The 72,089-nt window shown below is 28.4% G+C and overlaps 1 protein-coding gene across 2 annotated transcripts; it reads right to left on the reverse strand.

Moving 5' to 3' along the window:
• Positions 1 to 28,082: 28,082 nt before the first annotated feature.
• Fmr1 (synaptic functional regulator FMR1) lies at positions 28,083 to 52,846 on the reverse strand. Of its 2 annotated transcripts, none has more exons than XM_065516215.1 (12): positions 52,688 to 52,846; positions 48,919 to 49,783; positions 46,465 to 46,514; positions 38,783 to 39,100; positions 38,540 to 38,705; positions 33,458 to 33,525; positions 32,967 to 33,264; positions 32,762 to 32,893; positions 32,445 to 32,688; positions 32,156 to 32,377; positions 29,991 to 30,062; positions 28,083 to 29,791 (listed from the first exon to the last, which is right to left on the reverse strand). In XM_065516215.1, the coding sequence occupies exons 2-12, from the start codon at positions 48,967 to 48,969 to the stop codon at positions 29,337 to 29,339; spliced, it is 2,076 nt and encodes a 691-aa protein (XP_065372287.1). In that variant the 5' UTR covers positions 48,970 to 49,783; positions 52,688 to 52,846; the 3' UTR covers positions 28,083 to 29,336. The 2 variants fall into 2 exon arrangements, with proteins under 2 accessions (XP_065372287.1, XP_065372286.1); XM_065516214.1 differs by having other exon boundaries at positions 32,964 to 33,264.
• Between the last annotated feature and the right edge of the window lie 19,243 nt (positions 52,847 to 72,089).

Consider the following 72,089-nt stretch of genomic DNA (forward strand, 5'->3'; position numbering starts at 1 on the left):
AAAATGTTTCCTAATATTTTATCTTTGAAATGAAATTGTGGCTACAGTTTATAGTTTAACAAAAATGTTTAGAAACAGAATTATTAGTCTGCAATATGTTGCTTGGGAAAAGTGTTTGCTCAAATTTAATTCTATATAAATGACGTGATTTATTTTTTTAAACATTATTTTATTTTTATAAAAATTACGTGACTATTTCTTAAAAATTTCATAATTTTTGCGGCGTTAATAAATTTTAACATATATTTTGTGATTCAAACTCACATGACTTTCAAACATTTTTAGCAGAAATATTACTCAAACTGAAAAGTTTTATAAAATTATGTGGTTTTGTAGGTTTCTTTATTTGAAAACTTAAGCAAAACATTTCTTTGAAGTGATAAACATTTCCATTACTTGGTTGACAACAACTTTTAAAAAATATTTAGAATATAGCCAGCAACATTTATTTATATACATTTATACTTGAAACAATTCCGAATCCTTGAGGCTTTATATTAGAATTAAAAATACTAGATATGATGAGAAATGTGCTTTTTTTATTTCTTTAATTTGTATGCCTAAATCAATTTATTTGAAATATCTTACATAATTTATTAGGGATTTAGGCCACATTTTTCTATAAAATAAAAAAACACATTTGACCCACTATTTTTTTCAGTTGTAATTGACAAGTAAATAATTTTGTATAGCCTTGTTAGCTAGCTAGAAACTGCATTATTTGTTATTTTTATATAATAATTATACATTATAAATGATTATTGATTCTTAGCAAGACACAGAACTACTACTACAATTTTTTTTGTTAGCCATGTAGTTTGTGTACAATGCAGTAACATTTAAAATCCATTGACGAAATAATGGTGCCAAATGCATGTTGTGTTTTTTTGTTTGCGAATTTCTTTCATTTAAAAGAAAACGTAGAAATAAAAATTTAAAAATTATTTCAAGCACTTCAGGAACAAATATATACTAGTAAAAATAGACAACATCAGCAGCAGCAAAATAATGTCAAAAATAAGAGCACAAAAACACAATTGGCTTAAAGCCAAAAAGTACGAAAAATGCATTTTGAAAAAAAAAATATAAAAAAACGTAAAATGCAATAGAACTGCTTTAAGTTTAACATATAGAAATAGAATTTTAAAGAAAATGTGTTTTAAATATGTTGAAATTAGAAAAAACACACACAAAAAGTACTTTTATTGATTAATATGTACTTTTTTAGTACTTCTAATACTTACAAGTTATACCCCCTTTTCAGGGAGGGCAAATTTAGTTGTATTCCTGCTGTCAAGTTGGGGTATTGAGTGTATTAGCAGCCATGTGTTAAGAACAAGCATTAGTAGCACAAAGAACAGTAAAAGAGAACAAAAAATGGCGTAGTAGGAAAAAGTGAAAATAAGGACGACCAATATATTGCCAACTGCAACTGCAAGCTAGCATTTGATGTGTTTTTGTTGTCATCAAAATATTTTTCTATTCTTTTTTATGGCTATGTATATGAACACTACAACACTTGCATACTTATTGCGCAATGATACATGCAATAGTTTGTTTGTACATGCACTTGCACTCAACTTGTAGTATATACGAGTTCTTATATACCTACAAAATGTAGTATATTATATATATGTATATATAGCAAACCAATTTCCAACAAACTTGGCACTAAAAGCCACAACAAAACAACAATAAAAAAAGAAGAGCATATAAAAAAATGGCACTTGCAGAGCTGCAAAAAAAACAAAATTGCAAAAGAAATTCTAACAGACACATGAACGTGTTAAAGACAAACCAACTTATCAGCTCATAGAATGAAAGAATGACAACAACAATAATCGAAAGTACACCATTTTCAAGTAAAATTTAAAAACAAAAAAAATCCAAATCGTGTTGGTTTATTACTAATATTTTGAGATATTTTAATAAAAAAATTTTTTAATTTGATAATTTTTATGATCTGTTCCTGGTAGCTATGAGTGCCGACCACTGGTCTAAAGGTTTATTTCTCCATATTTTCATATTAGGGGGTTTAGATATGGGGGATATCATATCAAGTGAACGAACTTTTGAAATCCATGTCTTCCGATCGGGTTAGTCCTATAGGATAGTAATTCCAACACAATTTTTTAAAAAGATCGGTAGAGAACTCTCTGAGTTAGAGGTGGTCAAAAACATTTTGGCCAAACATGTGTTTTTTCTCATCCATGTAACTTACTACCTATTATTCTTAGCAAATGAGTCCTAAATAGTTTAGATATCTATTTGTTCAATCTTTCGAAAAAAATTTCAAAATTTTTTTTGACTTTTTTTCAAAATGGGCCCTTTTTTCAAAAGAATGCTTAGATCTTTACGAACAAAATTTGAGAGGATTTCTTAAGTTTTGAAGGTTCTGTAGTATAAACACACCAGATTGTCTGGCAAGCACAAATTCCTGGAATATTTCCGAAAAAAATTCTGATAAACAACTTACAACAGGATCTATTAAATGTTTTAGGGATGATCTGTTTTATAAATGAACAAGTTCTTTTTACATCATTAATCAAATTTGGAAATGAAACATTTCTCTTTCATATTTTTCATGAACAGAAGCAAATGTGATTTTCCTAATCACCTAAAAGTAGGCCACATTATTAGGCATAGTCTCCAATACTAGGACAAATTCCTGGAATATTCCCGAACAAAAAATTATTTACATTCCAAGGCATGATTATCATGAATTATATATGTAATAGGAAATCTATTAATTATTGAGGGTTCTACAATATAAAGTGTGCAAGTGCATTTCAATGCTAATCAACAACACAAAGTGAATGAAAATTAAACATTTCTCTCCTATATTCAAAAAAAAACACATGCAATTAAAATTTCCTAAACACCTAAAAGTAGGCTGTACTATTAAGAATATAATTTTAGCAATACGAGGACAAATTCTAGGATTATTCCCGAAAATTATTTAAATATTAATGCATCATTATCATGAACATTACAAACTTATGAACAAAATACAATAGGAGCAATTTATCTGTTATATAAATGAACTAGTTCGTGAATGAAAATTAAACTTTCTCTCTTATACTTTTTTTTTAATTAAAAAATAATATAATTTGTCCTATAAGCCATATATGATGCAAGAGATGTACAGGACAGGAAAAGCGGTATATATCCTTCAATTATAATTTTCATAAACACATAAAAGTAGGCCACATTATTAAACCTATTTTATAGCAAAATATGCTAACAAAATAAATATCTCTGGATTTTAATGCATAATAAACATGTATACTTCAAACTGATTTATTATCGATGAATAAAATACAAAGGGATAAATAAAAGTTGAAGGAATCTGTTTATGAATGAACTAGTTTGTGATTGGAAATTAAATATTTTTTGCATTTTTATGCATGATTCAAATTAATAGTTAAAAATTATGAACATTAAAAGATAAATTTTTTCTACTATAATTTTTATAATCACCTAAAAATAGGCCACATTTTTAAACATATAACTAACTTCTGCATAATTTCTAATACCCAAATAAATTCCTGGAATATTGCTGAAAAAAACAATGCTTTCCATTTAAACACATCATTATCATGAATATTTCCAAGTGATGAACAAAATATAGGAAAATCAATTAAATTTTGAGGGATCTCAGTATTTTTCCAAAAAAAAATCACATACAATTACAATCGCCTAAAAGCCGATTATGAAAATTCGCCAATTTGTGCATTGTTTGCAATACAAGGACAAATTCTAGGATTATTCGCGAACAAAAATTCTATATATTTTTAACAGATTTTATTAAGTTTGATAAGTCAAAAAAAACAGATTTTTATAAAAAGAAATTCCTGAGGACTTTTTCCTTTCTCTTTGGAAATGCTATTTAAAATAAAAGTCTATGGTTTAGAAAATAGCAATAAAGGAAAAGAAGATTAAAAAAAACACAACCAAGTGTCATACTAGTACTTTTCAAACAGCTCGACAAGAATGCATAGAAACAAAAAATTTCAAAAAAAAAAAAAAAAAATTGAGAAAAAAACTATAAAAATCAATGGGGGAAAACAATCACTAATATAAAAATACACAGACACCAAAACAGATACAATAGCTATGCAAATGAAATCTATGTGAAGAAATATCTATGTACATAAATTTGAATGTAGTGGTGGTGTTATGAGCAATTTTAATAATCACATTTCACTTTCAATTATGTAGCAAGTACTACATCGCAAAAAAAAAAGATAGAGAAAACTATTCATGTTATTCTTTGTTTTCACAGAAAAATATCGTGTAGGAAAATATCAACAACAACAACTACATAAGCAATGTTAATTTTCAATGATTTTTCACAATTAAATAGAACGAACGTCCTTGGCTGATAATTTAAATGTATTAGTATCTGCTATATATTTAAGTTATATGTATATACATATTTATAGTTGTTTGTTATTATTGTCATGGTATTGGGAATTTATTTTTGTTATTTAAATCGCCTATTTGCCAAAAATAAATTTAAGGTTGGCCATTAGTTTAAAACTAGTTGTTGTAAATAAATAAAATAGTTTAATTAAGAGAAAGTGAAACGTCTACAAAAATTTTCCATTTTAAGAAAAGCAAGGATTTATTCTGGGTAAGAAACAATATTATCCATCAGTTTTGATACGAAAATTATTCAGTTCCATACGGAATCACATAAAAGTTCTTTAACTCTTTAGTGGTCACTTTACTAACCACCTTTTCTATAGTCTTTAAAACATAGTTTCTTGGCAGTTTGTTTAACAATTATATTTTTTAAAGTCTTCGTTTATGTTTTTTTGCAAAACGTTGCCATCAGACTGCTCTGGCTAGATAAATATATTAATTTGAAAATATTGTAAACCACAGTTTTTTTAAGAGTTTCACGCATTCAATAAAATAAAACCATAGAGTGTTTATTGTTCAACGAATTCAGTGTTTGCTATTTCGTTTGTTTGGTAAGAAAATTTAGTGAAAAATATTCGATTTCAAAAAATGTTTTCAGGTGGTTAGTTTACTAACCACCCCACTCCAAAAAAAAAACCTTAGAACCTTTTTATATAATAAATTAACCTTGTTTAAAGTAAAAATGCAATTGTTTTAAACTTATACACAAAAAGCGTGGTTGAAAGAGTTCAAAAACTTAATTTTTCGAAATAATCAAGGAAAATTCATAATATTGCTGAAATTACACAATCCAAAAGAATAAATTGAAAGTGAAAACAGGACTAATCCAAAGTAAAACATTTTTATTGGACCTGTGAGATTTATGGTCTAAATTTAGACCTAATTCTACCATTAATAGTGAATAATATTAACTAAGTACTTAGAAATAAAGCATTTCTCTATATAAAACAGATTTATATTTTGAACTTGAGGCAAAATGTATCTCTAAATATAAAAATATTTTACCAAAATAAATTAAAAAGTTAATTTTAGCATATTCTTGCCTCTATCTTAACTATTCAAGCATAAGCAAAACACTCTAATGGCCAATTAATCTTTTGGTTTTTTGTGCCTGAAAACTATTTCAAATACCCCCTGAAAACTTTTCAAAGTTCATTAGAGTATCACGCGTACTTTTCAAAAGATCACATTATTGTAAAAGAAAAAATCATTTAGTTGTTGCCAAGTAAAACTTTTAAACCAAAAAAAAAACTACACAAACATATGCCGCACAAAAACACACTCTTTTGGCGTGGAATTCCAAATTCTTTTCATTCATAAAATTGTGTGTAATCAAGCAGTGGAGTATCTGTGTGCGAGTAAATGCGTAAATGAGTAAGTGTGTTGAGTTTAAACATGTAGACACTATATAAAAAGTAGAGGTCTGACGTAGTTAAACCTCCTCTAAAAACAAATGTATAACTACTAGTACATAGTTTTTTCCTACACGTTTTGAATGTTTTCGATATGTAGATCATGTGATAGAGAGAAAAAATAGAGGTATTCCATAATAAAAACCGGCAAACGGCATCGGCATTAAACAAACATACGTCATAGCGGAAGCGTCAAAAAATTACCGTCATTTATTATTCATTTTTTTTTCAGTTATATAGACACAAATAATAGAAATACTGACTTTATAACAAACAAACGAAAAAAATCAACCACAAATATTTGCAAAACTAATTTGAAACTTTCAATTATGGGAATCTGTGTAGCATTGTGGCAAAGAAAGAAAAGTACACAACAACAAAAATTTAAATTACACAAATAATAAAAATAGTGATCTCATGATGATGTTTCTATTAATTTCTATCTCATAATTTAAACTCACACACAAAAACTGCTTATACATATTATGTTGATGTTTTAATTATGCGATTGTGTAGTTGAATAATAGATATTTATAGTAAGCTTTAAGCTGTTAAATTTAGCAGCCAAATACTAAAAAATTTTAAATAATGTTTTGCAGTTTTGAAGGAAAATTAAAAAAGATAAGATCATTTCATTAAAAAAAAAATTGTTTTTAATTTTGGAACCAGATATCCACATACTTTTCAACATTTACTTATCTACTACATGTAACTCAGATAAATCTTATCATAAGAGGTTTCAAACAATTTTGACAATCTCGAAGAAATTTATTAAAACTTAAAAAACTTAATATCTACTAAAATCGACGTCATTTCCATGAAATATTCGCCATTTTATATTGAGAACAAGAATTGATTAGTTGTAAATTTCAATTTTATTTAAAACGTTAAACAGCATTTTAAATATATTCTGGGCATTTTTCGGCCAATGCTCGCTTTACAAACGAATCAGTTGCGTTTGGTACAGGTTCCCTGTGATGGTATGGTCAGCTCTGTATTTGCTTTCACCTAATACAGAGCATTACCTTAGCGCCATGGATATTTGACTGGTATCGATTCGGCTTATTGGTCGGGCTACACGTACGATCTCTTACGCTTCGGGTTATCGTAATGGACCAATTTTTCATCGCAAATAATGATTCGGAGCAAAAATTATTTTCTTTTAGCTCAAGCATCATTTCGGACATGCAAAATCGTCTTTCAAGGTATCTCGGCTTCAATTCATATGGTACCCAATTTCCCTGCTTTTGGATGAATCCCGCTGCTCACAAAAGTTTTGACATTTAAGCTTGAGTAGCTCCCAGTGATTTTACAAGCTCTTGTTGAGTTTTACAACAATCTTCATGGAGTAATGCCTCCAAATCTTGGTTTTCAGACTTGGTCTTCCGTGTCAAAATCACCACTTCTGAACCACGCTGATAGAGCACGTTGAAACCAATGGAAAACATTCACCATAAGCTTTGGTGAGCAATCAGTGTGCTTCAGCGGCACTTCTTTTTTCAAATTAAAGAAGTAAAGCAAAACTTCCCACAAAACTTGTTGGTACAAAACTTTACACTACAATTTTCCATAACTAAGTGAAACTAAATGACTAAAGATCACCAAGCATCAAGATCATAGGATCCAGTATTTTTATTTTTTGTAAAATGCACTTAAAAATTGTGTAATTTACTAATTACTTGTAATGACTTGTAATGTAATTATTAAAAAAAAAACGAACTTTAAACGAGCTGTAATTTCTCAACAAAACAAAGAAAAAGTTTAACCTTCTTAGTAATACATACCTTAAATAATTACCAGTACAAGTTAAACATAATTAAAGTCAGTTAAATGTTTCCGCCTCTTCTAAAATGCCATTAACACCATCAAGAAAATTAAACCAAATTTTCTAGCCAAAAAAAAAAATTAAAAACTTCTGACCTAAATCTAAACACTTTATAAGTTAAAATGGCTCTTTTAAAAAAAATCATAAACAAGTTTTTGAGTATGTGTTACCATTGGAAAAATTAGGCAACTGATACTAATGAACTGGTCAGAGAAGCTTTGGCATGGTGCTAATGAAATTATGGCTCACACAACTCGAGAAATACAAATAAAAAGGCGGCAGAAAAAAAGCGAAGAAAAAACTAAAGCATTTAGTAAACTAAATGACAAATCATACTTATAAACCACAAACATACTCTTTTAGCCGTTTAAAATATAGAAAAAATAGAACACACAAAAACTTAAACACGAGCTAGAACAGTTAATTTGCTGTAAACATTTACAGCAGACTGTAATATAATTAATTTACAACAGAAACTACAGTATGTGCCATATAATAAAACACGCATTCTGTATGATTTTTAGTTGAACATTGAGTTCATAATAAAAACTATAGTTTAAGTTGTTTAGTTTAAGTTATTAAACTAAACGAAGATGTAAGAATTTCTTAAAATATCAGATTCACAGCTGACTAGCTTACGCTTTGGTATGCAAAATACCTGATAAAATGATCAACACTTCGAGCTGGTTCACACATGTTAGGTTAACTTAAGCAAGTCCTGAGTTTATAGGAGAGAAAGAAAAAGAGGAAAATCTTTCCAATCTCCTCTACTCACTGATCTACAAACTCAAGACTTGAGCAAGTAAACTTGATGTGTGTGAACCAGCAAAAACTGAAGAGAACCAAAACTATTTATGAAAATTGTCTTTGTTTTATATTGAGCCTAATTATTAACTGAGTTTAAATTTGAATTAGATTGGCGACCTTTATATTTTTATTGAGAACAAAAATTAATTGATGTTTATTTTTGTAATAGATCAGCAGCCTCGGATTAGGAACTTTAGATACAGGCGGTTTATTGTATTTGTTTTCTCTCCATTTTATATTGAGAACAAAAACTAATTGTTTTATTTTTAATTTTTATTTTATTGGGAGAAACTGACCCTCACTCACATAGTGCATATTTTATTATTTTTTCTCGATTGTTATCGAAAAACCACATTTTAAATTACACTTGTTTTGTAGTATTTTTTTAACCTTTGGCGGTGAGAGATTAAAAACTTAAAATATACAATATTTCTATGGATTTTTTTGTTATACTAACAAACACATTCACATAACAACATGATAATTAACTTAATTGTTATTTGTGGATTTTAATATAAATGTTGCAGTTTACTATATAGAACTTGAAACTGAAAAAATTAGAGAGAAAACTTAAATAATTAAATAAATTTCTTTGCAAACTTCAATAATTTAGGAAAATATCAATTTAATTTTGTTTTTAAACATTGTAAATTAAATAAAATCAAAGGTAGTGAAAATGCATTAATTGGAGATAACTTATTATTTATGGCGCACAAACTGCAAATACCAGCCAAGATTAAATTTTTAATAATTCATAATAAATTTAAAAATGCACAAAGTCATTAACAGTTAATGCAGTGTTATTAATATTTTTGTTATTGTTTTTTTCCTGTATAATAATGCCTGGTAATTATATTTAAGTCATATAAAATGTCCTTGTTTATTTGAAATTCACTGAGGCGTATGAGCATTATTCAGGTACAGATTAACAATTGACATGTTTTTCATTACATGTATGTAATTTACAAATATGTATGTACAAAATATGTTGTTTAACGTTTAAACAAATTAATCACATTTCAAATGAATTTTTTCGATTATTAAATTACAAATTGAAATTAAATTTTTAAATAAATATGTCAAACGAATAAGTTAATAATTGTTTAAAAGGTCGTGAATAGTATTTGTAACCATAAATGGTTACAAATTTCTACATAAGAAGTTTTAAAGTCAAATAAAGAAATGCATTGAGGTCATGTAGTCCCTTAATTTGGGGTTGCTTAGATAATTTAAATAGGTCATGGAATTAGAATAAAACGATTTTGTTTCTAATAATTTGGCGGCATTTATTTTGAGAATTATCTACTTCCACATTGTCCACATTGTTACTAATCATTTTACATCATTGGTTAAGTGAAGGGTCTGGCACAGGCACAGATCCAGGTCAACCATTTGGGGAGGGAATAGATATTTAAAATTTTTCTTTTTTGCATTCGGGTCCTGGTCTGGCGTTACTATTGTTAAACTTCGATATTCTTTTCTACTAAATAATATTGAAATTTACCCAATTATTGTCACCGATAGTAAAAAGTTTGTTTACATCAATGCAACTTGAGTTAATTTTGGAATTTATTTTTAAATATCAACAATTGCGCTGTCACTTGACTTTTTTCTGCACTAAACACGGATTTCTCAGATTTTCTTCACCATAATAGAGGGACAGTATTTATTTTATTCTGTATTAAACGATGCATTTACCTTTACCAAACGGAAATCGTCGAATAACTCAATTTTGGATTTTTTGTTGATTGACTGGTTTTTTAAATAAACGATTCAATTATAACAGAATTAATAGCTTTTTGGCTTCTGCTAAGCTAAAACTTGTTTTGCATTTAATGTTGAAAACAAGCATTGATTTATCGGACATATGAGTTGGATATTTTTAGGATATGATTTTTTGTTAAACTGAAAAATTTTTGCCTCTCGTAAAAGGTGAAAGATTAACTGGATTTGCTAGGAATTTTTATAAATTTTATATTGAGAACAATAATTGATAGCATAGAAATTTGAATTATATTTAAGAATTAAAAACTTATTAATGTCAGCTTTTTATATTAAGAACAAGGATTGAGTAGTTGTATATTTTAGTTGCAAATATTTTCAGGATCTGTTTTAAATTATTTTGAATCCTGAAATGCATACATCAGAATCATAGCATAAGGAATTAATATTGAAGATGAATTGTAACCGATTTTTATATATCAATTTGGGCATTTCGTACTAAGTACAATAGTTTATAGCTTTATGCCGTCTGCATTTTATTCTGCATTGCATTGATGGTTCGTAAATAAATTTGATTTAAAACTAAAACTGTTTTGGTATCTGCATTTATTGAATATGATTTACTAATTTCCTTTCTTTAAAGGTAAAAAATTAACTGGAATTGCCAGGAGTTTTCATAAATTTGTGTCCATTTTATATTGAGAACAATAACTGATGGCATAGAAATTTCAATTCTATTTAAATTTTAAAAACTAGTTAGTATTTTATATTGAGAACAAAAATTGATTGTTGTTTAAGACTGCAAGTATTTTCAGGATCTGCTTTAAATTATATTGTAATACAGATAATCTGAAAAATAAGAAATATGCATACAGATCATATCATACGGTATTAAATATTGAAATCACCCTATATGCAAACCTTTTGCAAATGCTATATTTTGTGTTACTGCTAAATATAGCACTTATGCTAGATTTGCAAAATGTGCATGGCTTGCAGGTGTAGTTTGCAATGAAGAGTGATTTCCGTTACTATTTTTTAATAGAGCATATATGACAGGTTTTAATTGAGAAAAATTCAAACAAAAATTAGCTATAACTTCTTCCATTTATATTAGTTTCTAGTAAATTCCAACATAATTAAACACACCTAAACATTTTTATAATTTTCTAATTCAAATCCAAAGTGATTGGCATCATATCAGTTCTATATGCGCAATGACAACTTGTGTGTAAATAGCAACAAACATTTAAAATTCCAGATATATTATGGTATTTTTGGATTTTAAATTAACCCATTTTTGGCCACATGTCCATGTGATTAAAATTCTTAAAAATCGTTTATTAGGAATAAACATTGATTAATTTTTATTATACACTATTACTAGGTGACAAGTAAAAAAAGATAATAGAAAATAACTATTTAGTTAGTTTCAAAACTTGTGAACAAAAACTTAATATTTATGATAAGAAAATATAGTTTAGATTAGCTTCAGAAAAACAATAAAAAAAAAATAAATAAATTTTAACAACTCAATCTCTCTTTATTTTAATTTAATTGAAAAAAGAAAATTTCTTTGAAGATTTTTCTTAACGAAAAATAGCGTGATTTGTTGTAATGTATTAAACGTTGTTTAAAACAATTATTTGAAAATAAAGCCAGTCATAACCTAAAAACCACAAAAATCACTCAAGCATGGGCCAGAAACTTTTCTTTCAACAAGATAATCCAAAATAAACGGAACAACAATTTTAACAATTTATTAAACACATTTTTGTTTAACACATACAATTTTTAATGGAGAAAAGTTATCATAAATTATAAAGGTTTTTAAAAATAGAAATTTGTAGATAAAAGAAATGTTTTATAAGACAATTTTTATTGTAAAATTGTCAAAGTCTATTGTAATAAATTTAGTTTCATATGTAATTAAACGTTAAATTTGAAAGCTTATCGTGATGTATAGGTGGTAAATATTTTAGTATTACAGTTGTTATCAAAAATATGCTAGGTTGGGGTTCTTTTGAAATTGTTTATAAGACTGAATATTAGTGAAAAACCATGCTGTTTCTAATCATTATCATAACAATTATTTGTTATCTTTTGGACTGGAGAAGGGTGTCTGTCATATAATTTGTCATAATTTGATATGCTAACCCCTTTTCAAATATTGAGGTTATTATATGATATTACTGCCCAATTATCAAAATCCCCTTCATTAAAATTCATTGTTCTTTAGTGCCGTAAAGTTAGTACGATTAGTTATTCTATTATGTATTTAGTATCGATTTTTTTTAAATAATTAAGACTCTAAGCGAATGCTCAAAGTCCAAAAGTTAATTTAAAATATTTAATTATATAGTTTTATGTAAAAAGCCTTAGTGTGATTTGTTATTTAATAGTTAAAATGGGGATAGTTTTGTTTTTTATTATACCCACCATCAAAATAGATGGGGGTATATTGATTTTGTCATTCCGTTTGTAATACATCAAAATATTAATCGCAGACCCACAAAGTTATATATATTCTGGGTCCTTATGGAATTTTAAGAAGGTCTAGCCATGTTCTCCGTCTGTCTGTTTGATTAGGTTTGTTTGGTATTGAAAATGGGCAATATCGGTCCATGATTTCATCTAGCCCCCATACAAATGTGCCCCCGGAATACTGTTTGAGCATTACATCTATACAATATGTAGATTATACCGCAATCCTTATAAAATTTTGTACACATTAGTTCTAAGTACTCCGAAACTATACTGTAAAGTATGACGAAAATCGGGCAACATTTGCTTCTAGTCCCCATACAAGGAAAATGATTTGAACATTCATAATTGTCTTATAATAATTAATACCATGATGAAATTGAACATAAACCAGTTTTATATAAACCTAAATCTTTCTGCCAACTTTTGTGAGGATCGGTACATATTTGACCCTACCTCCCATATAACCCCTAGATCCAAAAAATATTGTAGTCACATATTGGTAGTGGGTAATAAACACTCTTACTTATGTTTTTTCTCTTTTGCTAAAAAAAATATTTAGAAAGAGAATATGGGATATTTTTATATATTTGGAAGAAGAGGGAAGGCTTGATTAATCTGTAGAAAATATCTTATGCGAATATTTAGTCAGCTTGAAATCTATATTTATTCATCATTTATTCAAGGCATATCTTAGAGATACATATCTTTCACATTTTTAAATTGATTTAAACAATGCGTCAGTCACACTTAAAGTCTCGAAAGACTATATACAAAAAGCGTACACACTTTTTTCCCCCTATTTTGATAAGTTTTGTTCATTTATAGTTTCGTTCAATTTTACAAAAAACCGAGCTGTTGCTGTTCCAATGGATAAATACATCAATGTTTTTTTTTTCCTTTTTTTAAATTTAATTTTATTAAATTTCTGTTCTATTAAGTGCAAAAAGAATAAACCCTGTTGTGTCTTTTTAAGTTTTGAGTAAAACTTTCGTTTCGTTTTTGGTTTATTTGTTTGTATGTTTGATTTGTTTTTTTCGTAAATATATTTTATTATCCTTTGTTTTGGAGTTCGTATCAGGGGTGACATTTGCACTGGGTTTTTAAGTAGTTTGTAAATGCACTATCTGGTACGACACGCCATTACGATCAATCTTCTGGTTTGATTTAAATACACTTAAACAAAAATATGTTTAAAATATACAAAAATGGAATTTAGTTTTCCAAACAGAATATGCAATTTTTCTTGAAATAATAAAAAAAGAGTACAAGTGTTTTTTAGTGTTGAATGAACATTTTATTTAAGGTATTTATTATAATTTTTAAGTATTTTTTTTTAAATAAACGTTTTATTATTTAATTAATTAATTTTTATTGCAATAAATTTAAATTATTTTTAAGACTGAATATTTTATGAAAATAAAGAAAAACATTTATATAAAAATAAAAAAAATAAATAAATAATTTGTTGTTTTATTACTTTTTCTGTTTAATAACTTAGTTTTGAAGAACTTTTAGCTCAGACATGGCTGATATGTAAAATTTGATAACTTTAGATGGTTGAAATTTGAATTCTGAATATAAAATGAAATTGAAATTTCAAAGTTTTTTTAAGAACTTTTAAAAATTTAACAAAATCCTAGAAACGAAGTTTGGTTTTGGTTTTGGAGATTACTTCGTAATTCGATTCAAAAATTACAATGTTCGAATTCATATGCATTTCCAAATTGTTGTCGAATTATAGAGTAATCCACAAACATTTAACATTTTGATCTTTTAATGGCATTTTATAATTTTTGAGCTTCAAAACATATTTCAGTTATCCACTTTCACATCTCAGCTAAAAATATTTGAGTGTTTGAAATAACTGCAAAGATTAGAGCCTTGAACATTTTTTAGACACCCAAAGAAATCAACCGATTCTATTTTAAATTTGAAAATACTCGTAACTATTCTTGGCCAGATATTATTAAACGAATTTGTATAAGAAATTATTTCTATACTTGGAGTTTCAAAACCAAAAGGCCATTACCCAATTTATTTCTCTAAAAATAAAATGTTTCTGTGCTACAAAATACATTTGCTACATGCATTACAACTTAATTTATGTATATTGCACAACTTAACTAGGTCATTATCATAATGTTACAGCATAAAGGTTGCAGCACATTTTAATAATTTCTTAAACGCTGGTTGGCTGGCTAACCTTGCATATAACCCCAAAATGACCTTGAACTCATTTTTTAGCAGCAAAATTTTAACCTTTTTATTTGCAGTGCCACCAACAGATACATACACACACACACTACACATAAATGCATGCATTTTATATGCCCAGTCAAAATGAAGAAGAAGAAGAAAATTAATAAAATCCCCTACCAACATAATGGTTTTTATTTTATGTATTCTTACACAAAATCTATTGCATATTTTCTAGCATAACAAAAAGCTTTGTCATTACGCACATATGTGTAGCATAAGTGAGAGAGCATAAAACAGCCAAAGTACAAACGAGCATATTAAATGCACGTCAGATGGCGCCTTAAAAAGTAAGTGTGCCCAGAGTGTGTGAATGAATGACTGACAGAATGAATGTATGAATGCGTGAGTGTGTAGTGTAAATGAATGAATGTGCATGCTTGCCGCAAAAAGCTTTTTATTTAAAAAATTTACGTTAGTATAAAAAAAAATAGATTAATTTAATATTAAGTTTAAGATTAACTTGAAAGAAAATTGTGTTTTTTTTATGAATTTTATTTACAAATCGGCTAAGCGCTTTGGCAGTGTGGTTAGCTGGTTGTGTGGAAAACATTTCACAGCCACTATCTTCACTGCCGCCGCGATAAGCTGTAACAACTATACAAAGGAATTGTAGAACTCTTTAAATATTATGGCAAACATTTTAAATAAATAATTATATTCACACTTCAACACTATAAACTATTTAAAGAAAAATCCTCAAAAAACCTCATAATAAAAATCTAAACTTAGCAGAATTTTATGGTAAGTAAATGTATAAATAAATATGATTTAATATACATACATCCAATTCATCACTATAAATAATTAAAAAAAACCTGGTAATAAAAATCTTAACTTCGCAGGAATTTATTGTAAGTAAATATACAAATCGTCACCTAAAATGCAATTCATTAATGTTTAAAGTGATGGACAAAAATGCAATGAAAAATTAAAAGTATCTATGTTATAAACTTAATTTCTCCCATTTGATCATTAAACAGAATGACAAACACATTTCCAAATTAAAATTATTCCTTTTTATTATTTATTATCTTATTCATGTTGTTACGTTATTTTGCATTTTAAATGACGAAATATGATTTAAAATAGATCCAATTCATCAAAATAAGATAATCAGCCCAATTATGAATAAAAATTCCGTGTGAGTTTTTTCCCTTTTCTCATTTTTCCTATTCAATTTCAATGAGAAAAAACTCCCGGGGAACAAACTGCCTAGGAATTTTTTATTCATAATTGGGCTGAATGACAACAAATTATCCCCAAAATATTAAATATTTTCATTAATGACTTAAAAACGAAAAACTGCTACTTATACTAAAACTTATCCAACAAATTATTATTTTTTAATTAAATAATTCAAATATTATCTTTTCTAAAGCGTTGTTTCGGTAAAAATGGTCACCGAAATAAAAGTACGCGAAAAAACAATTAGAAATTTCAAAAAAATTCAATATGAACTTTCAAAAAAATAGCAAAAGATTTGAAGGTTCATCGTCACACTGTTTCAAAAGCCATTAAGTACTAAAAGGAAGACTTGATTGAACATTGAAAGAAAACCTGGATCCAGAAGAAAAAAAGTCTAACAGATATTGGTAAGGCAAAATAAGTCAAACAACTCTTTCGAAGAGCACCGAACACTTCTATCAGAAAAGCTGCTCCTAAAGTTAAATGCTTTGATTCTTTAGTGCGCAGATCCAAGGCTATTGCTGGGTTGAAGTGGTATAAAGTTCAGAAAGTTCCAGATCGCAATGCGGTAAAGAACTTAGAAGCAAAAGAACAAGCGAAAAAATTTTGGTAAAATTTTTTCGAGTAATATGACAATATTTTAATGTTTAATGAATTTGTGCAATATTTGAATACATTTACGTATTTTTGAGAATTTTTATATTGAACGGTTTAAGTTTTATTTAATACTAGCTGCCCCGACAGACGTTGTCCTGTCCAAATTAAAAAAAGCTTGTGTTCGATTTGTGAGAAGCGGTTTGAAAAAGGTAAAAATAGTTAAAAAGAAAAAAAACGTATTTTTGAATGATAATTTTTATTCATGTAGGACATAGAATAAAATATACATAGAAGCGCTACTGAGAGACAAATAACCTAAATTTGTAGTCAAAAACCTAAGTTTTGAGTTCTTATATAAGTAATCGAATTTTGGTCAGAAAAATTAGTGATCACAGATCGAGCTCCTTTTCTTGCTTCAACGCTTATTGGCCAAGTTATTAGCGAATTTATATATTTTGGGTTTTTATATAAAAAAAATCGATTTCTGGTCAGAAATGTGAGTGATCATAGATCGAGCTTCTTTTCTTGATTAAACGCTTATTGCCCAAGTTAATAGCGAATTTAGATATTTTGAGTTTTTATATTAAAAATCGATTTTTGGTCAGAAATATGAGTGATCATTGATCAAGCTTCTTTTCTTGATTAAACGCTTATTGGCCAAGTTATTAACGAATTTATATATTTTGGATTTTTATATAAAAAATCGATTTTTGTTAAGAAATATGAGTGATCACAGATCGAGCTGCTTTTCTTGATTGAACGCTTTTTCAGATATTAGATATTTTGGGTTTTTATATAAAAAATCGAATCGAATCGAGCTCTTTTTCTTGATTAAACGAGTATTTTCCAAGTTATTAGCGAATTTAGATATTTTAAGTTTGTATATAAAAAATCGTGTTTTGGTCAGATATATAAGTGATCACAGATAGAGCTCTTTTTCTTGATTAAACGCTTATTGGCCAAGTTATTTTAGCGAATTTAGATACTTTAAGTATTTATATATGAGTGATCACAGATCGAGCTTCTTTTCTTGATTAAACGCTTATTGGCCAAGTTATTAGCGTTTAGATATTTTGGGTTTTTATATAAAAAATCTAATCGAATCGAGCTCCTTTTCTTGATTAATCGCTTATTGGCCAAGTTATTAGCGAATTTAGATATTTTTTGAGTTTTTATATAAAAATCGTTTTTTGGTCAGAAATATGAGTGATCACAGATCGAGCTCCTTTTCTTGATTAAACGCTTATTGGCCAAGTTATTACCGAATTTAAATATGTTGAGTTTTTATATAAAAAATCGATTTTGGTTAAGAAATATGAGTGATCACAGATCGAGCTCTTTTTCTTGATTAAACGCTTATTGGCAAATATGAGTGATCACAGATCGAGCTCTTTTTCTTGATTAAACGCTTATTGTCCAAGTTATTAGCGAATTTAGATATTTTGAGTTTTTATATAAAAAATCGATTTTTGGTCAGAAATATGAGTGATCACAGATCGAGCTCCATTTCTTGATTAAACACTTATTGGCCAAGTTATTAGCGAAATTAGATATTTTGGGTTTTTATATAAAAAATCGAATCGATTCGAGCTCTTTTTCTTGATTAAACGCTTATTGGCCAAGTTATTAGCGAATTTAGATATTTTTTGAGTTTTTATATAAAAAATCGTTTTTTGGTCAGAAATATGAGTGATCACAGATCGAGCTGCTTTTATTGATTAATCGCTTATTGGCCAACTTATTAGCGATTTTGATATTGTGAGTTTTTATATAAAAAATCGATTTTTGGTCAGAAATATGAGTGATTACAGATCGAGCTCCTTTTCTTGATTAATCGCTTATTGGCCAAGTTATTAGCGAATTTAGATATTTTTTGAGTTTTTATATAAAAAATCGTTTTTTGTTCAGAAATATGAGTGATCACAGATCGAGCTCCTCTTCTTGATTAAACGCTTATTAGCCAAGTTATTAGCGAATTCAGATATTTTAAGTTTTTATATAAAAAATCAAATTTTGGTCAGAAATATGAGTGATCACAGATCGAACTCCTTTTCTCGATTAAACGCTTTGGCCAAGTTATTAACGAATTATATATGAGTGAGTGATCACAGATCCAGCTGCTTTTCTTGATTAATCGCTTATTGGCCAAGTTATTAGCGAGTTTAGATATTTTGAGTTATTATATAAAAAATCTATTTTTGGTCAGAAATATGATTGATCACAGACCGAGCTCCTTTTCTTGATAAATCGCTTATTGGGCAATTTATTAGCGAATTTAGATATTTTGAGTTATTATATAAAAAATCGATTTTTGATCGAAATATGAGTGATCATAGATCGAGCTCTTTTTCTTGATTAAACGCTTATTGACCAAGTTATTAGCGAATTATATATAAAAAATCGATTTTTGTTAAGAAATATGAGTGATCACAGAACGAGCTCCTTTTCTTGATTAAATGCTTATTAGCCAAGTTATTAACGAATTTAGATATTTTGAGTTTTTATATAAAAAATCAAATTTTGGTCAGAAATATGAGTGATCACAGATCGAACTCCTTTTCTTGATTAAACGCTTATTGGCCAAGTTATTAGCGAATTTAGATATTTTTTTAGTTTTTATATAAAAAAATCGTTTTTTGGTCAGAAATACGAGTGATCACAGATCGAGCTGCTTTTCTTGATTAAACGCTTATTGGCCAAGTTATTATCGAATTTAGATATTTTAAGTTTTTATATAAAAAAACGATTTTTGATCAGAAATATGAGTGATCACAGATCGAGCTGCTTTTCGTGATTAATCGCTTATTGGCCAAGTTATTAGCGAATTTAGATATTTTGAGTTTTTATATAAAAAATCGATTTTTGGTCAGAAATATGAGTGATCACAGATCGAGCTCCTTTTCTTGATTAATCGCTTATTGGCCAAGTTATTAGCGAATTTAGATATTTTAAGTTTTTATATAAAAAATCAAATTTTGGTCAGAAATATGAGTGATCACTGATAGAACTCCTTTTCTCGATTAAACGCTTTGGCCAAGTTATTAGCGAATTTAGATATTTTGGGTTTTTATATAAAGAATCGAATCGAATCGAGCTATTTTTCTTGATTAAACGCTTATTGGCCAAGTTATTAGCGAATTTAGATATTTTGAGTTTTTATATAAAAAATCGATTTTTGTTAAGAAATATGAGTGATCACAAATCGAGCTCCTTTTCTTGATTAATCGCTTATTGGCCAAGTTATTAGAGAATTTAGATATTTCAAGTTTTTATATAAAAAATCGATTTTTGTTAAGAAATATGAGTGATCACAGATCGATCGCCTTTTCTTGATTAGACGCTTATTGGCCAAGTTAGTAGCGAATTTAGTTATTTTGGGTTTTTATATAAAAAATTGAATCTAGCTCTTTTTCTTGATTAAACGCTTATTGCCAAGTTATTAGCGAATTTAAATATTTAAAGTTTTTATATAAAAAATCGATTTTTGTTAAGAAATATGATTGATCACAGAACGAGCTCCTTTTCTCGATTCAACGCTTATTGGCCAATTTATTAGCGATTTTAGATATTGTGAGTTTTTATATAAAAAATCGATTTTTTTTTTTTGTCAGAAATCACAGATCGAGCTCCTTTTTTTTGATTAATCGCTTATTGGCCAAGTTATTAGAGAATTTAGATATTTTAAGTTTTTATATAAAAAATCGATTTTTGTTAAGAAATATGAGTGATCACAGATCGAGCTCCTTTTCTTGATTAAACGCTTGGCCAAGTTATTAGCGAATTTAGATATTTTGAGTTATATAAAAAATCGATTTTTGGTCTGAAATATGATTGATCACAGACCGATGTATTTAATAAGTGGGCGTATTAGTGGACGTGGACAATTTTTATGTATTAAAAACTTTTGCTGACTATGTATTGCAAACATTAAAAAAAATTAGTTAAATCAGTCCAGGCGTCCTGCGATTTTATATATTTCGAAAAAAAAATTGGCGTGGTAAATTTTTCTTTCAGTAAAAACTTAAATTGGATTACTATGATCATTCAAACAAAAAATTAGCCAAATCGATGTAGCTGTTTTCCGATTTTAGATAAATCAAAAAAAGTGGGCGTGGTCTATTTTTCATTCCGTAAAATCCTAAGTTGGGCTATGACCAACATTAAAAAAAAATTGTCTAAATCGGTCTGGCCGTTCTCTACTGATGCAATTACCAACGAACGACATTTGCAAAAATCTATAGATCACCTTGATCGGGTAATACAGCTTCCAGAAACTTTCCAAACAAGTTATCAATAGACGTATAGAGAAGATTTGTAGAATTTAATAGCTGAATTTAAATCATAAAATTGTAGAATTTTTGAGCCAACGATTCGTCTATAAACGAAATTGTTACAAATTTGGATTTTATAAATCACAAATGTTTGTTTGATTGATTTTGTCAAATTTATCAAAATCAAAACTTAAAATTCAGTGGAAAATATTAGAAAATTTAGTTTTTTAGCACATGAGTACTTTATTCAATTATGAAATAATTGAAACCAGGGGGCGAATTCTGGTTCAAATGTTTTCATATGAAAAGAAAAAGTTGAATAAAAGAAATTGAAGAACGGGAATAGCAATTTGTGTAATTGTGAAATGATAATATGAAAAGTTCTTATGAAAACGAAAATTATTTTTTTTTTTCATTTCACCGTTTCACAGAACCAGAATCGACCCCCAGTTCAATATGTGATAAATATTTGAAATTAAATATAGTTTTTTCTGTGTAAAATCGAATTACAAGAATTAATTTTTTACCGTTATATTCCATCATTTCTTGTCGTTTAAAGTACAAAATTTAAAATTCACGGTCAGGCATTTTTGTTTAAAAAAAATATTTTTTTTCAGCCTTTTGCTTACTCGATGGCTTAATATAAAAAAGCCCTAACTCGTGTTTTTTTGTAAGTCCAGATTTTCGTCCATTTCCATAAATGGTCCGATCATATATCATAATTAGCCAAGGGTATTTTTTTTTTATTAAGCCATCGATATACTCTTTTGAAGATCTAGTGATCAAAATAACAACTGACTACAAAAAACCGTTAGACTCATAATTTTACAGTGCCCATTAATCATATTATTCATTTATGTATGTTAAACATTAAACGCAAAAAAAAATAAAATCTCCGTCCCTATTATTTTTTTCCAACACTGTATACATATATTGACCAAATCGGATTAAAAACAACAAAAATATAATACAAAAGTTGGTGGCCCATATTTTGGAAAATATATATACCGTCATGTTCAGCATAAAAAAATGGCGTCCATTAACTAGAGTTTAGCTATACAAACTATGCCAATGTAGGTATTTATACCCTACACTACCATAGTGGAGAGGGTATATGTATTGGGTTAGTGCTGATGTTTGTAATGTGCAAAAATATTGTCCCAACACCCACCTTAAAGTATACCAATCTGTGCAGGATGACTTTCTGAGTCGATTAAGCGATGTCCGTCCTTCTGACCATCCGTCCATTCATGTAAACCTTGTAATAAAACTACAGGTCACAATTTCAAAGATAATCGGTTCATTATTTCTGCTAGTCCCCATACGATTGACCCCATTTTTTAATCCCTAATGTTTAGTCATGTTTTAACCAAATGTTATACTGACAGTTTTCATACAAAAATTATTTTAAGACATTAACCCCCATTAACACGAAGTCTGGTTAAGCCTTAACTAATAGTTATATTGTCGGTTAAAATTATTTTTGTATGAAAACTGTCAGTTTAACTATTAGTTAACACGTAACCAGACTTCGTGTTAATGGGGGTAATACTGTTAAGTTAACTTATAACCAGACATGGGGTCTGTCTATCTTATATGAATATTTCATTCGAATCAAAAATTTATTGTTTTTGTCGAAAAAATATATTAATGTTTGCTTTGACGAAAAAAAGTACATGGCAGCCATTTGACGAACAATAACATACGAAAGCTGAAACAATTTCTACCATGATATAAACATGACAACAATATAGCACTAATTAGATAAAAATAACTTACCTGTTGGAAAATCTTGTTGGAACGACGACTTCCTTAACATGGTACAATGAAACTAACGGTACACAAAAATTTCGACATTGTACGACACACACATGATGACACTTCTTTTAATCTACAGTCTTTCATAATTTTAATGAAAAGTTCCTATTCCAAACACTATTTGACACTTTATTATGAAATTCTACACTTTATTTAACATTCAAACACAATTATTTAATAATATAAGTAGTTTTTACACATTTTAAAAGAATTACTTTTACAAAACGAACCGAACCGAAGCCGCCAAAAGAAAACAATAAAATAAAACTTCTTATTAGAATGACATTCATTGTGAACTGATATCACACACAGGGATGTATTTATTTAGTTTAGAAGTTTATAAATAAATCGGTTTTATTTTATAAATTTGAATTAAAATCAAATTTAATGATTTTGTAATATTGAATAATTTCTATGGGAGTAATACAGTAACAATTGGTTATAACAAAATATATGAAATTTAGTCTATAATAAACGTGTTAAATCTTGAAAATCCACAAGTAGACTAGCACTACTGACTAGGCAGTTATTTTCTATACCTATTGACTGCACAGAATAGTAAAAAAACAAGAGAGCTATATTCGGATGTGCCGAATCTTATTTACCCTTCACCAAATTATACTTAAAAATATTTTTTTTTTAAATTTTTTTTCCAAATTGTTTGGGGACATGGATATATCGACATCGCTATCTATAACGATCCACAATATATATACTTTGTAAATGAAAAATGTAGAAATTACAAACGGAATCACAAAATTATATATACCCTTGACACTCATTGCGAAGGGTATAATAACCTAACTATTGACACGTTCGTTGATAACGTATCTCTACTGACGTTTAAAGGAAAGTTGTCGACTAGTGCAATTGTCAATATAGAGAGAGTGCTGACATAGAGACATATGGTTCTAAGCTGGCTACAGGGTATGTAGGGCACAATCATAGAGTAACATAGAGACGTAATTGTCAAAAAACTAAGTCTGTTGTCAAAGACTTAACTCTTGCAACAGCAAAATACATATTAGTCAATGTTGTTTGTTTTTGTATCAGACATATTTTTGTTTGACAAAAATGGAGTGTCTCGTCTCTATTTATACATATTTCTCTATATATATGTATACGGGTACAAATTATTATATTGACACGAACCGAAACCGCCAAAAGACAACAAACTAAAACTTCTTATTCGAAGGAAATTCATTGTGAAATGATATCCCACACAGTGATTCACATTCTCCTATACAACAAATCGTTATTTAATTTTTTTTTATGATTTATAACTATGTATTTATTGCTTATATTTATAAATGACAATTTAATTAAAAATATGTAAGTATGTAAATCCATAATGTTAATAATAATTTGCATTCGACCACCTGAAAGCATTATTGAACGTTCATTTACTTACCACACTATTTGTCAAACAATTAACTGTTGTTTGCTCTCCTGAAGTGTTAAAGAACACAGGACGATATGACGATATATGTATAAATGAAGTACTCATACTACACCATTTCCAGTTTCAGTTAAGAATCTCTAATTTTACAATTTGAATCTAACTTATTTAATCTTTTATTATTTTTAAATATAATTTGCTAAGGACTTTACAGCAGCTAGCCTAAGGTAGAAATGCTGTAGCGTTAGGATTAAAACTCATCCAACTTTTAATCCTAACGGATCAGGATTTTTTAAAATAGTGCATTTTTTAGTTGTATTTATAAATTCTAACATTTCAATAGCATTTAATGTCTACCATATTTATCTATATATATAAAATACAAAAAATGTTTCTACCTATGTCCGTTATAGACTCTGAGACCATCCAACCGATTAGCTATAAACTGTTGTAAAGGAAATTTTCTAAATATGGTTTTAGACACCTAAAATAGTACATTAGATCCATTCGGTCCATTCTTAAAGATTTTCGAATTTTCTCATACAAACATTTTTCATCTAATATACATGATCCAAATCAATTCAATTGATTTTCGGTCTGTGGGCGGAGGGGAGTGGCAAAATCAAATTTATACATTATACCGCTAATACCATCTACATATGTACATACACATCTGCTCAAAATAATAGATACACCAAAATTTATTTTTTAAAAACGAAAAAAATAATGGTATATTGTAAAATTATAAAAAAAATTCAGTCGATTTTTATTTATAGTTAAAAGGAGAGTAAAAAACAAAAACAAAATATTTCATAATTAATAATAAATATTATAAAGTAAATTAAATTTCTTAAATTTCGAAAAATTTGGTGCTCATAATAATAGATACATTTTTAAAAATTCTTATTAAACAAAAGCTAATAAATTTTATCTTAAAAAAATTTGTTTATTATTAAAGTAAAGCTAGTATCCAGTATATCCACCTTTGTTTTGTAAAACTTTCTCCACTCTTCTGAGCATACTGGATATCAAGTTCTGACACTTCTCCAATGGAATCTCGTACAATATTTTTTGCGTTTTCTCCCATAAATCGTCTTTATTTTTGAAAACTTCCTTCGAAAGCCTTATCTTTAATTCACTCCACAAGTTTTCTATTGGGTTTAAATCAGGGGATTGGCTGGGCCTGCTTAAAACAGGTACGTTATTCTCCAAGAACCAGTTTTTAACTAATCTTGAACTATGTTTTGGGTCGTTGTCCTGCTGGAATGTCCATATTAATGGCATATTTTCCGATGCATATGGAAGCATTACGTTTTCCAATATGTCTCTATACCCACTAGCATTCATGGTATCTTCTATTCGGAATATCGGACCAACACCATTCCATGAAAAGCAACCCCAAACCATTATGTTTCCCCCGCCATGTTTTACCGTCTTTTTTGTAAATTTAATGTGGAATTCTTTTCCTTTTGGTCGGCGTACATTTCTTTGGCAGTCGTTTCCAAACAAATTTATTTTTGTTTCGTCGCTCCATAAAATATTTCTCCATTTTTTTTCGCCTTCACACCCGGACCATTGTAAGTGCTCTTTAGCAAATTCTAATCTTGTCTTGATATTTTTTTGGCGCATTAGTGGCACTTTTCTGGCAATTCTTCCCGGCAATTTAGCTTGTAAAAGACGACGACGAACTGTTTGTGGACTGATTTCGTTACATAGCTCCGCAGAAATAGCTTTCGATGATATGAAAGGGTCTTTTTTAACCATAAGGACGATCCGCCTATCTGTTTCTGGACTGGTTTTCTTTGGTCTACCGCGAGTTTCTCTTTTTTGTTTTTTAGATAAAGCATTTTGGACAAAATGTAAAGATCTTCCTATGCTCTTTGCTATTTCCCGTAATGATTTTCCTTGATTTCTCATCGTTTGAACAATTTTTTTCTCATCTTCGGTACAATGATGATTTCGTCCCATTTTCTTCAAAAGAGTCCTATTTTTTATAAAATTGTTGCTAAAATTTAAATTATACTTACTGTTTCACGTAAATAGGAACAAAAAATTGCACAAAAAAAAAATTGTATATAAACAAATTACAAATTACTGATGTGTATCTATTTTTATGAGCAAATAATTTTTTGTAATTCAAATAAATTCGTTTTTAAAAATCAACATGAAAGCAAATAGTTGCCAGATTTTTGACTGACATGACATTGCCAGATAGAAATTTTAATAATATGACGTATTCTTAACGCTTGCGAGGAAATTTTCAATGTTACCGCCATTTAAATTTTTTCCAATTAGGTGTATCTATTATTTTGAGCAGATGTGTATATATATAAAAAACGGCTGGACAAATTTTGATGAACTTTTCAGGGAATCTTCAGAATTGCTCAGCGGCTAACACTGTATAATCAGATTTTTAATATTCGGTCTGTGGTCGGAGGGGCGTGTAAAAATCAAATTTTTACATTATACCGCTAATGCCCTATATTTCATAAAAATGGATGTGTGTATGTATGTTCCGTATGGACTCAAAAATGGCTGCACCGACTTTGATGAAATTTTCACGGAATCTTCAGAAAAGCCTCTTGGGTAACAGTGTAATGTTAGATTTTTGATTTTCGGTATGTGATAAATAATTTTGTTTACTCTTGCATATTAGGTGCATGAATAAGAAATTTCCATACTAAATTTTTGAATTCATTGGAACCAGCTGAAATGCCACTACATGTATTAACATTGAAGGTTGGATCACCGACTTTATCCGACACTGTATATTAAAATCGAGATCGAGACGTAATACAGATGTTTTCTAAGGGCCAACAACGCGGACCGGGTTCTGCTAATTATGAATAAAATAATTGGGCTGATAATTTCTGAATTCTTAAAATTACTGCAACATTTTTGCTAGAATTGCTACTTTTGTAGTACATATTCCGCATTTTATTTTTAGCAACCTTAAAACATTAGTAAATCTTCTTTCATCAAATTTTTTGAAAACAAATATTTTAAATTTCCCGATATAGGGTCCATTATGGACCGATCCTCACACAAGTTTGTAGAAAGATTTAGGTTCATATAAAACTCGATTACGTCCAATTTCATCACGTTACTAATTATAAGACAATTATGAAGGTTCGTCATTTTCTGAGGGGGACCTTGTATGGGGGCTAAGCGAAATCATGGACCGATATTGACCATTTTCAACACAGAGATTTTAGCAAGCTAACACCTTTCGTTTGCAATCTACGTATTTTCGACAGTTAGCTCGTCTTAGAATCTAATGAGGACCCAGAATATACATACAGTTGCGAGCAAAAAAAAAAAATGCAACGCTATGTTGCATTTTTTCAAATTTTTAGTAAAATCAGTGATAAATTTTTCCCAGCAAAAAATTCAACTCTAAGAAAATTGACTAGATTTGTAAATTTTTTAAAAAATAATTATTAAACATAGCTAGGAGACTGTGTAATCTTTTGAAATGTCAAATTTAATTCAAATCAGACTAACCGTTTAGAAGTTACTGATTTATTTTCCTTTTTTTCCTATACCACTGTGCGTTGCGGCTTTTATGCTCGGAACTGTATGTAATAATGTGGATCTGTGGCAAATATTTGATGTGTTACAAACGGAATGACAATTTCAATATAGCTCCAATCTATTTTGATGGTGGGTATAATAAAAATATGAAATTGGCCACCCTAATATAATACAGATCCTATAAAAATCGTTGCTTTTTAGAGAGAAAAACTTAGTTTTTTTGTTGTTTAATTTAGAATATGGCCGTATATTTTTTCTTTAAATAAAAACTACTTTTTTTTGTTTTAAATTAAGAGAGAGAAAAAAAAAGAAAATAAAATAATTTAAAAAACTAATAATAAGTTCTGAAATTTGTATATTTCCTTGTTTGTTTTTTTTTGTTGTTTTGTATTTATGTTTTGTAGAAAAAAACTTCCTTAAAGGAATTTTGTTGTTGTTTTATTTCATGCTTGAAAATGAAAAAATAAAGAGATGAAAGTTTATATATAATTTTTTTTACATAAAACTTAAATTAGTAATGTTGTTAGTTAACATTGTTTTTTGTTTTTTTGTTTTGTTTGTTTGAATTATTATTATATTTTAATTTACTTTTATATTTTGTTTATGTTTATGTTTTAATTTAATTAATTCTTTTTTTTTTGTTTATCAAATTAAGTGCTGATTTGAATTTTATTTTAATTACTAGTAAAACTTTTTCTTATTTTTTTGTTTTATTTTTTTAATAATAATAATAATTTTGTTTTTATTTCAGTTGCATTCATTTCCTGTTTCTTTTTTTAAGTTTTTTTAATCTTAGTTTTTTTAGTTTTCTGTTTAAATTAATATTATAATTATTTTGTAAGTTAATTTCTTGTTTTTTGTTTTAGGTATTTTCTGTTTTATTTCTATTTTTAACTTTTATTATTATTATTATTATTAAATAATATGTTTGTTTAATTGTTTTTCTTTTATAAATTTTATTTGATGTTTTTCATAAAATTATTATTATTATTCTGTATGTATATATCTATATATATATATATATATAAGGATTTTATAAAATTCTTCATTTATTTTAGGTTTATGTTTATTTTTAATTTTAATTTATTTTTTCGCATATTTATTAAATATTATTTGCATATTCTTTTTTTAGGCAAATTCTTGCAATTTGCCTGAAAACAAAAAATAAGACAGAAAGTGTTTTTTTTTTGTTTTTATTTTAGTGTGTGTTTCATTTTTTATTTCTCCTCTAATTGGGGTTTTTTATTTTATTAACATTTCTGTGGGTTTTCTTGTTTAATGCTTTTTTTTATATCTGTAGTTTATTTCAACAAGGAGAATGCTTAAGGAAGAAGTTTGAATAAAAGTAACACAACAGAAAGAAGTCTATTCAAAATAATGTAAATAATATATGTAAGTAGTATATTTTGTTTGTAATTAAGGAGAGAAATAAAGGATATTTTCTTTATGGTTTAATGAGTGGATGTGTTGAGTGTCTGTGAGTGTATGTGTTGAGTGTACGCGTGTTTGTATGAGGATTTGATTGAGTGTGTGTGTGAGTGGAGGGAGGTTGGTATTTGAATATATCTTTTATTTTACCCTTTAACGGTAAATTAGGAAGTTCCATTCACTAAAGTTTCCTTTTTCTCCTGTGTATGCTGTTGCGACTGCTGTGGCTGTTGTTGTGGTGGTTGTTTTTGTTGTTGTTGATCATTTGCATGATTTTGTTGTTGATTGCGATTTTTATTATTACGTCTGGCTTTTGGCGGTTGATTGTGTTGTGGCTGTTGCTGCTGTGATGCCACATAACCTTGCTGCTGCTGTTGTTGTTCACCTTTGTTTTGTGTCACATTATTGGCTTCTTTATTGTTGCTGCTGCTGCTAGTGTTGTTGTTGCTGTTATTGTTTAGACTCGGTTTTGATCTTTCGCTAGCATTAGCAGAAGAACCACCAACACCACCACCACTGCTGCTGGCGGCGCCTACACCACTGCCGCTGGTTTTATCAGCATTATGTTGTGGCGGTTTACTATTTTGCTGGGATTTGTTAGTAGCTAACCCACCATTCGCTGCAACATTAAATAAAACAAAGATTTTATTACATATATTCAAAATCAAGAAATTTAAAACAAAAGTGATTTGCATTTATGTCATGTTATTGAAATAAAACCAAAATAATTATAATGTTATTTATTAATAATAATAACAATTATTATTATAAAATTAAATTTAAGAAAATAAAACAGCAAGTCATGACATCATACTCACTATTATGAGAGGCGTTGCTTTTTTGCCTTCTGCGTCTTCGAGAGCTGCCTTCATATGATGAATTACTTTCAGCTTAAAGTACAAATGATGAAACATTATTTTATTGCAATAAATTCGTATTTATTTTTAAATGATTTCATATAAAATGCATATAAATATGTTTGAAGTTTAATTCATTTGATTTAACGGTAATATATAAAATATCAAATTCACTTGCACTACGTTTGGAAACCTTGCAATCAATAGTGGCAAAAACTACAAAAAATATTCAGTTAATACAAGACCACAACAACAAAATATGATCGGAATTCGGTATACAATGGAAACTTTATTAGAAAACTATATTCCGTAATTTCAGTTTTCAAAAACATGTACATTTTATCAAATATAAATGTATATAAATCTAGATTTTCTATTAAAATGTAGCAAATCTGGGCGTTTTTAAGTATTAGCAGCAATAGAGTTTAAGAAATAATTACTCCCAGGGAGGTAATAATTGAATAATTAATAATGGGAGGTTATTGTGTAATTCGATTCGAATTACGCGATAAAACTTAAATAACCTTACTGCTCTCATATAATTAAAACTGGTCTAGACAGAACTGGAATACTATTATATTTTCTAATGCAGATTAAGAGGCAGTGATGGGAGTACATATGTAAGGCTGTCAAAAGTAAAAAGAATGGACCCCAAGTACACAAATAAGACAGTCAAATGTGGCCGTGACAATATTTTGTTGTGGGGCTGTTATTCATATCATAAAAATTACTATGACTAGAATCGGATACAGAACAATTTTAAACGATCTTATGTATCCATAAGCTGAAAAAGAAATGTTCATAGTTTGAAGATTCAATCACAAAAATTACCCAAACACAACGAGTGTTAACAAATTCGCAATAAAAACTATTTCTCCCGAAATTAACCTATTGTCGGTCCGAATTTCAAAGCCGTTATTTGAAATGCCTTTCATTTGATAGCCATATTGTACATGACTTAGTAAAACTAGGACAAGCAAGTAAGAGCTATATTCGTATGTGCCGAATCACCAAAGTGTACTTTAATGGGTCGATTATGGATGGTAACCGAACTTCAGTTGCGTTGTCAGTTGCCTAAATTATATTACAGATGACAACTGGCAGCTATAATTTATGCTGCCAAATTGGCAACCAGAAATTTATGGTTGCCCTCTGGCAACGCAACTAAAGTTGTCATAAAAATAATATTTTATTAAAAAAAAAATTTAAACTAAATTTTTGGAAAAAAAGTGAAAATCCATTTTTTGGAAAAAACAATTTTTGGAAAAAAGGGAAAAACTAATAAAAAAAAAATAAAAACCTTTTTTAGCGAGATTTTTACCATTTTGAGATCTGAATTTCTATGGCTTTATATTCGGTGTTTAAAAAGTCTATCATAAGGTATTCATATTGCCTTTATTAATGCCTTACTAGGTGGAAGAAATTTGAAACAAAATTTTTGGAAAAAAAAGTATTTTAACGAAATTTTTTCGATTTTTACCGTTTAGTGATCAGATTTTCTAAGGCATTTTATATTAGGCGTTGAAAATATCTATCTATATATCTATTGTCTTACTGATCCAGATATATAGAAAAAAGTGGGTCAAAAATCGATGTAGTTGTTTTTTTAGTAATATTTTAGCAATTTGAGGAACGATTTTCCTGAACAGCAATCTTAAACATCAATCTATATTAAGTGTATCTTCTCATAACCTCAAATAAAGTTTATAACACAACCAATGTTATTAATAGACTATGACGATTAGGTCGAATTGTTCTAACTCTAGTTAAAATGATTGAAATTGCAGGGTTATCACACTTAATTCTGGAAAATCCACCAGATTACTAACGGGAGAGTGGAATGCATAACTGTCGAAAAAAGAAACAACAACAAACCTAATTTAAAACAGAATTAATAATATCATATCAATCTTCATATCAGTTAAGATATAATCTTGAATAAATAATAGCTGTGACCCTTAAAGTATCCTTTAGAAAATATAAATGTAACGTAAAAACCACCATTAGTACAACAAGACCCTCAAAAACAAATTACGAATTAACAAAAAAAAATATGACTACTTTTCGAAACGACAACGACTCTCATAACAAAGTTGATATAAAATAAAAATAAAACATTTGAATACCTCTTTCAACACTGCTCTGCTCACGAACTTCCTGTACATTATCATTTTGACTATAGTACTGATGATCCCTGCCATTTTGTTCGCTATTGCGATTGTTACGCCGTTGGCCACCACGACGATCGCCACGATAACCGCCACCGCCTCCACCACCACTGGCACTATTGCGATCGTTGTAGCGATGATCACCGCGGGAATTATAATCATCATCGTCACCACGACGACCTGTATGAAAACAAATATATATATATGTTAAAGCTCTCCAACATTTCAACAAGTTTTAAAAACTAACCTTGACTATAACGTTGATTGCCACCACCACCGCCGCCGCCACCTCCATTACCACCGCCGCCGCGTCCCCGGCCTCTGCCACGTGGTCCACCACGACCTGAGCGCACCGATTCAATATCACTGCTATAACCACGTTCCGAACGACGCGAGGTAGGGAAATTTTGCACAGAACCCATTGATGACTCCTGTATGGCTCGCAGTTGTTGATCGATTTCTAATTTCTCTTGGCGCAACTGTTCCACTTCCTGAACAACAAAATAAATTTCATCATTTCATGCTGTACACCATTTTTATTGACAAAAAGTCGTTCATATATACCTTTAAATGAGCCAAGTGATATTCCAATAATACTTTGGCATTTGAAATACTTTCAACGGTACCAATGAACACAAATGGCACATGTCCAGGCTCGCGTAATATACTCACATCGGGTTCATCATCGCCAGCGATCTAAAATTGTTTATGTGAGAAATTGAATTGAATTTCAAACCAATTCCGTTTAATAGTTTTGAATAATTACCACCTTAATTCGAAATACACCACTTTTATCGACAATCTCTTGTATTATACGACCATTTTTGCCAATAACCTTACCAACCAATTCTCTCGGTACCTGAAAGAATTCCTCAGCATATTCTAGCATGGCTCGTGCTCTCTGCACCGCCTCCTTTGATTCGCCGGTTATTTTAAAAGTACACGATTTCTCTTCCAATTCAATATTGGTAACGCCATCGAGTAGACGGGCCGCTTGTATGTTGGCACCATGTGAACCAATTGCTAAGCCCATCAAATCTTCACGTACATGAAATTCATCAGTATACCTAAGTAGGCGTGTTTGTGTTTGTATATAGTGGGATGGAAGTATAGTTAGTTATGTTATTTTATTTTTTTAGATTTAATTAAAAATATGAAACAAAATTTGCTTTAGGTTTTTTTTTAGCTGTCTGTTTTGTAGGAATTGTTTTATTTTATAATATTGATGTTGAAGAATACACCGACTTTTGATACACTCACCCACGGTTAAGTAATTTAGTTGATTCCAATTGACGTGCAGCCTCTTCAGTACGTTTTAAAAGCATAACCTTTAAGTAAAAATAAAAAACAAAGTAATTCGTATTATAATTAGCATTTTTCTAAATACAAAAGTTTTAAATAACCAGTAGAAGGTCGCATCGGACTTGAAATTATTATTTTTTGATAACAAGGTACATGGAACAAAGAAAGAACAACATTTTGTAAATTTTGTAATTTTTTTAATTTCAATTTTTTTCAGACTTGGACAATAAAATAGGTATAAGGGGAAAACTCCAAATTTAAACAAGGATTTATCGAAGACGGTTATTTGTTTTGGATAAGTATTAATTCGGACTGTTAATAGCCGGTATATCCCCCATTACTTTATTCAATAACTCTGCATATTTTTTCTCACAAAGTGGTAGCATAAATGTTTTCAATAACTCCTTGCACACATAACTATCCACTGAGTTTTTAATAATTGGTAGTCAATGTATCCCTTATAGACAATGATTGTCACTAATGTGTTATGCAGAGAGAATACAATTGATTACTTTATACATCCCAGGTAATCTAGAGTGAGGACAAATGCCACTTAACCCTCTGCAACTGACGTGAAGTAATTTTTACAATATAACTGAGTGAGGTCTAGCAGACCCCTTACTTTTAAACTCATTTACTATATTGAAGCTTACATATGGGGTATTCACACGGTCTACTATTTGGTCATATTGTCATAATGTCCTAATAAATTTTGATAGTTTAAACAAATTTTTGTTGTGTTTCAAACAAAAAAGTTCTAAACTAATAACACTATTTGAACTATGTTTATTGTTTTGTCATAAAATAATACTTTTTTTGTTTTAAACACAACAACAGCTATTATAATATATTAGGACATTATGACAATATGACTAATAGCAGACCATGTGAATACCCCAATAATATTAAAATTTTAATTAAAGGACGTTTTTTTTAAATGTGACTTATTTTATTTAGGTTTACTTTCACGAAGGTACGCAAAATTCGCTTTTCGTGGTGTCTGTCAGGGTTAAGTGTATCTAAGTAATCTAGAGTGTAGTCACTTTAAACGTTTTGTGAGTAATACGTATAAACTGGTTTTATACAAATTGTGTTGATATAATTCTCATACATTTTATTTTTATTTTTGCTTAAGTATACTGATATCCCATGTAACATAGCGTGAAGTCAATAGTCAGTTTAGTGTCTCTTAGTAACCTATAGTGGAGTCACTTTAACGTTTATTTTCTACTGCACTTTGGAAGCAATTAGCCACCAGAATTAATCTATTGGAGAGTTGTCGGAGGAAGGTGTGTTTACAAGCAATCTAAACTAGTTATATAGCTGATCAAGTAACCTGTTAGGCGGCTAGTAAAGTAACTGATACTACGTGAATCCAATGCGTTGACTACTTGGACCGGCTATCGGACAGTCTCATTGTAATCAAAATGGTAAATTGAGCCCCTGCTTAGGACATGGACGTAGTAAAATAACTAGCAGTGTTGCCACCAAGACAATTATAAACTACACATGCCTCATGCCTAAATTACACATACGAGAAAAAATTACACATGTAAATAAATTTTCGTGATTTCAATAGGAGAAATTTTCTAAAATTGTCATGAATATAAAAGGTTTGTCACAGTGGACTCTGGGATGTTTGGACCAAATACGATCACTTTATTGTCAATGGACAATTTTCACTTGCGGTGATTTTAATTTATCCAGGAATTGGATATATGAGGGGTATTAAAGCAAGGTTAGCAATCTCTTTTTTTAGTGAACTTTTCTAATTTAATGAATTCTTGAGATCAGTTAAATATGTCAATCACAAATACGCTTTTAAGAAATATTAATCAATGTCCATTCGGAGATTGTTCCATTGGAAATTGTTACTTTTCTATTAAAAATTTAACAATATTTAAAAAATAGCACAATGTTTGCTTTCGAATTTTAATTTATTCCTAATTTATATTAAGTGCTTTGAAATCAGTTTTGTTTTCAGTTTCAAAGATAAATATTTTTTACTATTTGTTTAAAAATTACACTGTGACACAAAATCGAACTTTTCGAATCGGAATGGGATGAAACCAAATGCAAATGAAAGCTTACGTTTTCCATAACAAAACCCTCAATGCTTTTTTCTAGTTCAGCGCTAGATTTTTTTTACACGCATTTGAAGTTAGTGATTTTGGAACGCTGGCTAACAAGAAAAAATCAATAAAAATTTGATAAAACAATGCCTATTTATTTTTATTATCCCGGAAAGTTGTGGTATCTTAAAATTTTTGGGAATCCATTTTTGATATTTATTTTTACCTAAAACTCACGCTAGAGGGCGCTGCACAGTGGTGTAGAAAAATAAAGAGCGAAATAAGTCTGTAACTTCTAAACGGTTGGTCCGATTTTAATGAAATTTGACATGCGAAAAGAGGAAGTATTGTCGAATTAAAGTTTTGAACTAGGACCTCATGAGCCCACCAAGGGCGGGGGCAGGGGTTCCCAAAGTAGGACACCTCGGTATGTTAAATATTTAATACAATACTATTTTTTCGTTTGCTCTCTGATTTAAAAGAAAAATACATGTCTAGAATCTCCTCGTCGAGCACTACAAAAAACCTTATCTTAGCTATCAATTAACACTTATAGCTTAGGAGATATTCGCATTTAAAAATTAAATTTTCAACATTTTTACCCACCCTATTCCAGTTTTTTGATAACAGCGGGTCCAAATATTTTCCGATTTTCTCCATTTTTCTTTTATTGGATTAACAAAAAATGTATATGGTAACCAGTAAAAGAATTGTTTAAAAATCATTACTAAGTCCAGCATACAAACTGTTGCCGTCAAACTGTTTCCAATGTTATTAAACAGTACCGGGAGAACTTGTCAGTTGATAGAAAACCTGGTTCAGGTAGAAGGAATGGTCCACATGATGTTTCTAAAGCCAAAAAAATAGAACGCATTTTCAAAAGAGCTCCCAACACATCCGGTAGGAAAGCAGCCCGGTTAGCTCAGTGCTCGGACTATTTGGTACGAAAAGTTAAAGCTAATGCAGGTTTAAAAACATACAAGGCTCAAAAAGTTCCTGACAGGAACGCTACTAAAAATTTAGAGGCCAAAAACAGAGCACGGAAATTGAAGTCAAGTTTTATAAAAAAATATTCTTGCTGCATAATGGATGACGAAACGTATGTTCTGGCAGATTTTTCGCAACTTCCAGGTCAAAAATTTTATGTTGCTGATGCTCGAGGGAATGTTGAAGAAAAGTTTAGGACCCAAAAGCAGACAAAATTTCCCAGAAAGTTCCTGGTATGGCAAGCAATATGCAGTTGCGGCAAAAGAAGCCACTCATTTGTTACAACGGGCTCTATAAATACCGAAATTTACATCAAGGAATGTTTACAAAAAAGGCTGCTTCCATTCATAAGACTTCATAATGTGTCCACTTATTTTTGGCCTGACTTGGCATCCTGTCACTATGGCAAACAAGCCCTTGAGTGGTACAAGAACAATAATGTGGTATTTGTACCAAGAGAGGCAAATCCTCCAAACTGCCCGGAGCTAAGGCCAGTGGAGAGATATTGGGCTCTTGTTAAAAGAGAATTGAAGAGTACAAAAAAGGTGTCCAAAAGTGTGGTAGATTTTAAACGGAGATGGACTACATGTTCGAGCAAAGTGACAGAAAGCACTATAAAAACGTTAATGGAAGGGTTTCCGAAAAAGGTTCAAAATTTCATCACTAGTGATTAAAACTATAAAAATAATTTTTTTTGTAAATTGTAATAATAATTTCAATCAAATAAAAAAAAAATTAAAGCTGTAAGTTTAGTGGTTTCTTTTTTATAAACATATATGTATGTTAAGAATTTTTCGATCTCACTCCTTAGGGAAAGTTTTTTGGGATAAAAGTACTTTTTATGTTTTTAATTTATCTAAAAAATTTCTTAGAAGATGTATAACAAATTTATACTTTTTGAAAAGCTTACTTTACATCAAATATCATAAATGAAAAAAAAATTCTGTTTTAGTTAAAATTCCTTTGTAACGAAGTTTTTTTTTACCATTCAAAGGATTTGGTAATAATATTTTAAGTTTTTTCTTGTTCCCAGTGCTGAAGAGCTGGATGCCGATCCTTGCCACCAAAAAAGATGATCACAACTCCTCCAAGAGAGTTTTTAATAAATTTTAATGTGAAATTTATGAGTAATTAGTAATGATTTTAATGAAAATCATACATTTTCCACAAACAATTTGAGTTTTTCCATATATTTTATTGTACAAGTTCGAACGAAATTTAAATAAAAAATTCCAGAATTTTTTAAAGGACACATTTTCGCGAGTGGAAATCCTTGGTTTTCATTTTTAAAAAATCCGAAATATTACTTATTGATTTAAATTTTATTGCTTTTTTTAACATATTTTTTGAACACATATGCATAGGGTGGGTCAGTTTTTTCACGAAAAATCATAGGTCTAGAATCAAATCCCATCTTGCGCATTTCATCTTTTATCCAATTAAAACTTTCTGTTTTTTTTTAATGGTTTATTTGATAATACATTGAAACTAGGCTAAATCGTCCCCACAATAAAACTATAGTGTATAAGCATATATTCTACTTCCACAAAATGGGTCAAAAGATCAATTGAAATATTACTTTTGTTCCAGATGTTAAACTCAATAATGAAATGGCAAAAAAATATACACTATTGTTTTATTAAGGGGGCGAAATAAGCATTATATGATACTAATATTGTAAAAATTGTATAAGCCGTTAAAAAGTTATATACAACTGAAATTGGGCGACTTTACATCTTATATAAAATTTGTACTTTGAACCTCGATAAAAGACAAACCAAAGCGAATTTATACTTTTTGAACAACTTCAAATTTTGTATAACCATATAGAACTTTCTCAACTTTTCGACAGTTTTATGCGGTCTTTATTAAGGGATTCTATTAAAAATATTTCAAAAAATTTTAAAAATGTCTCTCCTCATTCATTCATTCATTTATAGTTCGTTCTTTTCAAAACACATTACATATAAATTAAACTTACTTTTTGTGATAAATTACGAAAATGCATATCTTTCAGCATACTGGCGCGTTTATGAGTCACTTCCCATTTGGAAATCACAACTAAAGCATTCAAATCAGGACTATAAACACAAACGCCAGCGCTTATGGTACGTTGAAATTCCTTATGAATGCCATCTTTTTGTGCTCTACAAGTAAAGTATATAACAAATGTATTATGAATAAATGAAAATTGAAAGAAAATAATATTTATGTATAAACTTACTCCGCACGCAATTCCTCGGGTACGGGTATCGTAAATTGAAAGAAAGTTTTTGGCGTAATTGGCAGATTGAGATTCTTTGCACGTAAACGTTTAAGTTCTACAATTTCAGTGTAGGGTGTCTCAAAGCCAATGTAAGCCACAGCACAAATTTCAGCCTTTAACATTTTAATCGTAGCAGTCCACCAGCCGCACACCTCACGCTCTGTCGAACGGGTGAATACTTCGACTTCCATGCCTTCTTCAAAAGTAGGTGGCTCGGGTTGATCATCCGGTGGAAAGCGTACATTTGCGAAGGGATATTTTTGAACTTCTGGGCAGCTGCACAAAGGAAACACACAATAATATTAGCAAAACAAAAACATTTAATTAGAATTCATTAATTAATTAATAAAGAAAGAAAGTTAAAGAACTTGACGAAATCTCTTGCTGCTGTCACACCAACTATTCAACCAACCAACCAAACAAAAAACACAAAAATACAAAGAAAAACATAAATCTTAAAGACAGGTGTTTTAGCATTCCTATAGAAACTGAAACAGCGTCATTATCACACAAAATTATAAACATACATAGATTTCTATGAATGTACGTTTGTATTTTGTATGTGGGCCCATGATGCATCACACTCTCTTGTCATATCCATACATAAATATGTAGATAAGTATGTACATATGTAGATTTATTTACAAGAATTCACTTGTGATGTATTATACATGTGAATTTAGACATCGAGTATTTTTCGAACAAAACGCTACAAACTAAATTTTAGAGCAGCTAGGATCGTGCTTGTGAGGTAGTCGTTAATGGCATACAGCCAAAAATGTTTCAGTTTTTTTTATTTTTTTTTCTTCTTAAGTATATCAACAACTTTTTAATAGCGGAGAAAAATATGCAAAATGAAGAAGAAGAAGAAAAATAAATGAATCGAAATAACAGCCTAAACTAAGAATATGCGGAAATCTTATTTTATTATTTAAAAATAAAACAAAATGTGCAAATTCAAACAAACAAACAAACAAACAAAATAGAATTAGAATTGTGTTAAATATAAAATCGTTTGTTTTTTACTTTAAAACATTTTATTTGTTTGTGCATTAAAAACTAGTATTATTATTAATTTAATTTTATTTGTGGCATGATACTTTAAGAATTTTATCTGCGAAATTTATTTTGCAATTTATTAAAACAATTACTTTGCTACTGTGAGACATTGGCGCCATAAATACAGAAAACATTAAACGTTTTAAAACACCCAGATAGCCAACAGAAATAAATACAAACACATTTTTCGATATTGCCTTTTCTTATTTTATCGCTTAGTAGAACAAAAATGCAAGTATTTCTATTTAATGTTAAACAAAATTATTAATTTCGAGCATTTGAAATTAAAACTAAGTATTTAAAGGTGGCCAAATAAATTGATTTCGAAATAAGGATCTAAATAAGTTAAGGCATTCTGTTTTTTATTGTATTACTACAATATACAGTGGAAACTTTTGCAAATAATTAATTAATAGGTCAAAATTCGTGAAGTTACAAAATCTTTTGGTATCGAAGTCTCTTATAAATCGAAATTGCAATGAAAACAAATATGAATGTTTTTAATAGATTTAGGGCCATTATTACAACTTGTCTATAAGTTCGAAATAGTAAAAGTTAACTTTAAGTAATAGAAAAAGTTACCCTCCCTTAAAGTTAACTTTTACTATTTCGAACTTAATAATGGCCCTTAATAAAATTAAATGAATTTTTAATACTTTAAAAAAACTCAAAACTATTTTATGTATTTAGTAATATGTTTTGAAATGATAACTTTCAATTGCTGATCGATAGAAGTTATTCGACTACATTTCATGATATTTCTATAACAAATTCGACAGAAAACTTTATGTCGAGACAATGCACAGTAGGTATTTTGACCTACTTTTTAGGCCATTATTAATTTCAGCCAAAGTTTTGGACCAATATGACTGGAATTTAGGAGTTTTTCATGAGCACATACAGCTGGGTTTTTTGATTTTTGCAATAGTGAATATTTTTATGATTGCCACCATGTGAAAAAAAAAGTAAAAAAAACAGAATATCTCGAAAACTAACTGCAATTTTTTTGGGAAATTCGGCACGATGAAAATAGGAAAGGGGGCTAACAAAATGGCGTACAGGCCATTCAGACAAAATCTTTCTTGAAAAAGATTTTTTTCATATTAGAAAGTTTGCTATATTTTAAGTTGAGGATGCCTGAAAGAAAATGATATAAATCAAAAACCGAAAAAAACCGAAACGAAAAATAACAAAAAATAAATTCATGGAAAAAGTCATTAATTTGAGGTTAGGTTAGAATTACATGTTTTGTTAATAAAAGCAATAACGTCCACCAAAATATTTTGTTTTTTTTGTAAATTACTTACTATCCCTATTTGTTTAATAACTGATAAAAGAACGTTTTAATTCATATCAAAATTACACTTTTTGTGCTGGACTTTGAACGTTGCTTGCAAATGTCTACTTCGACTACCCATAAATCAGCTGATATTTGTTTTTACAAAAACCAAATATGCAGTTATTTGCTTTGATTTATGCTTAATAAAAAAACATAATTGTTATGCAAAAAATTATTTTTGGCCAAGATATTGGGTCAAATTACATAATGTGCAATGTATTGCCCATTGACGAAAAAAAAATTAAATTTTTTTAAAAATTTTTATAATTGAAAATTTGAAAATATACCCAAACAAATCGATGGCATTTTACACCAAAATGTGTGATTCGAATAGATAATTAGTCTAATTTTTATTTGGACGTTCGAAAAAAATATACATTTGCATATAAATCCACCCCTACTATGGATATTTTTCCATATTGATCATGATCGAGTAGCCTTCAAGCCTAATCCGAAATATCATTTCGGGCTCATTTTTGCTGAACCCACATTACATTATGGACTCCATTAATCCCGTTTTTCATCTTGAACTGAAAAGTTTCTTTGAGGGAACAGTTTTTACAGCATACTTAGAGCTTTTACTGTAAAATATAAGCTTTTGTATTCTATTAATTATATTCAAAAGTTGTTTTTCTATAATCTTTCGTTTTCCTTTATTTAGGTCAAAAATCGACCTAATACCAGTACTCGGTATTCGGCCAACTTTTTACAGAATACCGACTCAGTTGGATTCTAATGTTTGGAAATCCTCTCAATGTACAAATCTTTTATGGTTTTTTCTGAGTAACGAATATTCTTGCTGTCTTATTATACCCTTCAACATGAGTGGCAAGGTTATATATATAGCAACACCCCCCAAAAAAACCCCTCTACGTTTAATGGATTGTATTCGAGTTTTGAGGACGTTTGACATATGAGCGAGAACCTTTTTCACCAAACATAACAACTTTACTCTCATCTGTCCATAAAATATTCTTCCACTTTTGACTGGCCAATTTAGATGTTCCTTTGCGAACTTCATGAGCTTGGCGGTATGTTTTACGATTAAAAGAGGACTGCACGCTTTTAAATTATGTTCTTTGAGACATGTGCGAACTGTTTATACTGTCGCAGTTATATTAAGTTTATGTATTGTTCGGTTGCAGTTTTGAAAGGATCCTTTTTACTATCGCGAATCAATCTTTTGTCGTGAAGCGGGGTCAGGACTCCTTGTCTTCCACGTCTTTCAGCCTTTTCTTTATAATTAATTGCGTTGTGAATCATTTTGTTAGAACACCCAACCAATCGACAAACTTCTCTATAAGATTTTCCATCCGATATTACTTTTTTGATTATTTCGCGTTTCTCCGCACTGCGCAACACGATTGCGTTGTGAATCATTTTGTTAGAACACCCAACCAATCGACTAACTTCTCTATAAGATTATACATCCGATATTATTTTTTTGATTATTTCGCGTTTCTCCGCACTGCGCAACACGACCCATTTTATTTAAAATATCTGCTTTTTGTTAAACTTTATGATCGAAAAAAAATTACAATAACAATTAGAGGCCTCTACAGCTGTATAAGTTTGTCATTCCGTTTGTAATTTCTACATTTTTCATTTGCGACCCCATATTCTGGATCGATATAGCCATGTTCGTCTGTATGTTGAAATCAACTTTCCGTAGCCTTCAAATAATTTTTTTTTTAAAAAATTAAAATTTTCTTTTTAAAAATTAATTTTTTTTTTAAAAAATTTCAATATTTTTTACCATAAAACTTTGATGAATAATAAATTAGAAATTTTTTTTTTTGTTCTCCTAAAAATATTTAAAATTTTTATTTTACAGAATAATTTGGTGAAGGGAATATAATATTCGTTACAGCCAAATATACCTCTCTTACTTGTTTTTCTTACAAAACTTAGAAATGGATTAGAAAAGATTTCTAATGGCGTTTTCTTTTCTGGCATAAATGATGCCTTTATTCTGCCTTTTAACATTTTCTGTGTTCTTTTCTAAAAAAAAATGTAGTTTGGTAAGGGTATAACGTGTTCTTTTCAAATAATGTTGCCCTAAAATCCCGAAGATATGCTACATGTTTCACCCTCAATTTTATCAAATGGTTAGAAATGAAACACTTTTTAAACAACAAAATGTATAGTTTTCAACATTTAGAAGGTACATAAAAGAAAATTGCATAAATGGTAATGGTTTTTGTTCTATTGTGATCGTTAAAAATGTAAAACATTATGAGGGTATGTGTAACCTCTAATAAATGGTACAAAGTATGTTGGCAACATTTTATGTCAGAAAAGAAAAAGCCATAAGTTTTTTTACACTTTTTGGGTATATCTCTTAAAGACATATTGCGGTTTCTTAGTATAACTTCTAATATCATTGACCCGTTTTTTTCGTTAAATTTAAAAAATGTTGCTTTTGTTGGAATAATTTTTAGAGCTCTCGCAATGGAATGTCTAAAGCTAAATGAAATGTTTTACTAAACAAATTTGGTCACTCTAGTCACAACATATATACATAATTTCATTCAAAGAAAACACAATTATGAAAACATAAATAAATAAAATGGAAACTAGGCATGACAAGAGACAAACAAACCTCCTGAAAGAAAATTAATTTTATATTTTGTTTAACACACTTGGCATTATTAAATTAAAATTTTGAAATATGATTGCTAAAATCAAACGATTCAGACATGGCGGTCTTAATAAATTATTGCATCCTCAGCGCCTTTATATAGACAAAAAATATAAAGCTGTGGTGCACACTAATTTTCCCTTCATAAAGTTTAAAAATTAGTAAAATATATGGTTGCGAGGAAGATTATTCTTGATATTATTTCAGTTCATGTGGGATTAAAAGTTTTTTTTATAGAAATTAAAATTAGCTGATCAAACTTTTAGCCTCTTTCGTTTAGAGTGACATAAGTATGTATAACATTAAATTTAATTTATGAATAAATAAGTAAAATAGCTATATAAGGCTGTGTCAAATGCTATATACCCTTTGGTGAAAAATTTGTTTGCCAATGAAAAAAAAAAATTGGTTGAAAATAAATGTTATGGTAAAAAATATTTCTTTCCGAAAAAAAAAATCGGGTTAAAAAATATTTTTCCCGATTTTGACCCATTGCAGGTCCGAATTACTATGAAATATCTATCATTAGATATCCATATTGTCTATATTAATGACTAAATAATGCAGATATATAGTAAAAATAGGTCAAAAAAGTTTTGTGAGTTTAAATAGCAACCGAACCGGGACTTTAAATTACAAACGGAATGACAAACTTATGGTTTGGTGATGTTTATAAAAAGAAGAAGAAGTTGAGGAATGATAAGAAAACTCTACAAGAAATTAATATCAAACAGGTCTAATCAATCAGTTTAGTAAATATACTGCTCACCCAGATGAGATTTAGGAAAAGAAAATAGTTTCAAAGTGCCACTTCAAGAGATTTAGTCAAATAAAACAATGTTGCAAAACGAATTAGAAATCCTTAAGAAGCGTAAGGCAGCAGAAGTATGCGTTGATGGTGTTTTATTCTCAGCAAGAAAGTTAAATATTTTGTTTGGTTATAGAAGAATTTAACACAAACCCAGGTGAACAATTCAATACCACATTTAAGGGAGAAGAAGCTGCAAAGCAGAGACCTCAACTTTTTTATTTTCTTTTCTAAAAAAATATTTTTACTGTTTAAAATAAATTTTCATTTGTTTAATATAAATCACAGATATGAAACAAATGACAGTTCTCAAAAAAGTTATATCGAACCGTGTGGTTATTTTGACGTTCTAAAACCACCTTTCAATGGTTGTTGTGGTTTGTAGAGCGAGAGAAAAAAAATACAATTTTCAATAGTCAAGGAGTGTGTTATATATTTGTCACTCTATTCAAACCACAACAATTTTGTCATTTTCTTTCGTTTGTTTTCTGTTGACATATTACTGGAACCAGCTGATTCATATCAGTGTAATCTGATATAAATATTCCATACAATTGAAATTTAAAAATATCTGGTATGATAAATATAGATAACAATTTTTATAAAATTGTTTAATTTCAATTTCATTTTTAACACGAACAACTTTTAATATATTCACATGAACGTATGTTTGAGTGAATTATATCTTGATAATAACATCTAGAGGGTATTTATGGGTGCTAAAGCTGTCTTACATGTTAGCTATGACCAACAGGGACCGGTTAAGATAAAACTTATGATTTGGAAACATTTTTTTAGAGATTTGTATTCGTTATAGCGATTTTCGATAGTAAACTATGTTCAATTATGTACCAAATAATAAAAACAATTACATATCGTAACCTAAAATGCAAAATAACGTGAAATCACTTTTCATAAGATTATAGAAGCAAAAAACGATAAAAAATTAAAACTAATTGAGAAGATATGAAACAAAATTTTCAAATCTGAATTACAATGAAACTAGAAACATATTTAAAAAAAAATTATTTTTTCAAAGTACATATACACATTTGCCCAATTCACAATTGGTGTCGTAGCGTTGTATCGTTGTATGTCGTAATTTTTTTTATTAATTTGTTTGAAAAATATTTATGACATACAATGCTACACTACGACATCAATTGTGAATTGGGCAATTATTTGAATTGCTGTTTTCGAAATAACGTATCATTGTTATAAATTTGTATGAAAAAATAAAAATTTAAATAAAAGTAAGTTGATATTAAATTTTATTTATTATAAAATCATCCAAATATAGTTTTATAGTTTTTTTTTTAAATATAGTACCCTCTGAATAAAGACGAACTTATTTTTCAGATACTCTTATTTTTGCAAAATCTCTTCCACTCTATAGGCGTACAAATTTCGCGTACGATGACATGGAATTGCCCATATGTAATGTAGTGAACCGTAATCAATAATAAAAATCAATATCGAATTTTTTGATGATTGTTTTGCATTTTAGATGACGATATATTGTTTATATCTGGCTTCTATAGAAGTCCCCAAAATCCATAAAAAATTTACGATAAGATGACTTTTTTCAATGATAAAAGAAATTTTTTTCAAAATGCATTGCAGAAAAATATCTTGAATGCTCTCATCAATGGTGATCAATTAAAATTAGGTTAATTTCCTTAAAAACTAATTGCATCATGGGTAAACTAAAGCTAATTTGTTTATGTTTATGGTTGACTAGAGATTTACTATTCTTATTAAAACCTGGTTGAACAAATATATAACAAACTTACCCATCAACTTCACAGCAGACACCATCGTCATAGACAGCTGTAACCATACCCTAAAAATAGCATAAATAAGAAAAAAAATAACAAATTAATATTAAGAAATACATAAATAAAATATTGAATATCTAAGAAAAGAAAAAAAAACATAAAAATATATTCATTATTTATAATTGAAAGAGATAATGAGCAACATTATGTGTTAAACAGCACACAGACATGACAAAAATATAATTATAATTTCATTTCTTGTTAAAAGAAATTAAAAAAAAAATACAGAATTTATTGTGATCTCAAAATGAATGAGGTACTATTTACTATTAATAGAAGTCATATGCATTATTGAATACTCATTAAATATCCTACAATTACAATAACAACAAAAAGGCACACATTTTTGTTAGTTTTTTTGTAAGAAATTTATATTTTTATTTCGATTTGTTTATTTGTTTGTTTGTTATTCTCATTCTGTTCACATTCTCATTGCACCTTCTTTGCTACGTTGCTTCATTGAAAGCGAAAATCAATGCGAAAATATTGAAATGAAACAACTACGAATATTGTAATTAAAAATAAACAAAAAACCAATAAATAAAATTAAATTGTTAATTGGATATGTGTTGGTGTTTGTGTAGTGCAAAGGAGAGTGTGTAGTGTTGTGTTGTTCGTCTATTGTATTGCATTGCACATTGTTGTTGTACTTGTTGTAGTTTATTTATATTAGTCAAGTTGAATCTAGTGTGTAGCCTAAAAAATGTAAATTAGTTTAGAATCTAAAAGAGGCACATCAAAAATAGATGGATAGACAAACAGACAGAGAAACAATCAGACTAAAATACAAAAAAATATATAAAAACACAATGATAAACAAAACCGCAAAATGCTAAAACTAGAGAAACATGGAGAGAGAAACAGAAAAAATAAAACAGCTGAAAGGTTACAAGCAGAATACGCAAAGTTCACAATCGCATACGTGAGGAGTACGTAGGCAGAGCAGCCGCTTTTGATTTAGCGATGATGACATAAAATCACAGAGGCGTTCTCGCTAAAAGGGTCGAATTGTGGGTGAGATAAGGAGTTTTTATTTAAACATTGCAGTCCAGTCTTCTCCGGGTGGAGGGATTTTTACATCATATCTTCAATTTCAAAGTGATCTCGGATAATTCGACGGTACTAAACGATCTTGTAGCTTTGCACGATTTAAGTGGAAATTGTTTAAAAATATCGTTAATGATTTATTATGATTGTTCCTCATATCTTTTTAGGGGCTTTCTATTGTCTTACAACCATTGCTAAGTGTATCCTATTTACACTCCCTTCCACCAAAAGCGTATCGAAGTTGAAATGAAATAAGAACAGGCTTGTAGCTGCCGTTGAGGATGTACTCCTTCCTCTCACTTCTTCAAACAAGAATATATTCCTAATATATACCCTTATAATGTCTATGCCGGTGTCAAAAAGCTAAGACAAGTTCCCATTATTCATAATTTCCAAATGTTTATGTTTGTATGCATTGGAAAATGTAAGAATAAGAAAATGTTCTCAAATTAAACTAAAATTAGTTGTAACTGCTTTTCAAAACTGTCGAACATATAGTCGAATTTTCGAACATAATATTGCATTGTCATCATGGTTATGCATGATCTACAGGTTATTTTAACAACATTTTTAGAAAATTTTCGAACATAAGATAGAATTTTCTAACATAATATTTCATTGTCATCAGGTGTCTACCTATTCGTACTGCGAAAACTGGTTCATTCAGTTACAAATTTTTACATACACTAATATACAAAAAACAAACTAACATTGCTAGTTAAATAAATGCTTTTAAAAGCAATCCAAATTAGCGTTAACGTAACCTTTAGTAACTTTCGGTAACGGCATTTTAGCGGTAACGGTAATTGCAGTTATTTCGTTAATTGTAGCTTAGCGATAACGGTAATTGAGATGAAAGGGCATTTTAGGAGTAACTTAGTGATAGCCAACATTGCAATTATAATCGTAATATATCAAATTGATATTAATAAAGAAAAAGCCGCATTTGAAAATAGTCTTTTCAAATTCAAAGTTAAAAGAGTAATAAAATTGAAGTAAAAATATATTTTTATCAAAAAATAGCTTAAAATTGAAGAAATTTAAAAAAATTTACAATAAAAATTTTTTGCTTGTATCAACTAGATCATTTGCGACTAACCGAGGGTTAATTTAAACATTTCAAATCCCCACAACAACATTTGAACATATACGACCCTGTTCTCTAACAGCTAAAACTAGCGCAGACGTTGGCAGATATGTTTTTTTTGTACATAGACAACAATAAAATACCACCCCACCAGAAAAATAAATTAAAATAAAATTGCAAAAAAATATAATATTTAGAAAAACTTAAAATAAAAATAGATAAATTAAAAAAAAAATTGAAATATCTACACTATACGATAGAGAGTACACACTTACCTTGTAGTAGGCGCCATTATCGAGTCGAACTTCGACCAATAAATCATCCATATTGAGGTGAATGGATAAAACAACAAAAAATCCAACGAAAGGAGCTTCTTTACTGGATAATGATGATGCTGATATCTAAAGCAATCTTGACTGACGTACAATAAGATAAAGACGTCGACGACGATGATGAAGATGATAATTGTTCAAAATTAAAAACACAAGAGGTAGAAGAGGTTGGTGATGATGATGACAGACTGATTGTTGTGAAAATGACTTCAACAATATTTGTTAGATGATGGTGATGACGATCTTTCGTTGTAGATAATACTCAAAACACTCAAAAAAACCCAAAATAATAAGTAAAATTATAATTTGAGGTTATATCTTAACGTTTTGAAGCAATGTACGGAAATCCCCGGTTTTGAAATAGACGTTTAATTTAACGTAACTCAAATCGAACAATGGATGGATGGTAAAATAAATAAATTTATATTATTTTTGTTTATTTATTTGTGATTCAACTGAGTATGGTTGGTGGTGGTGGTTATGATGTTTAGAAACAAAATCCACTTTGTTTGTTGTTATTGTTCTTTACAGTATTCAGGAGTAGTGGTGGAGTAGAGAGATTTGTTTGTTTGTTGTTGTAAGATTGGGTTCAGTCTTTTAGAGTGGTCGTAGTCGTAGAAAATTAATATTTTGTCAGCTTTTTCTTTAATTTTTACGTTTGAAGATGAAGATGGTGCTGTGGCCTGCTGCTGCTGTTGTTAGTTTTTCTATTTTCAAATGTTGTTGAATATATTTGTTGAATTCGTTCTTCTTTTATCTCACTTAGTTGATATATGTGGTTTTGTTGTAAATTCTTTATTTACGGCTTCTGAAAGTAGAGATTTAATGAAAATTTTTAAATTATAAACAAATTTTTATTACTTTGCTTGCTAATTTATATTTATGTGTAAATGTTTATGAACACCTAAAAAAATTACGCCCAATTCCCCTTCTAAGAACAACAACAAAAATTCTATCTTGTTTTTGTGCAAAAAAGGCTTATTTTGTCTTCTTCAGCAGATTTGGCTACTCTGCCAACGTTGACGTTACTAAACAGAGAAGTCAATTTAGCGTTTTATGTGAAATACATAATTTTAAGTAAATGACAACATAAATAATTTTACTTAACTTTATTTAGTTGGTTACTAAAACTAATAATGATTTATTTGAAAATTATTTAAAAAAAAATACATTTTGATGTAATGCTCATTGCAGAGCTGTAAATGAATCACTCATTTTTGAATTAATTCGCGAATCATTCACACAAAAAAATGAATTGAATGAAATTTGAGTCAATTCAAATGAATTTGGTAAAAATGAATTGCAATTCGTTTCTAATTCAAATGAATTGAATTGATTTTGAATTAATTCAAATGAATTTGGTAAAAATGAATTGCAATTCGTTTCCAATTCAAATGAATTGAATTGATTTTGAATTAATTCAATTCATTTACAATTCATTTGAATTGAATTGATTTTGAATTAATTCAAATGAATTAGAAAAAAACTTAGCAATTCATTTCCAAATGCATTCTAATTAAATCTAATTAGCCTTATTTATGAAACTCAATTGTGTTTTGAACTACATACATTGTTATTTTTCCTGATTTTTGATTATTTTTGGAAGATAGTTTTATTTTTTTGAAATAAATATAATATAAACATTAGCAAAAAGTTTGTCGTTGGGTGGTCGTGGGTCACAAAATTTCAAAAATTATTAATTGCTTCTTGAATATTAAATATGTTTTGTCGTTCAGCGTATTTCAAAATAAAAATCAGTTCTTCTTGAAGAAATAAACTCCAAACACCATGTTTTCATTGATCAGGCGCGTATATATGTCAAGGCTTTTCAATTTTTGTACTGGATATTTTCATTTTGGTAGGAGAAATCTTTCATTCCCCCTAGAGATCTGCTCTTGAATTTGATTGATTGCAACTCATTTTCGAGTCATTCATTTGAATTGCTAATTCTTTTTTCTAATTCATTTGAATTAATTCAAAATGAATTCAATTCAAATGAATTGTAAATGAATTGCAACTCATTTTTACAAATTCATTTGAATTAGAAATGAATTGAAATTCATTTCTGCTTAATTCGTTTGAATTGATTCAAATTTCATTCAATTCATTTTTTCAATTCAATGAATTAATTCAAAATTTAGCTAATTCATAATGAATTAAAATCAAAAAAGAATGATTCATTTACAGCTCTGGCTCATTGTAATTTAATTAAATTTTAAGTTAACACCAACATTTCTAGAATCGCTACCGTCGTGATATTTGATCGATACAGGTATCTGATGAAGATATTGCATCATTTAATAGAAATCATGTATCTATGCGACTATGTCCGGCTGTCGTTTTTGTAACTGTTAAAAATTCTTGTATGAAAACTGTCATAGACATGATAAAAAACAAGAAAGTATAGTCGATCAAATCCGACCACATAATGCGTTGAGTACATGTACAAAAACAACTATGGTCAGTTATGGATCGATCCGCACACAATTTTTAAACATGATTTGTTTTTATATATGGGGTATAGGTGAAATAATAAACCGATTTTAACCAGATTGAATAGAAACGCATGTGCCAAATCTTAAGCTGACCACAAACGTAATGATTTGTTCGTGTGATTTGTTATTGAAAATTTTCAATTACTTGTGATTTTGTGCGTGGATAGCCATTAACAAGTCGAACACGAACAAATCACACTCACAAATCATCCGTGTGTTTTGTGTTACAAACATCAACACAACTGAATTAACCTGGCCACTATGATGGGAAGGGTACATTGAGAAAGTGCGGCATAAAATTCATCAATGAATTTTCTGTTTAGAGATTTAAATTAAAATATAATTTTTTGATGTTGTATTTAGTTATCTTGCTCTTAAATCCTGTAAAATTTAACTGTAGTTTTACAGTAAAAGTACTGAATAACTCACTGCATCCAAATTTCATATTAATATTGCATAAATCATACAGTTTCCAATAGTAAAATACTATTTCGATTTTACTAAATAAAATATGTAAGATCTAACGATTTTGCCAAATAGTTTTAATAAAAATAAAAAAAACGCCAAAATGATGATTTCACGTCAAAGTCGGCAGCGCTGCTTGTCTCTAGTATTTTTCTCATCTCTAATTTCTCTCTTTTTTACTATTTTTTTTTATTAATTTTTTACTTCCACTCTCATTTATTACTTCATTCCAATTTGTATTTTTCCTTTAGTTTTCAAATTCTTTTTTTTTTTTTGCAAATTCTTTACTTTTGAAAAAAAAATTAAAAAAAAACGCCGCTACATTTCACGAGTTTTTTTAACAAAATTTATTTTTATGTCCGTTGTCAAAATTCTATTTCAGCATTTACGTCAATATACATGTTTGCATCACATCCACTTTGATTTTTATGTTAAAACACACTACAACAAACTATACGAATATTCTTGAATTATCAATTTTTTACATATTCTTTTTATTTTTTCGATTTAGAAAAGTCTTTAAACTCTTTTATAATTCTTTTTCTTTCCCTTTTATTTTTCTCATCGTTTATTTTCATTCGCCGCCTTGCTTAATGTGTCTTTTTTTTGTGTGCTATCGCTTGTTCTTCTTCTCGTTCAACCGTCTTTTCTTTCCCATGGCCCAACCGAACAAAAATTTCTCATTGCAAAATTTTTCATTCTATTTTATGGCAAGAAATATGATTAATTTTGTTAAGAATTTATGCACTCACTATTTGCTGTTAGTTTATCTATGGAATTTCGTTTATTATATTCAATTTAATTGCTTAAAATTTGTGTAAAAACGTTTTTTTAATCGCGTTGCAGTTTTTTTTACTTCCCTGCTTGAAAAAAATTCACGTACTTGGTGAGTTTCCTTTTTCGACACCAGCGTCGAGTAAAAGCAGAGTTGCATAAAAAAGTACCACTAGTGTTGCCATTACCATGTGTTTGGTGTTGGACAACATTTGGTTACTTTTTGGGTTGTAGAAAATGTGCATTAAAGAACCTTCAATCGGTTACAAAAATTCCTATAAATAATAAAAGAAAATATTTAAATTTACACAAGAATTCTTTTTCTATTTGATTGGAGCATGTATTTTAAACAATACTTCTGTATTGTGGTTATTTATTTTTATTTGACCTTTTTATTACACTTCAATATAATAAATATTTAAGCTTAAGTTTTTTTTTTATAAACTTTTATATTGTTTTTTTATATCAAATATTATTAATATTATACCAAAAGATGTTCAAATATTATAGTTCATTTTATAGGTCAGATTTATAAATTATTTCATGTTTTTTTTATTTCCAATAAGTTTTTACCGAACCTGCCTCACGAAATTTTTTTTATAATTTTTGAAAATTTATTTCAGATTTTATTACATTTTTTAACAAATTATTTTATAAAAACTTATTAAAAAATTACAAAAATAAATAATCAAAATAAATTAACGTTGAAACATGATGCTTTTTACATAGACATGTTATTTTTGTTCTTATCTTCTTTATTGTAGAAGTTTAAAGGGGTCAATTAGAGTTATCAAACCGGTTTTCGATTTATTAGAAAACCCAGTTTTTTCTCAATTTTCCAGTTTTCAAAATCCATGAATTCTCATTTTTTATTTTTTTAAGTACCAAAAGTAAAAATAAAACAAAGAAATTTGTGTAAAAAATCCCTCAACACAAAATATAAGCTCCTGTTCTGCAGACGTTTTTGCTTGTGCTTAGCAATAACGTTAAATCTAAATACAAGTACACAAGAACTCAACTCTGTCAATGTCGGTACTCCACTGAATTTTTTCGGGGGAAATCCCTTTTCTGGAGTTAAACAAGTGTGCACATTATATTAAATTATTGATTGATTACATAATGCTACTTATTTGTATATGGTGTTGGTTAAGTGAACAAAAGTTTATACACTCTAATGATAGTTCTCGTGCCTGTCATGTATAATTAAACATGTAAAAAACTAGAAAAAATATTAAATTAATGTCTATATAAATCTAAAAAATATATAATATTTATAGGATCTAGACGGCAGCACTGCTTTTTATTTTCTTTTGGCCCAATTTTATCACTCCTCTTTTCTTTGCTCTTCCTTAATTTGTTTATCTGGCAACATTGGAATAAAACCATAATGTTATATTCAAAGCTGGCAGCATTGTTGTTAAAAAAACCATTGATATTGCCAGCATCAAATAACTTTAATGCAGAACTTTAAACGTTAAATAAACGTTTACTTTATTCTATTATTTTAATTTTTTTTAAACAAAAAGTATACAAAATATCTTTAAAACTAGTAAAATAAGCTGGCAAACTTATAGAATTAAAAATATTATTTACCAAAAAATTAATAATTTAAAAACTTAATACATAATATTCAATGTTACTCGACCTATTATGTTGTAAATTCAATATTCAATAATTAATGTGCTGTTTTTCTACATGTGTTTTGTTATTGTAACAAAAACAAAATACATGTAAAACGTCCACTGAAAGCACTCGTTCGCTATAGAAAAACAGCACATACGTCTTTTTTGTTAAATTTTCATTTATTTATTTGTTTCGATATTTCGTTATCCAACGGATATCTTCAGGAAATAAAATAATTATATTTAACACTTTTAATCATAAAATACAAAAACCATTTGATTAACACAAACGAACTTCAAAAACAATAACAATAAGAACTTGTTAAAAATTATGCCTTTCTAACCCTTTGATCAAATTACGTGTGAAATATGTATGTAGGATATTATCGAGGTTTTAGGGCAACATTATTTGAAAAGAACGCTTACCAAACTACATTTTTGCCAGAAAAGAACACAAAGAAGGGTAAAATGCAGAATAAAAGAAAACGCCATAAGTCATTAACCATTGTTGACTGAACCAGCAACAACATTAATTTAAGAAAAAAGATTCTTTATCGACTATCAAAATTAAAATGTTTCAAACGTCACCTTGAATATTTCTATTTACAAATCTCCTTTTCACATCTGTGACTCACACTTTTACTCTAACAATGTCAATGGATGAACAAATAAAGGTCGTTTGGTCGTTTCGTTTGTGCATATAAAGTGTTTCGAAAGTGTCCTTTTTACTGACAGTTAAAGGAAATCATTTGACAAATTGCATTCATTCAAACTCATACATTTCTACAAATTCCCGTACACAGGCTTATACATTCATATTTTGTATTTACAATGTCGAACATACAATTAACAAATAAACTTGTTAAAAGAACTAATGCACTTTCATTTATTGTAATTGTTGTTGCATGCAATCTAAACTTAAGTATGTATGAGTATTTACAACAATAATGCAACCAAGCAACAACTAATACTCAAACTCATCGCTAGTGCAAGACTATTTATCTAATCGTGTTTATTTATCTGCTGCCATTGCCAGTCAATTGGTCATTGAGTCTGTCAAAGTGTTTTGATTTGCTGTCTACACGAGTGCGTCGAATATACTGCTAGGTAATAATATGTGAAACATCAAGGGAAGGGAAGGATCGTAAATATGTTACGATTTTCCGATTAAAATATACAACAGCAAATGACAGTTAGGGAGCAGTAGTAAGTAGTCTTTTTATTTGTTTATGATTGCCTGAGTGACTTATTTACTCAGATTTATATGGGAATTTTATTCCCAATGTTATTTGCTTATATTTACTACATGCATTAATTTGAATTATTAGTTTTAAAAATACTTGTATGATTTTTTAGTAATGATAATGGTAAGAATTATTACTTGTCTGTACTTAAATAATTTTGATAAGAATTTTTTGTTTGTATTGTGATGTATTGATACTAGCAAACCCGGTTTCGCTACAATAATCATAGTAAAACGATGAAAATATGATTTTTTAAAAAAAAATTATTTTACTCATTTAATAACGATATACTAAAAATCAATTTTTGGTATAAAATATGAGTGATCACATACTGAGTTTATTTAGCCTAAAATCGGGGCATATACAAAGTTATTAAAGATTTAAGAAAGATATTTGAGTTATTTATATGAAAATTAGATTTTTAGTATAAAATATAAGTGATCACAGATTGAGTTTATTTTTCCTAAAATCGAGGTATTTAATGATTTAAGATAATTAATAGAGTGTTTTTATACAAAAAATTGATTTTTGGTATAAAATATGAGTGATCACAGATTGAGTTTATTTTGCCTAAAATCGCAGTATTTACAAAGTTATTAACGATTTAAGATAATTGAGTGTTTTTATACTAAAAATCGATTTTTGGTATAAAATATGAGTGATCACAGATTGAGTTTATTTTGCCTAAAATCGCAGTATTTACAAAGTTATTAACGATTTAAGATAATTGAGTGATTTATATGAAAAATCGATTTTTGGCATAAAATATGAGTGATCACAGATTGAGTTTATTTTGCCTAAAATCGCAGTATTTACAAAGTTATTAACGATTTAAGATAATTGAGTGTTTTTATATGAAAATTCGAATATTGGTATAAAATATGAGTGATCACAGATTAAGTTTATTTTGCCTAAAATCGCAGTATTTACAAAGTTATTAACGATTTAAGATAATTGAGTGTTTTTATACTAAAAATCGATTTTTGGTATAAAATATGAGTGATCACAGATTGAGTTTATTTTGCCTAAAACCGCAGTATTTACAAAGTTATTAACGATTTAAGATAATTGAGTGTTTTTATACTAAAAATTGATTTTTGGTATAAAATATGAGTGATCACAGATTGAGTTTATTCTGCCTAAAATCGCAGTATTTACAAAGTTATTAACGATTTAAGACAATTGAGTGTTTTTATACAAAAATCGATTTTTGTGTTTTTATACAAAAAATTGATTTTTGGTATAAAATATGAGTGATCACAGATTGAGTTTATTCTGCCTAAAATCGCAGTATTTACAAAGTTATTAACGATTTAAGATAATTGAGTGATTTATATGAAAAATCGATTTTTAATCGTTAATAACGATTTTACAAAGTTATTAACGATTTAAGATAATTGAGTGTTTTTATATGAAAATTCGAATATTGGTATAAAATATGAGTTGATCACAGATTGAGTTTATTTTGCCTAAAATCGCAGTATTTACAAAGTTATTAACGATTTAAGATAATTGAGTGTTTTTATACTAAAAATCGATTTTTGGTATAAAATATGAGTGATCACAGATTGAGTTTATTTTGCCTAAAATCGCAGTATTTACAAAGTTATTAACGATTTAAGATAATTGAGTGATTTATATGAAAAATCGATTTTTGGCATAAAATATGAGTGATCACAGATTAAGTTTATTTTGCCTAAAATCGCAGTATTTACAAAGTTATTAACGATTTAAGACAATTGAGTGTTTTTATACAAAAATCGATTTTTGTGTTTTTATACAAAAAATTGATTTTTGGTATAAAATATGAGTGATCACAGATTAAGTTTATTCTGCCTAAAATCGCAGTATTTACAAAGTTATTAACGATTTAAGATAATCGAGTGTTTTTATACAAAAAATTGATTTTTGGTATAAAATATGAGTGATCACAGATTAAGTTTATTTTGCCTAAAATCGCAGTATTTACAAAGTTATTAACGATTTAAGATAATTGAGTGACTTATATGAAAAATCGATTTTTAGTATAAAATATGAGTGATCACAGATTGAGTTTATTTTGCCTAAAATCGCAGTATTTACAAAGTTATTAACGATTTAAGATAATTGAGTGATTTATATGAAAAATCGATTTTTAGTATAAAATATGAGTGACCACAGATTGAGTTTATTTTGCCTAAAAACGCAGTATTTACAAAGTTATTAACGATTTAAGATAATCGAGTGTTTTTATACTAAAAATCGGTTTTTTGTATAAAATATGAGTGATCACAGATTGAGTTTATTTTGCCTAAAATCGCAGTATTTACAAAGTTATTAACGATTTAAGATAATTGAGTTTTTTTATACTAAAAATCGATTTTTGGTATAAAATATGAGTGATCACAGATTGAGTTTATTCTGCCTAAAATCGCAGTATTTACAAAGTTATTAACGATTTAAGATAATTGAGTGATTTATATGAAAAATCGATTTTTGGTATAAAATATGAGTGATCACAGATTGAGTTTATTTTGCCTAAAATCGCAGTATTTATAAAGTTATTAACGATTTAAGATAATCGAGTGTTTTTATACTAAAAATCGATTTACAAAGTTATTAACGATTTAAGATAATTGAGTGATTTATATGAAAAATCGATTTTTGGTATAAAATATGAGTGATCACAGATTGAGTTAATTTTGCCTAAAATCGCAGTATTTACAAAGTTATTAACGATTTAAGATAATTGAGTGATTTATATGAAAAATCGATTTTTGGTATAAAATATGAGTGATCACAGATTGAGTTTATTTTGCCTAAAATCGCAGTATTTACAAAGTTATTAACGATTTAAGATAATCGAGTGTTTTTATACTAAATATCGATTTTTGGTATAAAATATGAGTGATCACAGATTGAGTTTATTTTGCCTAAAATCGCTGTATTTACAAAGTTATTAACGATTTAAGATAATTGAGTGTTTTTATACTAAAAATCGATTTTTAGTATAAAATATGAGTGATCACAGATTGAGTTAATTTTGCCTAAAATCGCAGTATTTACAAAGTTATTAACGATTTAAGATAATTGAGTGGTTTATATGAAAAATCGATTTTTGGTATAAAATATGAGTGATCACAGATTGAGTTAATTTTGCCTAAAATCGCAGTATTTACAAAGTTATTAACGATTTAAGATAATCGAGTGTTTTTATACTAAATATCGATTTTTGGTATAAAATATGAGTGATTACAGATTGAGTTTATATTGCCTAAAATCACAATATATACAAAGATATTAACGATTTAAGATATTTGAGTTTTTTTATACAAAAAATCGATTTTTGGTATAAAATATGAGTTGATCACAGATTGAGTTTATTTTGCCTAAAATCGCAGTATTTACAAAGTTATTAACGATCAAAGATTGAGTTTATTTTGCCTAAAATCGCAGTATTTACAAAGTCATTAACGATTTAAGATAATTGAGTGTTTTTATACAAAAAATCGATTTTTGGTATAAAATATGAGTGATCACAGATTGAGTTTATTTTGCCTAAAATCGCAGTATTTACAAAGTTATTAACGATTTAAGATAATTGAGTTTTTTTATACTAAAAATCGATTTTTGGTATAAAATATGAGTGATCACAGATTGAGTTTATTCTGCCTAAAATCGCAGTATTTACAAAGTTATTAACGATTTAAGATAATTGAGTGATTTATATGAAAAATCGATTTTTGGTATAAAATATGAGTGATCACAGATTGAGTTTATTTTGCCTAAAATCGCAGTATTTATAAAGTTATTAACGATTTAAGATAATCGAGTGTTTTTATACTAAAAATCGATTTACAAAGTTATTAACGATTTAAGATAATTGAGTGATTTATATGAAAAATCGATTTTTGGCATAAAATATGAGTGATCACAGATTAAGTTTATTTTGCCTAAAATCGCAGTATTTACAAAGTTATTAACGATTTAAGACAATTGAGTGTTTTTATACAAAAATCGATTTTTGTGTTTTTATACAAAAAATTGATTTTTGGTATAAAATATGAGTGATCACAGATTAAGTTTATTCTGCCTAAAATCGCAGTATTTACAAAGTTATTAACGATTTAAGATAATCGAGTGTTTTTATACAAAAAATTGATTTTTGGTATAAAATATGAGTGATCACAGATTAAGTTTATTTTGCCTAAAATCGCAGTATTTACAAAGTTATTAACGATTTAAGATAATTGAGTGATTTATATGAAAAATCGATTTTTAGTATAAAATATGAGTGACCACAGATTGAGTTTATTTTGCCTAAAAACGCAGTATTTACAAAGTTATTAACGATTTAAGATAATCGAGTGTTTTTATACTAAAAATCGGTTTTTTGTATAAAATATGAGTGATCACAGATTGAGTTTATTTTGCCTAAAATCGCAGTATTTACAAAGTTATTAACGATTTAAGATAATTGAGTTTTTTTATACTAAAAATCGATTTTTGGTATAAAATATGAGTGATCACAGATTGAGTTTATTCTGCCTAAAATCGCAGTATTTACAAAGTTATTAACGATTTAAGATAATTGAGTGATTTATATGAAAAATCGATTTTTGGTATAAAATATGAGTGATCACAGATTGAGTTTATTTTGCCTAAAATCGCAGTATTTATAAAGTTATTAACGATTTAAGATAATCGAGTGTTTTTATACTAAAAATCGATTTACAAAGTTATTAACGATTTAAGATAATTGAGTGATTTATATGAAAAATCGATTTTTGGTATAAAATATGAGTGATCACAGATTGAGTTAATTTTGCCTAAAATCGCAGTATTTACAAAGTTATTAACGATTTAAGATAATTGAGTGGTTTATATGAAAAATCGATTTTTGGTATAAAATATGAGTGATCACAGATTGAGTTAATTTTGCCTAAAATCGCAGTATTTACAAAGTTATTAACGATTTAAGATAATCGAGTGTTTTTATACTAAATATCGATTTTTGGTATAAAATATGAGTGATTACAGATTGAGTTTATATTGCCTAAAATCACAATATATACAAAGATATTAACGATTTAAGATATTTGAGTTTTTTTATACAAAAAATCGATTTTTGGTATAAAATATGAGTTGATCACAGATTGAGTTTATTTTGCCTAAAATCGCAGTATTTACAAAGTTATTAACGATCAAAGATTGAGTTTATTTTGCCTAAAATCGCAGTATTTACAAAGTCATTAACGATTTAAGATAATTGAGTGTTTTTATACAAAAAATCGATTTTTGGTATAAAATATGAGTGATCACAGATTGAGTTTATTTTGCCTAAAATCGCAGTATTTACAAAGTTATTAACGATTTAAGATAATTGAGTTTTTTTATACTAAAAATCGATTTTTGGTATAAAATATGAGTGATCACAGATTGAGTTTATTCTGCCTAAAATCGCAGTATTTACAAAGTTATTAACGATTTAAGATAATTGAGTGATTTATATGAAAAATCGATTTTTGGTATAAAATATGAGTGATCACAGATTGAGTTTATTTTGCCTAAAATCGCAGTATTTATAAAGTTATTAACGATTTAAGATAATCGAGTGTTTTTATACTAAAAATCGATTTACAAAGTTATTAACGATTTAAGATAATTGAGTGATTTATATGAAAAATCGATTTTTGGTATAAAATATGAGTGATCACAGATTGAGTTAATTTTGCCTAAAATCGCAGTATTTACAAAGTTATTAACGATTTAAGATAATCGAGTGTTTTTATACTAAATATCGATTTTTGGTATAAAATATGAGTGATCACAGATTGAGTTTATTTTGCCTAAAATCGCTGTATTTACAAAGTTATTAACGATTTAAGATAATTGAGTGGTTTTATACTAAAAATCGATTTAGTATAAAATATGAGTGATCACAGATTGAGTTAATTTTGCCTAAAATCGCAGTATTTACAAAGTTATTAACGATTTAAGATAATTGAGTGATTTATATGAAAAATCGATTTTTGGTATAAAATATGAGTGATCACAGATTGAGTTAATTTTGCCTAAAATCGCAGTATTTACAAAGTTATTAACGATTTAAGATAATTGAGTGGTTTATATGAAAAATCGATTTTTGGTATAAAATATGAGTGATCACAGATTGAGTTAATTTTGCCTAAAATCGCAGTATTTACAAAGTTATTAACGATTTAAGATAATCGAGTGTTTTTATACTAAATATCGATTTTTGGTATAAAATATGAGTGATTACAGATTGAGTTTATATTGCCTAAAATCACAATATATACAAAGATATTAACGATTTAAGATATTTGAGTTTTTTTATACAAAAAATCGATTTTTGGTATAAAATATGAGTGATCACAGATTGAGTTTATTTTGCCTAAAATCGCAGTATTTACAAAGTTATTAACGATTTAAGATAATTGAGTGTTTTTCTATTAAAAATCGGTTTTTGGTATAAAATATGAGTGATCACAGATTGAGTTTATTTTGCCTAAAATCGCAGTATTTACAAAGTTATTAACGATTTAAGATAATTGAGTGATTTATATGAAAAATCGATTTTTAGTATAAAATATGGGTGATCACAGATTGAGTTTATTTTTCCTAAAATCGCAGTATTTACAAAGTAATTAACGATTTAAGATAATTGAGTGTTTTTATACTAAAAATCGATTTTTGGTATAAAATATGATTGATCACAGATTGAGTTTATTTTGCCTAAAATCGCAGTATTTACAAAGTTATTAACGATTTAAGACAATTGAGTGTTTTTATACAAAAATCGATTTTTGTGTTTTTATACAAAAAATTGATTTTTGGTATAAAATATGAGTGATCACAGATTGAGTTTATTCTGCCTAAAATCGCAGTATTTACAAAGTTATTAACGATTTAAGATAATCGAGTGTTTTTATACAAAAAATTGATTTTTGGTATAAAATATGAGTGATCACAGATTAAGTTTATTTTGCCTAAAATCGCAGTATTTACAAAGTTATTAACGATTTAAGATAATTGAGTGTTTTTATACTAAAAATCGATTTTTGGTATAAAATATGAGTGATCACAGATTGAGTTTATTTTGCCTAAAATCGCAGTATTTACAAAGTTATTAACGATTTAAGATAATTGAGTGATTTATATGAAAAATCGATTTTTAGTATAAAATATGAGTGATCACAGATTGAGTTTATTTTTCTTAAAATCGCAGTATTTACAAAGTTATTAACGATTTAAGATAATTGAGTGATTTATATGAAAAATCGATTTTTGGCATAAAATATGAGTGATCACAGATTAAGTTTATTTTGCCTAAAATCGCAGTATTTACAAAGTTATTAACGATTTAAGACAATTGAGTGTTTTTATACAAAAATCGATTTTTGTGTTTTTATACAAAAAATTGATTTTTGGTATAAAATATGAGTGATCACAGATTAAGTTTATTCTGCCTAAAATCGCAGTATTTACAAAGTTATTAACGATTTAAGATAATCGAGTGTTTTTATACAAAAAATTGATTTTTGGTATAAAATATGAGTGATCACAGATTAAGTTTATTTTGCCTAAAATCGCAGTATTTACAAAGTTATTAACGATTTAAGATAATTGAGTGACTTATATGAAAAATCGATTTTTAGTATAAAATATGAGTGATCACAGATTGAGTTTATTTTGCCTAAAATCGCAGTATTTACAAAGTTATTAACGATTTAAGATAATTGAGTGATTTATATGAAAAATCGATTTTTAGTATAAAATATGAGTGATCACAGATTGAGTTTATTTTTCTTAAAATCGCAGTATTTACAAAGTTATTAACGATTTAAGATAATTGAGTGTTTTTATACTAAAAATCGATTTTTAGTATAAAATATGAGTGATCACAGATTGAGTTTATTTTGCCTAAAATCGCAGTATTTACAAAGTTATTAACGATTTAAGATAATTGAGTGTTTTTCTATTAAAAATCGATTTTGGGTATAAAATATGAGTGATCACAGATTGAGTTTATTTTGCCTAAAATCGCAGTATTTACAAAGTTATTAACGATTTAAGATAATAGAGTGATTTATATGAAAAATCGATTTTTAGTATAAAATATGAGTGATCACAGATTGAGTTTATTTTGCCTAAAATCGCAGTATTTACAAAGTTATTAACGATTTAAGATAATTGAGTGTTTTTATACAAAAAATCGATTTTTAGTATAAAATATGAGTGATCACAGATTGAGTTTATTTTGCCTAAAATCGCAGTATTTACAAAGTTATTAACGATTTAAGATAATCGAGTGTTTTTATACAAAAAATCGATTTTTAGTATAAAATATGAGTGATCACAGATTGAGTTTATTTTGCCTAAAATCGCAGTATTTACAAAGTTATTAACGATTTAAGATAAGAGTGTTTTTCTATTAAAAATCGATTTTTGGTATAAAATATGAGTGATCACAGATTGAGTTTATTTTGCCTAAAATCGCAGTATTTACAAAGTTATTAACGATTTAAGATAATTGAGTGATTTATATGAAAAATCGATTTTTAGTATAAAATATGAGTGATCACAGATTGAGTTTATTTTGCCTAAAATCGCAGTATTTACAAAGTTATTAACGATTTAAGATAATTGAGTGATTTATATGAAAAATCGATTTTTGGTATAAAATATGAGTGAACACAGATTGAGTTTATTTTGCCTAAAATCGCAGTATTTACAAAGTTATTAACGATTTAAGATAAGAGTGTTTTTCTATTAAAAATCGATTTTTGGTATAAAATATGAGTGATCACAGATTGAGTTTATTTTGCCTAAAATCGCAGTATTTACAAAGTTATTAACGATTTAAGATAATTGAGTGATTTATATAAAAAATCGATTTTTGGTATAAAATATGAGTGATCACAGATTGAGTTTATTTTGCCTAAAATCGCAGTATTTACAAAGTTATTAACGATTTAAGATAAGAGTGTTTTTCTATTAAAAATCGATTTTTGGTATAAAATATGAGTGATCACAGATTGAGTTTATTTTGCCTAAAATCGCAGTATTTACAAAGTTATTAACGATTTAAGATAATTGAGTGATTTATATGAAAAATCGATTTTTGGTATAAAATATGAGTGAACACAGATTGAGTTTATTTTGCCTAAAATCGCAGTATTTACAAAGTTATTAACGATTTAAGATAAGAGTGTTTTTCTATTAAAAATCGATTTTTGGTATAAAATATGAGTGATCACAGATTGAGTTTATTTTGCCTAAAATCGCAGTATTTATAAAGTTATTAACGATTTAAGATAATCGAGTGTTTTTATACTAAAAATCGATTTACAAAGTTATTAACGATTTAAGATAATTGAGTGATTTATATAAAAAATCGATTTTTGGTATAAAATATGAGTGATCACAGATTGACTTTATTTTGCATAAAATCGCAGTATTTACAAAGTTATTAACGATTTAAGATATTTGAGTTTCTTTATACTAAACATCGATTTTTGGTATAAAATGGGTGATCACAGATTGAGTTTATTTTGCCTAAAATCGCAGTACTTACAAAGTTATTAACGATTTAAGATATTTGAGTTTTTTATACAAAAAATCGGTTTTTAGTATAAAATATGAGTGATCACAGAAAGATATTAACGATTTAAGATATTTAAACCCTACACCACCATAGTGGGGAGGGTATTATGCGTTTGTGCAGATGTTTGTAACGCCCAAAAATATTAGTCTAACACCCACCTTAAAGTATACCGATCGAGTTAGAATCACTTTCTGAGTCGATTAAGCGATGTCCGTCCGTCCGTCCGTCTGGACGGCTGACTGGCTGTCCATGTAAACCTTGTGCGCAGAGTACAGGTCGCAATTTTGAAGATATTTCGATCAAATTTTGTACATATTATTTTTTCGGCCCAAGGACCAAGCCTTTTGAAACTGGCTGAAATCGGTCCATTATTTCACCTAGCCCCCATACAAATGTCCTTCCGAAATTGGACTTCATCGGTCATAAATGTTTAATTTATATATGTATGTATATCCACAAATGCCGCTCCAAATAAGTTTTATATACACAAAATTCATGTCACCAAATTTTGTTACGATCGGTCCATAATTAGTCATAGCTCCCATATAGACCCGCTTCCGAAAATCACTTTAACGTTCATAAATCGCTTAAAAATGTTGGTAAACACACAAAATTCAACATAGTTATTTTTAATATAGACATAAATCACACGACCGAATTTCATGGTGATCGGTCCATAATTGGTCATAGCCCCCATATAAGGCCCACTTCCAAAAATCACTCAAAAATATAAATTATTGAAATTTTAAAAGAAAAATTTTTTTTGCTCTTTTACTTAGTGTAGGGTATTATATGGTCGGGCTTGACCGACCATACTTTCTTACTTGTTTTAATTCGATTTTTGGTATAAAATATGAGTGATCACAGATTGAGTTTATTTTGCATAAAATCGGAGTATTTACAAAGTTATTAACGATTTTAGATAATTGAGTGTTTTATATGAAAAATCGATTCGGTATAAAATATGAGTGATCACAGATTGAGTTTATTTTGCCTAATTTCGCAGTATTTACAAAGTTATTAACGATTTAAGATAATTGAGTGTTTTTATACTAAAAATCGATTTTTGGTATAAAATATGAGTGATCACAGATTGAGTTTATTTTGCCTAAAAGCGCAGTATTTACAAAGTTATTAACGATTTAAGATAATCGAGTGTTTTTATATGAAAATTCGAGTATTGGATTAAAATATGAGTGATCACAGATTGAGTTTATTTTGCCTAAAATCGCAGTATTTACAAAATTATTAACGATTTAAGATAATTGAGTGTTTTTCTATTAAAAATCGATTTTTGGTATAAAATATGAGTGATCACAGATTAAGTTTATTTTGCCTAAATTCGCAGTATTTACAAAGTTATTAACGATTTAAGATAATTGAGTGATTTATATGAAAAATCGATATTTGGTATAAAATATGAGTGATCACAGATTAATGTGCTGTTTTTCTATAGCGAGTGAGCGTTTTGAGTGGACGTTTTACATGTATTTTGTTTTTGTTACAATAACAAAACACATTTCCACTCAAAGTACTCGTTCGCTATAGAAAAACAGCACATAAGTTTATTTTGCCTAAATTCGCAGTATTTACAAAGTTATTAACGATTTAAGATAATTGAGTGATTTATATGAAAAATCGATTTTTGGTATAAAATATTAGTGATTGAGTTTATTTTGCCTAAAATCGCAGTATTTACAAAGTTATTAACGATTTAAGATAATCGAGTGTTTTTATACTAAAAATCGATTTTTAGTATAAGAGTGATCACAGATTGAGTTTATTTTGCCTAAAATCGCAGTATTTACAAAGTTATTAACGATTTAAGATATTACAGTATTTTATATGAAAATTCGATTTTTGGTATAAAATATGAGTGATAAGATAATTGAGTGTTTTTATACTAAAAATCCATTTTTAGTATAAAATATGAGTGATAACAGATTGAGTTTATTTTGCCTAGAATCGCAGTATTTACAAAGTTATTAACGATTTTAGATAATTGAGTGATTTATATGAAAAATCGATTTTTGGTATAAATTATGAGTGATCACAGATTGAGTTTATTTTGTCTAAAATCGCAGTATTTACAAAGTTATTAACGATTGAAGATATTTGAGTTTTTTTATACAAAATATCGATTTTTGGTATAAAATATGAGTGATCACAGATTGAGTTTATTTTGCCTAAAATCGCAGTATTTACGAAGTTATTAACGATTTAAGATATTTGAGTGTTTTTGTACTAAAAATCGATTTTTGGTATAAAATATGAGTGATCACAGATTGAGTTTATTTTGCCTAAAATCGCGGGAAATAGCAGTATAAAGTTATTTGAAATATTTCCATAAATTTCTTTTAAACAATTTATTTCAAAATGATTCAAACTACTCGAAGACTTAATCAGTAAAAAATGACTCATAGTAATTATGTAGTACAAGTACGAAATTGCGAAAAAAAAAATACATTTTTATAGAGCATGACTTGCTGTTTATTATTATTTTTCAATTTTTATAATTGTTATAAAAAAGAGTAGAAAAAAGTACAAAAGAAATGTTGTGTGGCGAGCAATATTGATTTTGAATGGTCAATAGTTGAGTTTTATTTTATTTAATGGTTGCTCTATTTTATTCTTCATTATATAGTTAGACAGATAGATAACAGTAGAGACAACAATAAGAATAAAGTACTTGGAGAATTCAACTATAAGTGGATAGACGGACCTTCTTTCCTGTTTTATAGGTTCTTTGTTAAATTGAAAAAAAATGTTGATTCATTTGATTTGAACATAAATTAAAATTGTTAGTTGTATTGACGTTTATTAATTTCTTATTAATGCGTCAAACACTTTTGAAGTTTATCACAATTGGGTGATCTCTTTTGAAAATGAAAATATTAAGTGTGAGTGAGTACAATTGAAGCGACTGGCTACACTTGGGATACTATAATTTTTTTTTGTTTTTATTTCACAATTGCCCTGTCTAATGACAAATTCCCGCCAAGAAATTGTTCCTCAATTATGATTTGACTTTCTTTTTTTATTATTATTTATTTGTAAATGTAAAAAACTACAACTATTTTATTGTATTATTTGTTGTTGCTTATTTAGCTTTCTTTGTTGATGCATTTCAGCTCATTTAAAACTAATTGAGGTAATATTTCTATGTAAATTTATATTTATCTATCTAAATATCAACTTGGACTAACTACGGTTTTGTATGATCTCGTTTTTACTAGTATCAAGTCAAACCTTGGATTAGTTTTAGTTTTTATCCCAGCTGTGGAATTTATTTTATACTCAATTGTTGTGTAAAAATCTATTATCCATTTTAATAACGTTTGATATGATACCGTCAAATCTACACGTATTTACATACGAGTATTGCGGTATTGTAATGATGAGTGTAATCTTGGAATGTAGAATGTATACAAAAGTTACAACTGGTATGTGTTTAATGCAATGAAAGTGATTGTGATTGTGATTAATTGAAAAGTGAGATTTGTAGAAATTAAGTTTAATAAATAATAACTAATAATAGTAATTTGTCTGAGTAAAGCTGTATAATCTGCAATTAATAATAAATCTTAAAATGTTGTGTTTTTAAATGGGAAATTGCTTTAGAAGTATTTGGGTTTATGTTAAGTTTGAGAATTTTGAATGGAAATCCCCGTAAAATAGAAAGAATAACCTTCATTGTGTACAATTTTTAGAATTTGTTTCTCAAACTGAATTTTTTTTTTAAATTTTTACATGTTCCAACTTTGGATGCGTGTAACTTTGACAGGGGCGTGATAACTTTATTATTATTTTATTTAGAATTTCATCGAAAATATAAGTGATATTTTAAAAATAAATTTCGACCCACCATAGGGCCGCCATATCTAAAAAACAATAAAAAATCGAGCCAAATAAATAGAAATAAATTATTAAATCTAAATATCTCTTCGACTAATAGAGATAACCTAGATATGTAAGGGTATTATTTTAAATTTCAGCTCATTCGGATCATAAATGGATTTTTGGCGAGTTTTTTAAAAAATTTAGAACCGAAGTGACCAAATTTGAGGGCCCAGCGCTAGGAAGATGAACAAACCTAAATCAACTTGAACCTTAGCTCCAACAATATAAAATTTCGTAACAATATCTGCAATAGTTCCCGAGATACCGAAAAAATGTTTTTAAACCACTGTGCATACGAGGATAAGTCAGCGACTTTTTGAATTTTCCGACTCTTAACTGTCAAATCTGTCAAATGAACAAGCTGCGACATTTAGTTTGTGTTTGACAGCAATTGATAGCAGACTAGATCGTGACTTGAGGAGAAATTATAAAAAATTGAATTTCGTTGCCCATAACTCAAATTCTAAGCTTGATAAATACTATAGGAACTCTACACCATATATTTCAATGTTAAAAATTGGTTCACAGCATTTCGTTGTGGCAGTACGTACAAGTTATTGCGGTCACGAGATTGTGGAAGCCATAAAAATACCTATTTTGATGACCTCGACAAATCTTATTTTTTGGAAATAGTTAACAAATTGGATAAACGTTGGACAAAGTGCATGGAAGTCTATGAGACTATGCGTGTTCCATTCAAAAAGGCACAGACTTTTTTGATCACACTCGTAAATGCCAAAACAAACCCACAGACCACAGTCGATCTTTCACTTTAAATAAACCCATCAAAAGAAATCTAATCTATTGGTCCATTTCTGATCACGGCAACATCGACAAGAGTTGTTCTCACGCGATAAATTCATGTGTGGACAAGAAATTGTTCGCTGTGCGAACAAACGGATGTCTTGTTTAGACCGGGCATTACCACCGTCTTGACAAGCCATCGATTTGTTCTTTGTTTTCACACAAAAATAACGTTTTTTTTTTTTTTTTTAATTCTAAAGAAAACAATTACGAGATTTACACAATCATGCAATTTTCACAATTTTCTTTTGAATTTGCGAACAAACTCATAAAGTCATGAGTCATGACTTAAGGCACTGCTACACGTTCAATATATATTGTGATATTTGGATCGCGATCTGGATTTCAGAATATTAGGACACTGCTACACGTTCAATATATATTGACCGCGATCCAGTATCTCGATATTTATTGAACGTGTAGCATGCAGTATTGATGGATCGCGATCCAAATCGCAGAATAACGTAATTTTGCGTGATCCATTACAATGGATCGCGATCCAAATATCACAATATCTATCGAACGTGTAGCAGTACCCTAATATTCTGAAATCCAGATCGCGATCCAAATATCACAATATATATTGAACGTGTAGCAGTGCCCTTAGGCTAGTCTGCGATCCAAATCGCAGAATAACCTAATTTTGCGTGATCCATTACAATGGATCGCGATCCAAATATCACAATATATATTGAACGTGTAGCTGTGCCCTTAAAGTCACAAAAAAAGTCATCACATAAATCTTGTATATGAAGAGAACATGTTCTCCCTACACAGAATCCAGCAGTTAAGCAACTACTCAATATATCCCTTATAGACAGTAATTGTGGCTAATGCCTGACCACTTGGCTGATTCCAATTTATATATTTTTGGTCATTTTACATGTAAGTGCTCTTTGTAGAGCAGAGGGAAGTCTATTGGTTATTTTATACATCCCATGTAATCTAGCGTGAAGACAATTGTCACTTAAGTCTATCTAAGTAATCTAGAGTGTAGTCACTTTAAACGTTTATTTTGTGATGCACTTTAAAAAGAAGTTGTTTTCCCACCAGATGAAATCCATGGTAGAGTTGTTGGAGGAAGGTTTATTTACAAGCAATCAGTTATTGGCATATCTATGATTAGCACCCTTATACGTTAAAATAACTAGTTATGTATCTAGTAAGGTAACTGACTCTGTAACCGGTATGTGAATCCAATACATTGACAACTTTGGACCAGACATCAGACAATGCGTAGGACATGAACATGCTAAAATAACTAGCCACGTAGCTAAACTAGTTGTCACCCTAAATGATAGGTAAAATCACTAGTTCGGGACAATCTCCTAGAACAGCTGGGAAGAACATGAACGATCGTGTTTTTAATTCTGCCGATGTATTGTTCTTGTTCGCCCGAAACGATGGCTTGTCAATAAGCGGTCTTTAGGTTATGTTATTTCTCAGCTGATGTACATAAGTATATGTTTAAAAATCAGTTTGAAGTTGTCTGTCTGATAGTCCAAAAACGATATAATCTATAAGATTAGCATTTATTCAAGTGTTCAACTCAACTGAGATCAGTGAAATACCTCTTTATTTATTGTTTCTTTAAATGTTATTCCAAAACAAGTTCTGCATTTTATCCAGCAAAAGAAAAGCAAGAGATGGATTTGTTTATACACTGACTTTCTGACCGCTGTAATTTTCTTTAGTTTTTTGTTTTTGTTTTAATTTACAGATATAATTACAATTTCGTGCTGTAAAAAGAAATTAATTGCACCCACATGCAATTTGTTGTTTTCTATTTGTTATTTACTGAATTATTATAAACCAAATAAAAGTTGTTGTTGTTATTTTTGTGAGACTTTTGTTAAAACTGTAACAGCAATATATTTGTTGTTCTATGTACGTATTCCCCGTATGTGCTGACATTTAATTGTATGTAACGTTTTTGTTACATGAGAGTTCATATTCGTTTAAACGAATTTTAATTTTAAATGATTTTAAAATAATTGATTAACTGCAATTTACAATGCACAATGTCAAGGGAAAATTAATGAGTGAAAGTGAGGGAAACTAATGGAAAATGCTAAGTCAATGATTAAATACAATGCAAGCGGCAAAGCGTTGCAACAAAACAGAAAACGCTAGAAATGTACGCGTAGTACATTGTAAGAATTTAATGTAGGCAAAAATGCTTTATTTCCTTTCATTTGTAGCT

This window comes from Calliphora vicina, chromosome 1, assembly GCF_958450345.1.
Source record: "Calliphora vicina chromosome 1, idCalVici1.1, whole genome shotgun sequence".
Lineage (NCBI taxonomy): Eukaryota > Metazoa > Arthropoda > Insecta > Diptera > Calliphoridae > Calliphora > Calliphora vicina.

Excerpts from the sequence above, each read along its gene's own strand:
- Fmr1 (XM_065516214.1), bottom strand. The coding sequence starts at position 48,969 with ATGGATGATTTATTGGTCGAAGTTCGACTCGATAATGGCGCCTACTAC. Across the intron at positions 38,706-38,782 it reads CCCGAGGAATTGCGTGCGGA|AGCACAAAAAGATGGCATTC; the intron begins GTAAGTTTATAC and ends CTTTACTTGTAG. Across the intron at positions 32,689-32,761 it reads ATCACTTGGCTCATTTAAAG|GAAGTGGAACAGTTGCGCCA; the intron begins GTATATATGAAC and ends TTTGTTGTTCAG.